Consider the following 69,561-nt stretch of genomic DNA (forward strand, 5'->3'; position numbering starts at 1 on the left):
AGTGCCATTGAAAGCCATGCATGCCCATGCCATCACGTTGCCTCCACCATGTTTTACAGAGGATGTGGTGTGCCTTGGATCATGTGCCGTTCCCTTTCTTCTCCAAACGTTTTTCTTCCCATCATTCTGGTACAGGTTGATCTTTGTCTCATCTGTCCATAGAATACTTTTCCAGAACTGAGCTGGCTTCATGAGGTGTTTTTCAGCAAATGTAACTCTGGCCTGTCTATTTTTTGAATTGATGAATGGTTTGCATCTAGATGTGAACCCTTTGTATTTACTTTCATGGAGTCTTCTCTTTACTGTTGACTTAGAGACAGATACACCTACTTCACTGAGAGTGTTCTGGACTTCAGTTGATGTTGTGAACGGGTTCTTCTTCACCAAAGAAAGTATGCGGCGATCATCCACCACTGTTGTCATCCGTGGACGCCCAGGCCTTTTTGAGTTCCCAAGCTCACCAGTCAATTCCTTTTTTCTCAGAATGTACCCGACTGTTGATTTTGCTACTCCAAGCATGTCTGCTATCTCTCTGATGGATTTTTTCTTTTTTTTCAGCCTCAGGATGTTCTGCTTCACCTCAATTGAGAGTTCCTTAGACCGCATGTTGTCTGGTCACAGCAACAGCTTCCAAATGCAAAACCACACACCTGTAATCAACCCCAGACCTTTTAACTACTTCATTGATTACAGGTTAACGAGGGAGACGCCTTCAGAGTTAATTGCAGCCCTTAGAGTCCCTTGTCCAATTACTTTTGGTCCCTTGAAAAAGAGGAGGCTATGCATTACAGAGCTATGATTCCTAAACCCTTTCTCCGATTTGGATGTGAAAACTCTCATATTGCAGCTGGGAGTGTGCACTTTCAGCCCATATTATATATTGAATTGTATTTCTGAACATGTTTTTGTAAACAGCTAAAATAACAAAACTTGTGTCACTGTCCAAATATTTCTGGACCTAACTGTATATGTATATATATATATATATATATATATATATATATATGTGTGTGTGTAATATATAATGATGTGTGTGTATTGTCCCATTAAGTATGTCAGGACCCAACTGCCTAGGCAGTTGGGTTAATCTAACAACAAGTATGTCTCTGCAGCGCCTCCACAGGTGAAATGAAGCATTACAATAACATCTTTCAGCTGTCCATATATGTATTGCAAATATAAAAATTGCTATTTTTGTTTATACATTATGTTAAACTATAACATTGTTTAATCAGACAGACAAAGTGTACATGGTTACAAAATCTTGTGTATGCTTTAAGGTACCGTCACACATAACAAGATCGCAGCTGAGTCACGGTTTCCGTGAAGCAGTAGCGATCCCGTTAGCGATCTTGTTGTGTGACATCTACCAGTGATCAGGCCCCTGCTGTGAGATCTCTAGTCGTTGCTGAATGGTCCAGGCCATTTTCTTCAAAGGCGATGTCCTGCTAGGCAGGACACATCGCTATGTTTGACACTAAAGGGTGCTTTACACGCTGCGACATCGCTAGCGATCGCGTTAGCGATGTGAGATTCTAGATTGCAAGTGCGATCTTTTGAGATCGCATATAGAATTTCACATCGCTAACGCGATCGCTAGCGATGTCGCAGCGTGTAAAGCACCCTTAACTCAGTAACTGCTGAGATCGTTATACAGGTCACTACTGCGACCTGTATTGTTCCTGCATCGCTGGTAAGATCTGACTGTGTGACATCTCACCTGCGGCCTCCCAGCGACTTACCTGCGATCCTTATCAGGTCACATCATTTTCGGGGTCGCTGGTAAGGCTGGGTTCACACATAGCGACAACGACGTCGCTGTTACGTCACCATTTTCTGTGACGCAACCGCGACCTTGTATGTCGCGGTTATGATCGCTGCTTAGCTGTCAAACACAGCGACGCAGTAGAGATCATAACATCGCTACATGTACAGAGAGCAGGGAGCCGCGCACACTGCTTAGCGCTGGCTCCTTGCTCTCCTAGCTACAGTACACATCGGGTTAATTACCCGATGTGTACTGCAGCTACATGTGCAGAGAGCAGGGAGCCGGCAGCACAGGCAGCGTGAGAGCTGCGGAGGCTGGTAACTAAGGTAAATATCTCGTAACCACCTTGGTTACCCGATGTTTACCCTGGTTACAGCTTACCGCAGCTGCCAGATGCCGGCTCCTGCTCTCTGCTCGCTTCATTTCGTCGCTCTCTCGCTGTCACACACAGCGATCTGTGGGTTACAGCGGGAAAGCAACAATAAAAAAAAATGAACCAGGGCTGTGTGTAACGAGCAGCGATCTCACAGCAGGGGCCAGATCGCTGCTCAGTGTCACACACAGCGAGATCGCTAATGAGGTCACTGCTGCGTCACAAAAACCGTGAAGTAGCAGCGATTTCGGTAGCGATCTCACTATGTGTGAAGCACCCCTAACCTGCGATCCCTATCAGGTCGCATCGTTTTCGGGATCGCTGGTAAGTCGTTGTGTGTGACTGGGCTTTAAGGATTTCTGTGTGTTTGTTATATATATATAGACAGACAATATATCATTGTAACAGAAACCTTATGATTTACTTTAGTTCAACAATCTGATGTTTTATGGGTTTTCTATATACACAGACAGACAATATATCCATTTACCTAGCTCAATTACCTGATGTGTATTCTTGGGAGATTTGAATGTCTGTGGGTTTATTACCCCATTGTCTGATGTGTGGTGTATCTCTGGTTCATCTATGCCCAAAGATTGGCCATCAAAGGGCATGGATCAATAAGACTACAACACATTAACTCTGGGTTCACACATAGCGACAGCAACAACGACGTCGCTGTTACGTCACCATTTTCTGTGATGCAACAGCGACCTTGTAAGTCGCTGTTATGATCACTGCTTAGCTGTCAAACACAGCAGAAGCAGCAGCGATCATAACGACACGCGTCACTGTGCTACATGTCCAGAGAGCAGGGAGCCGCGCACACTGCTTAGCGCTGGCTCCCTGCTCTCCTAGCTACAGTACACATAGGGTTAATTACCCGATGTGTACTGCAGCTACATGCACAGAGAGCAGGAGCCGGCACTGGCAGCGAGAGCGGCGGACGCTGGTAACGAAGGTAAATATCGGGTAACCAGGGAAAGGTCTTCCCTTGGTTACCCGATGTTTACCCTGGTTACAGCTTACCGCAGCTGCCAGACGCCGGCTCCTGCTCGCTTCATTTCGTCGCTCTCTCGCTGTCACACACTGCGATGTATGCATCACAGCAGGAGAGCGACGACCAAAAAATGAAGCTGGACATTCAGCAACGACCGGCGACCTCACAGCAGGGGCCAGGTCGTTGCTGGATGTCACACACAGCAACCGGACGTCGCTGCAGCGTCACAGAAAATTGTGACGTAGCAGCAACGTCGTCGCTGTGTGTGACATCACCCATAGGTTTGTCATTTTTGTGAAAACCTCTATTTAACATCAGATGAAATATAGCACAGACAGAAGCTCGTGTTTCCTGCTCCGTGAGACGTCCGGGCAGTGATGTCCAGGAGTTCTCTGTCTATGTCATGCTTCTCTGACTGTAGTTCCAGACAGATGATATTGAAAGCTCCTTGGTGATGTAAGTATTTAACTGTACTTAACCTTTGTATGTTGATTATACAAAAGTGTACGCAATATCATACTTTTCCTTTAAGTTTGTATTTCATATTAACCTTTATAATAAAATTACTTAATTGCCTTCTTTAAAGCTGTATCTGAACCTTAGTGTTAAAAATATAGCAAAACAATATACAGTACCACATGCACATACTTGGTCCTCCAGGGAGAGAGTTGCCCTTTAAAGACACTTTTAGCTCCTGAAAAAAGATAGGTAAACTTATACCCTATGAAAGGGGTATTCTCAAAAATGTATTTTTTCCAAAGGCTAGGTGGATATTGGGATCACTGGGGGTCCGGCCAGGGTTGCTATCTGCATCAGTCCCATAGAAGTGAATGGAGCAGAGAGAACAACTTTGGCACCCTTGTTTTGGGATTCGGTGGGGGGCCCAGACCCCCAGCAGTCACACATACAGTACAGACCAAAAGTTTCACACACCTCATTCAAAGCGTTTTCTTTGTTTTCATGACTCTGAAAATCGTAGATGCACATTGAAGGCATCAAAACTGTGAATTAGCACATGTGGAATGAAATACTTAACAAATAAGTGTGAAACAACTGAAAATATGTCTTATATTCGGGGTTCTTCAAAGTAGCCACCTTCTGCTTTGATCACTGCTTTGCACACTCTTGGCATTCTCTTGATGAGCTTCAAGAGGTAGTCACCGGAAATGGTCTTCACTTCACAGGTGTGCCCTGTCAGGTTTAATAAGTGGGATTTCTTGCCTTATAAATGGGGTTGGGACCATCAGTTGTGTTGTGCAGACGTCTGGTGGATACACGGCTGATAGTCCTACTGAATAGACTGTTAGCTGCTTTTTTCTTGCCATAATACAAATTCTAAGTAAAGAAAAACGAGTGGCCATCATTACTTTAAGAAATGAAGGTCAGTCAGTCCGAAAAATTGGGAAAGCTTTGAAAGTGTCCCCAAGTGCAGAGGCAAAAACCATCAAACTCTACAAAGAAACTGGCTCACATGAGGACCGCCCCGGGAAAGGAAGACCAATAGTCACCTCTGCTGCGGAGGATAAGTTTATCCGAGTCACCAGCCTCAGAAATCGCAGGTTAACAGCAGCTCAGATTAGAGACCAGGTCAATGCCACACAGAGCTCTATCAGCAGACACATCTCTAGAACAACTGTTAAGAGGAGACTTTGTGCAGCAGCCTTCATGGTAAAATAGCTGCTAGGAAACCACTGCTAAGGACAGGAACAAGCAGAAGAGACTTGTTTGGGCTAAAGAACACAAGGAATGGACATTAGACCAGTGGAAATCTGTGCTTTGGTCTGATGAGTCCAAATTTGAGATCTTTGGATCCAACCACCGTGTCTTTGTGTGACGCAGAAAAGGTGAACGGATGGACTCAACATGGCTGGTTCCTACCGTGAAGCATGGTGGAGGAGGTGTGATGGTGTGGGGGGGCTTTGCTGGAGACACTGTTGGGGATTTATTCAAAATTGAAGGCATACTGAACCAGCATGGCTACCACAGCATCTTGCAGCGGCGTGCTATTCCATCCGGTTTGCGTTTAGTTGGACCATCATTAATTTTTCAACAGGACAATGACCCCAAACACACCTCCAGGCTGTATAAGGGCTATTTGACTAAGAAGGCGAGTGATGGGGTGCTACACCAGATGACCTGGCCTCCACAGTCACCAGACCTGAACCCAATCGAGATGGTTTGGGGTGAGCTGGACCGCAGAGTGAAGGCAAAAGGACCAACAAGTGCTAAGCATCTCTGGGAACTCCTTCACGACTGTTGGAAAACCATTTCCGGTGACGACCTCTTGAAGCTCATCAAGAGAATGCCAAGAGTGTGCAAAGCAGTAATCAAAGCAAAAGGTGGCTACTGTGAAGAACCCAGAATATAAGACATATTTTCAGTTGTTTCACACTTTTTTGTTAAGTATTTCATTCCACATGTGATAATTCATAGTTTTGATGCCCTCAATGTGAATCTACAATTTTCAGAGTCATGAAAATAAAGAAAACTGAATGAGGTGTGTCCAAACGTTTGGTCTGTACTGTATATGTATATATCTACATAATGTGTGTGTATTGTCGCAATAAGTGTGTCAGAACCCAACTGCCTAGGCAGTTGGGTTAATCTAACAGCAAGTGTTTCTCTGCAGCGCCCCCGCACGTGAAATGAAGCATTACAATAACATCATTGAGCCATCCATATGCCACATGCACATACTTGATCCTTCAGGGAGAGAGTTGCCCTTTAAAGCCACTTTGAGCTCCTGGATAAAGATACGTAAATTTCTATCCTATTAAAGGGGTTTTCTTACAAAATGTATTTTTCTACAGGATAGGTGATAAAAGTGGGGTCACTGGGGGTCCGGCCAGGGCCGCTATCTGTATCAGTCCCATGGAAGTGAATGGAGTGGTGGTAACACACAAACTACGGGATTATTTGATAAGTTTGGCACCCCTTTTTTGGGGTTCGGTAGGGGGCCCAGACCCCCAGCAATCATACATATGTGGATCCATGGGGAAACCTCTTTAACATCTATTTTAGTCCATGTACCCAAGGGGTCTGCTGAGTTTTTCGAGATTTGGAGAGTTTCCGCTCAGTTTGTGCTCCAAAACTGTATACGTATCCTTGTACAGGTGTGACATCCCGGCTCTGGGGAGAATGGAGATAGTGATCTATGGACACAAAGCCGTCCTTTCAGGTAAACAGGGCCGTCCTGATTTCTTCACAGTGATGCAAGGCTGGAGTTTCATAGACGGCCCTGTCATTACAGAGGGAGGGACAGGAGCAGCCGCACTTCCTGATACACCTGCATCTACCTGAGCCGGGCTCCATTCCTCTCCATTACCCTGGTGGTGCTGCCCTAGAAGACGATGCCCTACAAGGATCTGATTAAGTGCTGGCACCAAGGCGTCCTGGCCATGGAGAAGAAGGACTGGGACTCGGCTCTGAAGAGCTTCACCAGCATCGAGGATCCTCCTTCCAAGATCTGGTTCAATGTTGGATACATTCACATCCTGAGAGAAGACTTCCCGAGCGCCCTGCAGGTGCGGCCCCAAAAATCTGACCTCAGGAGGGGATCAGTGCGGGAAACATTGGCCCCAATTTATCATTGTTTCTTTAGTTTTTTTGTACTTTAGTCTTTATTATTTTTAAGTTTTTAATTTCTTTAAGTCTTTTTTTTAAGTCTTTTTAGATTTCCTAGACAAATGTTCTTATTCAGATTCTTAGACAGATTAATCGAATAAGACATTTCTATTTTTTTTTATTTTTTTAAAGGAATTGCAATTTTTGTACTAAAAAGGGTTAAACACAAAAAATAGACAACATATTTAGTATCTTTTGTGTTACGTTCTATAATGGCGTGGTTACGAGTAAATCGCATCCGCAGTTAACATCGTCTGTTTTTTTGTTTTGATACTGAAAGGGTTAAGGACGCTTTTCTTTCTGGCTTTATCACAGCTGCAGAACCTTGCCATCACGCCTTTCCGCTATATTTGCCCACTCCTGGCTTTACTCCATGCTGGTGATTAAATCTTCTATGCTGACCATGTTGATGGAGCCAATCTCTGGAATAGCTGTGGTGTTGTTTCAGTTGCAGCTGTGAAGGTTCCTGCTGAAGAAACCTAGCTGTGTTATTTGTTGTGTCTTTCCCAACCTAGTTTGTCTTACTTCCCTTATGTTGTTTTATTGTAGTAGTGGGACTATTATCTCAATGACCTACTCACTAGTCAGGGTAAGTTCAGAGTCAGCTAGGGTGTAGGCATGTGGCAGCGCATGGGGGAAGAACCCATCTAGGGACATTAGGGAGCTCAGGGATCAGTCATAGGTGATAGATCTTCTATTGTGACCACGTTGAAGAAGCCAGTCTCTGGAGTAGCTGAGGAGTCGTTTCAGTTGCAGCTGTGAAGTTTCCTGCTGAAGAAATTAACTGTGTTATTTGTTGTCTCTTTCCCCACCCCATTTGTCTTACTTTCCTTGTGTTGTTTTGTTGTAGTAGTGGGACAAGTATCTCGCTGACTTACTCACTCTTCAGGGTAATTTCAGAGTCACTGAGGGCCTAGGCATGTGATGGCGCATGGGGGAAGGACCTGTCTAGGGACACTAGGGAGCTCAGGGATCAGTCACAGGTGATTTTCTATTCTGACCATGTTGAATGAGCCAGTCTCTGGAGTAGCTGCGGTGTTTGACTTGGAGCTGTGAAGTTGCCTGCTGTGGAAACCTAGCTGTGTTATTTGTTGTATCTTTTCCCACCCCATTTGTTTTATTTTCTTGTGTTGTTTTATTGTAGTAGTGGGACTAGTGTTTCACTGCACTAGTCAGTGTAAGTTCAGGATCAATGATGGCCTAGGCACGTGATGGCGCACGGGCGAAGAACCCGTCTAGGGGCATTAGGGAGCTTAGGGTTCAGTCTTCTACTTTGAGCATATTGAAGGAGCCAGTCTGTGGAGTAGCTGTTGTGTTGTTTCAGTTGCAGCTGTGAAGTTTCTTGCTGAAGAAACCTAGCTGTGTTATTTGTTGTGTCTTTCCCCACCCTGGTTGTCTTACGTTCCTTCTGTTGTTTTATTGTAGTAGTCGGACTAGAATCTTGCTGACCTACTCACTAGCCATGGTAAGTTGAGAGTCAGTGAGGGCCTAGGCACGTGACGGCACATGGGGAAGGAGCCGTCTAGGGGCATTAGGGATCTCAGGGATCAGTCACAGGTGATAGATCTTCTAATCTGACCACGTTAAAGGAGCCAGTCTGTGGAGTAGCTGAGGTGTTGTTTCACTTGCAGCTGTGAAGGTTCCTGCTAGCTATGTTCATCGTTGTCTTTCCCCACCTCATTTGTCTTTCCTTGTGTTGTTTTATTGTAGTAGTGGGACTAGTCTCTCGCTGACCTACTCACTAGCCGGGGTAAGTTCAGTCAGTCAGTACATAGGCATGTGGCGGCGCATGGGGGAAGGACCTGTTTAGGGACAATAGGGAGCTCAGGGATCAGTCACGGGTGAGTGTTAGGTGGTGACTCCTCTCCCTATTGCCAGGTCCTTCCTCTACATGTTCCCTGTTTTTTTTTCCCTTGTGTGTTGCGCCACAGTATATTGTATCATTATATTAAGGCACTATATGGTAGGGTTACGTATACATTGTATCAGTTCATTATATGGGCACCAGATAATGCAGTGATTGAGGTGGAAGCGTTTTCTGACTGTAGGAAGTAATATCATTCTGAGGAGTCATATAGAATGCATTATTAGGAGCAGATGACTGTCTCTCTGGAGCAAGGAAGTCACCAAAAGACAGAAAAGGGGTTTTGCATATTTCTAACCCGTTACGTCATGAGTCAAAGAATGACAAAAATTGACACTGACTATACCGTAGTGTCCAATGAGCTGTACTTTGTGTCGTTCCTCTGTAACTCTTCCTGGAAATGAATAGATTATGTTCCTCTGTAACTCTTCCTGGAAATAAATAGATGATGTTGCTCTGTAATTCTTCCTGGAAATGAATAGATGATGTTCCTCTGTAACTCTTTCTGGAACTTAATAGATGATGTTCCTCTGTAACTCTTTCTGGAACTTAATAGATGTTGTTCCTCTGTAACTCTTCCTGGAAATAAATAGATGATGTTGCTCTGTAACTCTTCCTGGAAATGAATAGATGATGTTCCTCTGTAACTCTTCCTGGAAATGAATAGATGGTGTTCCTCTAACTCTTCTTGGAAATAAATAGATGGTGTTCCTCTGTAACTCTTCCTGGAAATGAATAGATGGTGTTCCTCTGTAACTCTTCCTGGAAATGAATAGATGGTGTTCCTCTGTAACTTTTCCTGGAACTTAATAGATGTTGTTCCTCTGTAACTCTTCCTGGAAATAAATAGATGATGTTGCTCTGTAACTCTTCCTGGAAATGAATAGATGATGTTCCTCTGTAACTCTTCCTGGAAATGAATAGATGGTGTTCCTCTAACTCTTCTTGGAAATAAATAGATGGTGTTCCTCTGTAACTCTTCCTGGAAATGAATAGATGGTGTTCCTCTGTAACTCTTCCTGGAAATGAATAGATGGTGTTCCTCTGTAACCTTTCCTGGAAATGAATAGATGCTGTTCCTCTGTAACTCTTCCTGGAAATGAATAGATGATGTTCCTCTGTAACTTTTCCTGGAAATGAATAGATGATGTTCCTCTGTAACTCTTTCTGGAACTTAATAGATGATGTTCCTCTGTAACTCTTTCTGGAACTTAATAGATGTTGTTCCTCTGTAACTCTTCCTGGAAATAAATAGATGATGTTGCTCTGTAACTCTTCCTGGAAATGAATAGATGATGTTCCTCTGTAACTCTTCCTGGAAATGAATAGATGGTGTTCCTCTGTAACTCTTCTTGAAAATAAATAGATAGTGTTCCTCTGTAACTCTTCCTGGAAATGAATAGCTGGTGTTCCTCTGTAACTCTTCCTGGAAATGAATAGATGGTGTTCCTCTGTAACTTTTCCTGGAAATGAATAGATGGTGTTCATCTGTAACTCTTCCTGGAAATGAATAGATGATGCCGCTCTGTAACTTTTCCTGGAAATTAATAGATGGTGTTCCTCTGTAACTCTTCCTGGAAATGAATAGATGGTGTTCCTCTGTAACCTTTCCTGGAAATGAATAGATGCTGTTCCTCTGTAACTCTTCCTGGAAATGAATAGATGATGTTCCTCTGTAACTTTTCCTGGAAATGAATAGATGGTGTTCCTCTGTAACTCTTCCTGGAAATGAATAGATGATGCCGCTCTGTAACTTTTCCTGGAAATGAATAGATGGTGTTCCTCTGCAACTCTTCCTGGAAATGAATAGACGGTGTTCCTCTGCAACTCTTCCTGGAAATGAATAGATGGTGTTCCTCTGTAACTCTTCCTGGAAATGAATAGATGTTCCTCTGTAACTCTTCCAGGAAATTAATTGATCATGTTCCTCTGTAATTTTTCCTGGAAATGTATAGGTGTGTCACTATGCTGTGACAGCATTCATTGCACGCCATCATGCGCACTGTTGTCAACTGATTTATACATTTCTAGGAGGATCAACAGATGAACAATTCCAATAAAAAATGCTCCAGACTTGTTATATTATGGGGAATACAAGTGTTTATGAAAAAGGACACATCCGGAGAGGGGATTGATCCTCGTAAAGGAAATTTTCCCTATCTGTGGCATTGAAAAAATCACAAAATAACAGCAGTTTTTGGCCAATGCAGGACCAATTTGCATAATAGAGCATAAATAACCGTTAATATATTAATGAGCGCAGGAATATTTAACCCCTCTCTCCCCGCAGGCTTACAGTCAGTGCGTAATTAAGGACCCCTGCCTGGCGGTCGGTTTCTTCCAGAGAAGCTACGTGCACTTTAAGCTGAAGTGGTAAGTCCAATGTACCCTCCATATAATAATAAGGAATTGCACTATTAGTAATTGTCTAGTTTCTTTATTATAGGCTGGTAGTAAGGTGATTGGCAGCCCGGGGTGTGATTACTTATGCACATGTTGGTCAGGGACGTGATATCTTGGTTTGATACCTTTCTGATGTGATCAGTACTTGGTCCCTGCTTGGATCACGTTGTGATCTCTTTTTCCCCAGGTATGAGAAGGCTTTGGGTGACTGCCACTTGGCGATTGCCCAGCTCCGAAGCAACAGCGTCATAGATTACAAGCAGCTGGGTCTGCACCACCTGCTGTACACCTGGGAGGTAAGAGCGCGGCGCAGTGCCCAGACTGACCTCTAGGGGGCAGCACCGAGGCCGGTGTAATAGCCCACCTAACGCTTTGTCGTGTTTGCAGGTGCTATACAACTCTGCGGTTATACTCTGCTACCTGGGGAAATGGGAGAGCGCGCAACAGAAGATGAATGAGGCCGGGAGTTGGCTGCCACCGGAAATTAGGAACGCCAAGCTCGAAGCGGCCCAGGCCCAGATTCAGGTAAGTGACGTTTATGATGGATTGAATAAGCATTTTTATGTAAAAGGTTGTTTAAAAGGAGGAATCCTACAAATATTCTGCTTCCCTCCCTGAGTCCTGCATGCTCCGTCCTGTCCTAGAGAGAGCCTGTGAGTCCTGCATGCTCCGTCCTGTCCTAGAGAGAGCCTGTGAGTCCTGCATGCTCCGTCCTGTCCTAGAGAGAGCCTGTGAGTCCTGCATGCTCCGTCCTGTCCTAGAGAGAGCCTGTGAGTCCTGCATGCTCCGTCCTATCCTAGAGAGAGCCTGTGAGTCCTGCATACCCCGTCCTGTCCTAGAGAGAGCCTGTGAGTCCTGCATGCTCCGTCCTGTCCTAGAGAGAGCCTGTGAGTCCTGCATGCTCCGTCCTGTCCTAGAGAGAGCCTGTGAGTCCTGCATGCTCCGTCCTGTCCTAGAGAGAGCCTGTGAGTCCTGCATGCTCCGTCCTATCCTAGAGAGAGCCTGTGAGTCCTGCATGCTCCGTCCTGTCCTAGAGAGAGCCTGTGAGTCCTGCATGCTCCGTCCTGTCCTAGAGAGAGCCTGTGAGTCCTGCATGCTCCGTCCTGTCCTAGAGAGAGCCTGTGAGTCCTGCATGCCCCGTCCTGTCCTAGAGAGAGCCTGTGAGTCCTGCATGCCCCGTCCTGTCCTAGAGAGAGCCTGTGAGTCCTGCATGCCCCGTCCTCTCCTAGAGAGAGCCTGTGAGTCCTGCATGCCCCGTCCTGTCCTAGAGAGAGCCTGTGAGTCCTGCATGCCCCGTCCTGTCCTAGAGAGAGCCTGTGATTCCTGCATGCTCCGTCCTGTCCTAGAGAGAGCCTGTGAGTCTTACATGCCCCATCCTGTCCTAAAGAGAGCCTGTGAGTCCTGCATGCCCCATCCTGTCCTAAAGAGAGCCTGTGAGTCCTGCATGCCCCGTCCTGTCCTAGAGAGAGCCTGCGATTCCTGCATAACCCGTCCTCTCCTAGAGCGAGCCTGTGAGTCTTTCATGCCCCATCCTCTCCTAGAGAGTGCCTGTGAGTCCTGCATGCCCCGTCCTCTCCTAGAGAGTGCCTGTGAGTCCTGCATGCCCCATCCTCTCCTAGAGAGTGCCTGTGAGTCCTGCATGCCCCGTCCTCTCCTAGAGAGTGCCTGTGAGTCCTGCATGCCCCGTCCTCTCCTAGAGAGTGCCTGTGAGTCCTGCATGCCCCGTCCTCTCCTAGAGAGTGCCTGTGAGTCCTGCATGCTCCGTCCTGTCCTAGAGAGAGCCTGTAATTCCTGCATGCCCCGTCCTGTCCTAGAGAGAGCCTGTGAGTCCTGTATGCCCCGTCCTGTGATAGAGAGAGCCTGTGAGTCCTGCATGCCCCGTCCTGTCCTAAAGAGAACCTGTGAGTCCTGCATGCCCCATCCTGTCCTAGAGAGAGCCTTTGAGTCCTGCATGCCCCGTCCTGTCCTAAAGAGAGCCTGTGAGTCCTGCATGCCCCGTCCGGTCCTAAAGAGAGCCTGTGAGTCCTGCATGCCCCGTCCTGTCCTAAAGAGAGCCTGTGAGTCCTGCATGCCCCGTCCTGTCCTAGAGAGAGCCTGTGAGTCCTGCATGCCCCATCCTGTCCTAGAGAGAGCCTTTGAGTCCTGCATGCCCCGTCCTGTCCTAAAGAGAGCCTGTGAGTCCTGCATGCCCCGTCCGGTCCTAAAGAGAGCCTGTGAGTCCTGCATGCCCCGTCCGGTCCTAAAGAGAGCCTGTGAGTCCTGCATGCCCTGTCCTGTGCTAGAGAGAGCCTGCGAGTCCTGCATGCCCTGTCCTGTCCTAAAGAGAGCCTGTGAGTCCTGCATGCCCCATCCTTTGCTAGAGAGAGCCTTTGAGTCCTGCATACCCCGTCCTGTCCTAGAGAGAGCCTGTGAGTCCTGCATGCCCCGTCCAGTCCTAGAGAGAGCCTGTGAGTCCTGCATGCCCCGTCCAGTCCTAGAGAGAGCCTATGAGTCCTGCATGCCCCGTCCTAGAGAGCCTGTGAGTCCTGCATGCCCCGTCTTGTCCTAGAGAGAGCCTGATTCCTGCATGCCCCGTCCTGTCCTAGAGAGAGCCTGTGAGTCCTGCATGCCCTGTCCTGTCCTAGAGAGAGTCTGTGATTCCTGCATGCCCCACCCTGTCCTAAAGAGAGCCTGCGAGTCCTGCATGCCCCGTCCTGTCCTAGAGAGAGCCTGTGATTCCTGCATGCCCCGTCCTGTCCTAGATAGAGCCTGTGATTCCTGCATGCCCCGTCCTGTCCTAAAGAGAGCCTGTGAGTCCTGCATGCCCCGTCCTGTCCTAGAGAGAGCCTGTGAGTCCTGCATGCCCCGTCCTGTCCTAGAGAGAGTCTGTGATTCCTGCATGCCCCGTCCTGTCCTAGAGAGTCTGTGATTCCTGCATGCCCCGTCCTGTCCTAGAGAGAGCCTGTGAGTCCTGCATGCCCCGTCCTGTCCTAGAGAGTCTGTGAGTCCTGCATGCCCCGTCCTCTCCCAGAGAGAGCCTGTGAGTCCTGCATGTCCCGTCCTGTCCTAGAGAGAGCCTGTGAGTCCTGCATGCCCCTCCCTCTCCTAGAGAGAGCCTGTGAGTCCTGCATACCCTGTCCTCTCCTGGAGGAAAACCTGAATTATTTGAGTGTTTGCTGTCAATACATTTTATGAGGGCTGGGCAAACAGGACTCACATGCTCATATACAGATTATGTTTGTAGACGATGCCTATACCTTCTCACACTGTGCAGTTTTCTGTACCTAATTCAGGTCCTTGGATCCTAAGTGTCCGGACCTCCTGCTAATGATGGTATAATGATATTTTATACATACCGGATCCTAGAGACGACCTCACCATAGATTGTGCGTTCTTCCTACAGAGCCGACAACTGCTACAGCCGATCTCCGTACCGGACGGGGAAATTTTCAGGCCTCGAAAGCAGGAAGTGCAGCAGCTGAATTCTATAGATTTCTTGGGTAAACCAAAGGTGAGCAAAGAGCGTTCCACCTAAAATGACTCAACCCCCGGTCTATAAATGTCGGCAGCCAAACCCATCAGCAGGAGTCCGGATAAAGGATTATTTATCATCAGTGCAACCTTGTATCAGAACAGGCAAAATAGAAAGTATCAAATGTAACTTTATATGTAAACGCTGCAGAAGGAAACAGGCAAAATGTCTCAAAATGCACAATATAAGAGCAGATAGTAATTAGATCTTGCTCTCTAAAGACTCCTTTACTAAACGTGGATCCATGTTGCGGGATGACAAAGTGCATCGGACCTCTCCATCCCCTGCCAGGGTGGTGCCAGAGTCAAATGCACCATTGAGGTTGCGGAAACCTATACTATAAGTACCACACTTGGTGCCCAAATGGTTGGTTTACCCTTAGTGCACCACTACGGGGACCTTCAAGGTGCATGTCAGAGTGCAGGTGCCGTTAACACTTAAAAGGACTGTCTCACTAAGGCAACACCCTTCATATGCCTCAGTCCTTGGACTACCTGGTTCGTCTTTGGATGATTTGGACAACCATCTATATAAATGGTTAGTGTACTACAAGGTGCACTTGCTGTTAACACTTAAAAGGACTGTCTCACTAAGACAACACCCTTCATATGCCCCAACCCTTCACAGACATGGTTCATATAAGTGGTCAGTCTACCCTTAGTGCACCACTACGGGGACCTTCAAGGTGCATATCAGTGTGCAGTCATTATTAACACTGAAAAGGGTTGTCTCACTAAGACCACATCCTTCATATTCCTGAGCCTTTGGCAGACCTGGTTCATCCTTGTGTGATAATACAGTCATTTATATAAATGGTCAATCTACCCTTAGTGCACTACTATAGGGACCTTCAAGGGGCATGTCAGGGCGCAGTTGCCGTTAACACTTAAAAGGACTGTTTCACTAAGACAGCACCCTTCATATACCTCAGCCCTGGGCAAACCTGGTCGTCCTTATATGAATCGGACAGCCATTTATATCAGTGGTCAGTTCACCCTTAGTGTACCACTATGGGGATCTTCAAGGTACATGTCAGGGCAGAGTTGCCGTTAACACTTAACAGCACTGTCTCACTAAGACAACACCCTTCATATGCCCCAGCCCTTCGCAGACATGGTTCATCCTTGTATGATTTGGACAACCATTTATATAAATGGTCAGTCTACCCTTAGCGTACCACTACGGGGACCTTCAAGGTGCATGTCAGGGTGCAGTCACCATGAACACTTAAAGGGCTGTTTCACCAAGACAAGACTCTTCTACTGTATCCTCACCTATCCCTTGTAGACTGTGAGCCCTCGTGGGAAGGGACCTCTATCCTCCTGTACCAGTCTGTGCCTTGTATTGTTTATGATTATTGTACTTGTCCCTATTATGTATACCCCTTTCACATGTAAAGCGCCATGGAATTGATGGCGCTATAATAATAAAAAATAATATGCCTCAGACCTGGGAAAATAGGGGTTTCTTTTTGTATAATTCGGACAATTATTTATATAAATGGTCAGTCTACCCTTAGTGCACCACTACAGAGTCCTTCAAGGTGCATGTCACGGCGCAGTTGCTGATAACACTTTAAAAGACTGTCTCACCAAGGCAACACCCTTCATATTCCTCAGCTCTTGGTATACCTGGTTCGTCCTTGGATGATTTGGACAACCATGTATATAAATGGTCCGTCTACTCTTAGTGCACCACTACGGAGACCTTCAAGGTGCATGTCAAGGTGCAGTTGCTGTTAACACTTAAAAGGACTGTCTCACTAAGACAACACCCTTCATATTCCTCAGCCTTTGTCAGACCTGGTTCATCCTAGTATGATTCCGACAACCATTTATATAAATGGTCAGTCTACCCTTAGTGCACCACTACGGGGACCTTCAAGGTGCATATCAGTGTGCAGTCCCCATTAACACTTAAAAGAGTTGTCTCACTAAGACCACATCCTTCATATTCCTCTGCTCCTGGTTCGTCCTTGTGTGATTCAGACAATTATTTATATAAATGGTCAATCTACCCTTAGTGCACTACTACGGGGACCTTCAAGGTGCATGTCAGGGAGCAGTTGCTGTTAACACTTAAAAGGACTGTCTCACTAAGACAACACCCTTCATATGCCCCAACCATTCACAGACATGGTTCATCCTAGTATGATTCAGACAACCATCTATATAAATAGTCAGTCTACCCTTAGTGCACCACTACGGGGACCTTCAAGCTGCATGTCAGTGTGCAGTCACCATTAACACTTAAAAGAGTTGTCTCACTAAGACCACATCCTTCATATTCCTCAGCCTTTGTCAGACCTGGTTCGTCCTTGTGTGATTCAGATAATCATTTATATAAATGGTCAATCTACCCTTAGTGCACTACTACGGGGGCCTTCAAGGTGCATGTCAGGGCGCAGTTGCTGTTATCACTTAAAAGGACTGTCTCACTAAGACCACATCCTTCATATGCCTCTGCCCTTGGCAGACCTGGTTCGTCCTTGGATGATTGGACAACCATCTATATAAATGGTCCGTCTATACCCCTAGCGCACCACTACGGGGACCTTCAGGGTTCATGTCAGGGCACAGTCACCATTAAGACTTAAAAAGGCTGTCTCACTAAGACAACACCCTTCATATACCTGAGCCCTTGGCAGACCTGGTTTGTCCTTGTATGATTCAGACAGCCATTTATATAAATGGTCCGTCTATACCCTTAGCGCACCACTACGGGGACCTTCAGGGTTTATGTCAGGCGCAGTCACCATTAACACTAAAAAAGGCTGTCTCACTAAGACAATACCCTTCATATACCTGAGCCCTTGGCAGCCCTGGTTTGTCCTTGTATGATTCAGACAGCCATTTATATAAATGGTCGCCACGTAACGCTACATCTCTTCTGCACTCAGTGTCCAGGGTTTTCATGACAAATCCTTATTTAATCTCCTACCCAGGTGATCTCGTCTGTGGTTCCCAATGACCAGTACAGCGGCTTTGAGCCTCTGCGCCCCCAGGTAAGTCTTCATTTAAAGACCCATATTCCACAATTAAACTGGTAATTTTGAGGATCTGATTGCTGAATCTCATTACAAAGTAGCTAACTTTTTGGATATGTCTCCTCTGCTGCAGAAGCCGGGATTTTACCAGCCGTGCCAGGAGGCCATGCAGTAAGTTCTTCATCTTCTGCTCCTTAGTGCAAATAGCTAAACTTATCCTAGCACAACTGACCTATGACCTGTGACCTGTGACCCCTACAGAGGCCGGGATGCTGGCTACCACCGTGTTATGGTCCATTATTATCCTGAAAACTCCGGAGAGGTGGCCGTGAAGGCCAATAGCATCGTCTTCATTCTGAACAAACATGGAGATTGGGCAACGGCCATCCACGACGGGCAAGTAAGAGCCTTCTATACCGACTTGCACATTATATCTCCACATTATCGTTTCTCAATATTTGCTTCTGTTTCCTAGAAAATTCTCATTCCAGAGAATATTTTGGAACCTGTGGACGCGCCCAAGGCTGATATGAAGGTAAGTGCAGCACATTGCACCTTCTTTTTTTTAAAGGGGTTTTTTACTAAGGGTTTTATTAAGGATGTATACAGTGCCTTGCAAAAGTATTCAGCCCCCTTGAATTTTTAAACCTTTTCCCACATTTCAGGCTTCAGACATAAAGATAAAAATGTTAATGTTCTGGTGAAGAATCAACAACAAGTGACAATTGTGAAGTTGAACAATATTTATTGCTTATTTTAAATTTTTGTAAAAAATAATAAACTGAAAATTGGGGCGTGCAATATTATTCATCCCCTGTAAGTTAATACTTTGTAGCGCCCCCTTTTGCTGCGATTACAGCTGCAGTCTCTTGGGGTATGTGTCTATTAGATTTGCACATGGAGAGGCTGAAATTCTCGCCCATTCTTTGTAAACAGCTGGAGCTCAGTGAGGTTGGATGGAGACGTTTGTGAACAGCAGTTTTCAGCTCTTTCCACAGATTCTCGATTGGGTTCAGGTCTGGGCTGTGACTTGGCCATTCTAACACCTGGATACGGTTATTTGTGACCATTCCATTGTAGATTTTGCTTTATGTTTGGGATCATTGTCTTGTTGGAAGACAAATCTCCGTCCCAGTCTCAGGTCTTTTGCAGACTCCAACAGGTTTTCTTCAAGAATGGTCTTGTATTTGGCTCCATCCATCTTCCCATCAATTTTTCCCATCTTCCCTGTCTCTGCTGAAGAAAAAGCAGGCCCAAACCATGATGCTGCCTCCACCATGTTTGACAGTGGGGATGGTGTGTTCAGGGTGATGAGTTTGGCATTGTGCCCAAATAGTTAGATTTTGGTTTCCTCTGAGCAGAGCCCCTTCTTCCACATGTTTGGTGTCTCCAGGTGGCTTGTGGCAAACTTTAAACAACACTTTTTATGGCTATCTTTGAGAAATGGCTTTCTTCTTGCCACTCTTCCATAAAGGCCAGATTTGTGCAGTGTACGACTGATTGTTGTGCTATGGACAGACTCTCCCACCTCAGCTGTAGATCTCTGCAGATCATCCAGAGGGATCATGGGCCTCTTGGCTGCATCTCTGATCAGTCTTCTCCTTGTGTGAGATGATAGTTTGGATGGACGGCCGGGTCTTGGTAGATTTGCAGTGGTATGATGCTCCTTACATTTCAATATGATCGCTTGCACAGGGCTTATTGGGATGTTTAAAGTTGTAGAAATCTTTTTGTAACCAAATCCGGCTTTAAACGTCTCCACAACAGTATCCTGGACCTGCCTGTTGTGTTCCTTGGTCTTCATGATGCTCTCTGCGCTTTACACAGAACCCTGAGACTATCACAGAGCAGGGGCATTATACGGAGACTTGATTACACACAGGGGCTTATATTTATCATCATCAGTCATTTAGGACAACATTGGATCATTCAGAGATCCTCAATCAACTTCTGGAGTGAGTTTGCTGCGCTGAAAGTAAAGGGGATGAATAATATTGCACGCCACAATTTTCAGTTTATTCTTTTTTACAAAAGTTTAAAATAAGCAATAAATTTCCTTCATCTTCACAATTGTGTCACTTGTTGATTCTTCACCAGAACATTAACATTTTTATCTTTATGTTTGAAGCCTGAAATGTGGGAAGAGGTTGAAAAATTCAAGGGGGCGAATACTTTTGCAAGGCACTGTATATATAACTTTTTTTTTTTTTACAGAAAATGAACAATGGGATTCCTCTGCCCCCCACCAAGATGCCCCCCACTAGACCCAATGCAAAAACTGCTGGTGAGCAATGTACAGAATTTGAAGGAATGGTTGGGATTTTTTGGGGACGTCCGAAATCTTGGGAGATTTTGATAATTGACTGTGTATTATAGGTAACGCTCCACCATCTGTGTATGCACCACCACAGCCGGGGTCAGAGCCATCGGCACCCAATGAGGTATTATATGTCCGGCGGATTTAACACTCGCACTTTTCAAATGTTTGTTTCGAGTTTTGCTAAAATTCTCCGTCTTATTTTAGGATCCAAAAAGAGAAGATCCTGGGGCCTCCTCTGAAGAAGGACAAGTGAAGGCCACAATGGTCCAAGAAGAAGACCAGGTGAAGGGCGTTCCTCCTCGAGAGAAAGTGGAGATGACTGCACGCACCGTGATCGCGGAGGCCGCCCCTTACAGACCCCTCCAGAGGGTAGAAATGGTCGTCACATTGCAAAGTTGTGCATCGGTCACCAAAGAAGTCACAGAGGTGAAGAATCAAGCAATGGAGGAAGGGATATAATGCTACAAACACATAGGAAAAGTGTCCTTATGTGTTTCTTCTGTTCCTTCAGGAAATTCCATATGATGAAACAGCGCCACCCTTGACTATAGGCTGTGTTTGGTATTGCAGCTTAGTGATTTCACTGTACTGGACATGCAATACCAGTCACAGCTCATGGACAAAAGTGATGCAGTTTAAAAAAAAATAAGAAAAAAAAATTAAAAAAATAAAATAAAAATATATATATATATATATATATATATATATATATATATATATATATTTTTATTTTTTTTTTAATTTTTCTTTTAAACTGCATCACTTTTGTCCATGAGCTGTGACAGGTATTGCATGTCCAGTACAGTGAAATCACTAAGCTGCAATACCAAACACAGCCTATAGTCAAGGGTGGCACTGTTTCATCATATGGAATAATGGATAAAATAAAATAAAACCTTATTAGACAAATTGCATCGTCTTAAAGAAATTCTACATTCTTTTTTTCCTGAGACAGGAAATAAGAGAAAATGATAAAGTAGAGGTAGAGGCGTCTGCACCGATAGAGGACGTGATCACAATACAGGTGCACACGGAGTTCACTGTGGATTTACCAGTGAGTAAGGACATCACCTACCAGGAACTACAGCGCCTCCTCAGGAACAAACTGCAACAGCAAGGGGAGAAGATGAGCATACAGCTCAGGTAAAGAAATAAGACATTCATGTGTCTTATTTATTATACCTCATATACATACATTACATTACTCATCCTGAGTTATCTGATGAATTATACTCCTCCAGAGCTGCACTCATTATTCTGCTGGTGCAGTCACTGTGTACATACATTACTGATCCTGAGTTACCTCCTGTATTATACTCCAGAGCTGCACTCACTATTCTGCTGGTGCAGTCACTGTGTACATACATTACATTACTGATCCTGAGTTACCTCCTGTATTATACTCCAGAGCTGCACTCACTATTCTGCTGGTGCAGTCACTGTGTACATACATTACATTACTGATCCTGAGTTACCTCCTGTATTATACTGCAGAGCTGCACTCACTATTCTGCTGCTGCAGTCACTGTGTACATACATTACATTACTGATCCTGAGTTACCTCCTGTATTATACTCCAGAGCTGCACTCACTATTCTGCTGGTGCAGTCACTGTGTACATACATTACATTACTGATCCTGAGTTACCTCCTTTATTATACTGCAGAGCTGCACTCACTATTCTGCTGGTGCAGTCACTGTGCACATACATTACATTACTGATGCTGAGTTACCTCCTGTATTATACTCCAGAGCTGCACTCACTATTCTGCTGGTGCAGTCACTGTGTACATACATTACATTACTGATCCTGAGTTACCTCCTGTATTATACTCCAGAGCTGCACTCACTATTCTGTTGGTGCAGTCACTGTGTACATACATTACATTACTGATCCTGAGTTACCTCCTGTATTATACTCCAGAGCTGCACTCACTATTCTGTTGGTGCAGTCACTGTGTACATACATTACATTACTGATCCTGAGTTACCTCCTGTATTATACTCCAGAGCTGCACTCACTATTCTGCTGGTGCAATCACTATGTACATACGTTACTTTAGTGATCCTGTGTTAGATGCAGTTACTCTTAGTGGAAACAGTCAACAAGCTGGTTGTCAGACACATCCCTGGCAGTTGAGCTGAGCTTTTATTAATCCATGATGCTCTTGGTGTAAAGACTTCCCAGACTACAAATTACAAGAGCAAGCCCAGTTCAGACCCTGAACAACCAGGTAATACTGGCCTGCAGAATTGTGATTTCAGCTCTGGACATAAATACTTGTCAGTACTTTTAATGATGTAATAAATTTGGGCGACTCATTCCTCCACAGTGTATAAGGCAGGGCTTCATTCACACTGTGTCCATCAGTTACAGGGACAGTGAAAGTAAACGGTTAACATCGGTAAAGGATGACGGAGACCTACCGGGGATGTGGATGCAAGCGGAAAACAAGAGACTGATGCTGTGCTGTAAGGTAGAGACGTATGCAATGATAAAACACAACAGCGCCCCCACGTCTACACAGGTTGTGCCTGGTATTGCAGTCCAACTTATATTTAATAGCTGCAATACCAGACACAACCTGCTGACCGGTGCGGCGCTATTGCTGAAAAAAAAACAAACATAGAAGCTAATCTGTTACAACCTCATTACTCCTGTGCGCAGGACTCCTGCTGTGTGGGGAGACCCATTCTATGTCGCATGAAGGCCATCTACACATACGCAGCAGAGGGACCCGAGGACCTGCCCTTTAAGCAGGGTGACCTGATAGACATCTTCTCTGAAGGTAACACTTTCCTCCCTAGATTTTGCTTTACAGTGTTACTTTGTAAGATCGCAGAAACAGCGCCACTCTGGTCTGCAGGCCGTGTGTGGTACTGCAAGTGAATGGTCATCACTCCCATAAGGCTCCAGGAGGTTGTACACAGTATTGTCAATGGCGCCCCCTGCTGAGAAATGCATTTTTTAGGATGAGAGGAGGGATGATGTACAAGGGGGTGGAGCTTGGCCGCCATTACTGACATGACCCACCCCTGAGTTATAGGATAGGTTGCGGGGGTCCGGAGGGGCTTCTAGCTGCCGTTTCATGGCTCTTATCTATGTTTTTGTCCCCGCAGTAAATGAAGAATGGCTGGAGGGTCACTGTAATGGAAGCATCGGGATATTTCCAAAATGTTTTGCCACCAAAGTCAGTGAAGAGGACACATCGTGAGGTCAGAGGAGGGCGAGACCCCAGTGTGTGTCGGTGGGCACCGGGGTCCCCGTGTATTCACAGGACGGAGCGGGACCATGATCTAACATGGAGGTCACTGGAGGTCACAGTCTTACACGCCTGCGCTTATCGGCATTTTGTATTCTCTTTTTATATATAAAGCGATGATTCCTGATACACTGTACATAGATTGTGTTATTTATATACGTAATGATGAGTGTAGATCAGACAGCTGATCCCTATAGATCCCTATAGATCTGTGCAAGATATCGTCTCTGTATGTATGCTGTATATTATCCAATAAAATCACTATTTCCATTAGTTTTATATAAGTTGTGTGTGATATTATATAACCCGAGCATCTCCTGTATATAATTATATATGTACAGCCGGTATAACCCGGGTATCTCCTGTATATAATTATATATGTACAGCCGGTATAACCTGGACATCTCCTGTATATAATTATATATGTACAGCCGGTATAACCTGGGCATCTCCTGTATATAATTATATAGGTACAGCTGGTATAACCCGGGCATCCCCTGTATATAATTATATATGTACAGCTGGTATAACCCGGGCATCTCCTGTATATAATTATATATGTACAGCCGGTATAACCCGGGCATCTCCTGTATATAATTATATATGTACAGCCGGTATAACCTGGACATCTCCTGTATATAATTATATATGTACAGCCGGTATAACCTGGGCATCTCCTGTATATAATTATATATGTACAGCCGGTATAACCTGGACATCTCCTGTATATAATTATATATGTACAGCCGGTATAACCCGGGCATCTCCTGTATATAATTATATATGTACAGCCGGTATAACCCGGGCATCTCCTGTATATAATTATATATGTACAGCCGGTATAACCCGGGCATCTCCTGTATATAATTATATATGTACAGCCGGTATAACCCGGGCATCTCCTGTATATAATTATATATGTACAGCCGGTATAACCCGGGCATCTCCTGTATATAATTATATATGTACAGCCAGTATAACCCGGGCATCTCCTGTATATAATTATATATGTACAGCCGGTATAACCCAGGCATCTCCTGTATATAATTATATATGTACAGCCGGTATAACCCGGGCATCCCCTGTATATAATTATATATGTACAGCCGGTATAACCTGGGCATCTCCTGTATATAATTATATATGTACAGCCGGTATAACTCGGGTATCTCCTGTATATAATTATATATGTACAGCCGGTATAACCTGGGCATCTCCTGTATATAATTATATATGTACAGCCGGTATAACCCGGGTATCTCCTGTATATAATTATATATGTACAGCCGGTATAACCCGGGCATCTCCTGTATATAATTATATATGTACAGCCGGTATAACCCGGGCATCTCCTGTATATAATTATATATGTACAGCCGGTATAACCTGGGCATCTCCTGTATATAATTATATATGTACAGCCGGTATAACCCGGGCATCTCCTGTATATAATTATATATGTACAGCCGGTATAACCCGGACATCTCCTGTATATAATTATATATGTACAGCTGGTATAACCTGGGCATCTCCTGTATATGATTATATATGTGCAGCCGGTATAACCTGGGCATCTCCTGTATATAATTATATATGTACAGCTGGTATAACCTGGGCATCACCTGTATATAATTATATATGTACAGCCGGTATAACCCGGGCATCTCCTGTATATAATTATATATGTACAGCCGGTATAACCTGGGCATCTCCTGTATATAATTATATATGTACAGCCGGTATAACCTGTGCATCTCCTGTATATAATTATATATGTACAGCCGGTATAACCTGGGCATCTCCTGTATATAATTATATATGTACAGCCGGTATAACCCGGGCATCTCCTGTATATAATTATATATGTACAGCCGGTATAACCCGGGCATCTCCTGTATATAATTATATATGTACAGCCGGTATAACCTGGGCATCCCCTGTATATAATTATATATGTACAGCTGGTATAACCTGGGCATCTCCTGTATATAATTATGTATGTACAGCCGGTATAACCTGGACATCTCCTGTATATAATTATATATGTACAGCCGGTATAACCTGGGCATCTCCTGTATATAATTATATATGTACAGCTGGTATAACCTGGGCATCTCCTGTATATAATTATATATGTACAGCTGGTATAACCTGGGCATCTCCTGTATATAATTATATATGTACAGCCGGTATAACCTGGGCATCTCCTGTATATAATTATATATGTACAGCCGGTATAACCTGGGCATCTCCTGTATATAATTATATATGTACAGCTGGTATAACCTGGGCATCTCCTGTATATAATTATATATGTACAGCCGGTATAACCTGGGTATCTCCTGTATATAATTATATATGTACAGCCGGTATAACCTGGGCATGTCCTGTATATAATTATATATGTACAGCCGGTATAACCTGGGCATCTCCTGTATATAATTATATATGTACAGCCGGTATAACCTGGGTATCTCCTGTATATAATTATATATGTACAGCTGGTATAACCTGGGCATCTCCTGTATATAATTATATATGTACAGCCGGTATAACCTGGGCATCTCCTGTATATAATTATATATGTACAGCTGCTATAACCTGGGTATCTCCTGTATATAATTATATATGTACAGCCGGTATAACCCGGGCATCTCCTGTATATAATTATATATGTACAGCTGGTATAACCTGGGCATCTCCTGTATATAATTATATATGTACAGCCGGTATAACCCAGGCATCCCCTGTCTTTAATTATATATGTACAGCTGGTACAACCTGGACATCTCCTGTATATAATTATATATGTACAGCCGGTATAACATGGGCATCTCCTGTATATAATTATATATGTACAGCCGGTATAACCCGGGCATCTCCTGTATATAATTATATATGTACAGCTGGTATAACCCGGACATCTCCTGTATATAATTATATATGTACAGCCGGTATAACATGGGCATCTCCTGTATATAATTATATATGTACAGCCGATATAACCTGGGCATCTCCTGTATATAATTATATATGTACAGCCGGTATAACCTGGGCATCTCCTGTATATAATTATATACATACAGCCGGTATAACCTGGGCATCTCCTGTATATAATTATATATGTACAGCCGGTATAACCCGGGCATCTCCTGTATATAATTATATATGTACAGCCTGTATAACCTGGGCATCTCCTGTATATAATTATATATGTACAGCCGGTATAACCTGGGCATCTCCTGTATATAAATATATAATTATATATGTACAGCTGGTATAACCCGGGCATCCCCTGTATATAATTATATATGTACTGCCGGTATAACCCGGGCATCTCCTGTATATAATTATATATGTACAGCCGGTATAACCTGGGCATCTCCTGTATATAATTATATATGTACAGCTGGTATAACCTGGGCATCTCCTGTATATAATTATATATGTACAGCTGGTATAACCTGGGCATCTCCTGTATATAATTATATATGTACAGCTGGTATAACCCGGGCATCTCCTGTATATAATTATATATGTACAGCCGGTATAACCCGGGCATCTCCTGTATATAATTATATATGTACAGCTGGTATAACCTGGGCATCTCCTGTATATAATTATATATGTCCAGCTGGTATAACCTGGACATCTCCTGTATATAATTATATATGTACAGCTGGTATAACCTGGGCATCTCCTGTATATAATTATATATACACAGCCTTTATAACCTGGGCATCTCCTGTATATAATTATATATGTACAGCTGGTATAACCTGGGCATCTCCTGTATATAATTATATATGTACAGCCGGTATAACCTGGGCATCTCCTGTATATAATTATATATGTACAGCCGGTATAACCTGGGCATCTCCTGTATATAATTATATATGTACAGCCGGTATAACCCGGGCATCTCCTGTATATAATTATATATGTACAGCCGGTATAACCTGGGCATCTCCTGTATATAATTATATATGTACAGCCGGTATAACCTGTGCATCTCCTGTATATAATTATATATGTACAGCCGGTATAACCTGGGCATCTCCTGTATATAATTATATATGTACAGCCGGTATAACCTGGGCATCTCCTGTATATAATTATATATGTACAGCCGGTATAACCCGGGCATCTCCTGTATATAATTATATATGTACAGCCGGTATAACCCGGGCATCTCCTGTATATAATTATATATGTACAGCCGGTATAACCTGGGCATCCCCTGTCTATAATTATATATGTACAGCTGCTATAACCCGGGCATCCCCTGTCTATAATTATATATGTACAGCTGGTATAACCTGGGTATCTCCTGTATATAATTATATATGTATAGCTGGTATAACCTGGGCATCTCCTGTATATAATTATATATGTACAGCTGGTATAACCTGGGCATCACCTGTATATAATTATATATGTACAGCCGGTATAACCCGGGCATCTCCTGTATATAATTATATATGTACAGCCGGTATAACCCGGGCATCTCCTGTATATAATTATATATGTACAGCCGGTATAACCCGGGCATCTCCTGTATATAATTATATATGTACAGCCGGTATAACCTGGGCATCACCTGTATATAATTATATATGTACAGCCGGTATAACCCGGGCATCTCCTGTATATAATTATATATGTACAGCCGGTATAACCCGGGCATCTCCTGTATATAATTATATATGTACAGCCGGTATAACCTGGGCATCTCCTGTATATAAATATATAATTATATATGTACAGCTGGTATAAGTTATACATCTTCTTGTATAGAGTGATACTGTATGTCGCATGCTGTATTTAGGACCTGTTGCATTCTCTTGATTCGCCACTAGGTGGTGACATTGTTCTTTGTCTCCACACCTTGCCTCTATAGAGCGCAGACATACGGTATTATGGTGGCGCTAAAGCTTTTCTGTGACGCAGTGAATGATGCTCGTGTGTTACTGATATTATGACCACAAGGCGATCACGTCACCGTCCACCAGATAGACGTTTGGAACAAGTGCAAAGTTACTTTTTGATTGACAAGAACATTTTGTATCAAGGTTTACACATTACACAGCAACGTAAGATGGAGATATAAATAATTATTCCCGTTCCATTATATCTGGAGTATAATCCATACATCATATTTAGAGTCCATTTTTATTGCCGAAAATATGTCATCAAATATAAATATATATATATATATATATATATATATATATATATATACCTTCCATATAAGTGGCTGGGGCTTATAGCGCATGCTGAGTTCGTCCGAGCCCCCTAATAACTTTATATACAATGTATTGTACTATCCCTATTGCACCATCTGTACACAGTACGAAGAAGTGGACGCCCTTTTCCCATATAGAGTGAGCCCCTTGTCCATATGAGGCCATATAAATTATATATCGAATGTCTCTGGGGTCAGTAATAGTCCCACCGACCACATCTCACGCCCACCCTGTCTGTTCTGCACACGCGTTCCGGCAGTAGCAATGGAGTGGAGCGGCCACCAGCCCCGCCGCCAGGCTCAGCACGATGAAGAAGATGGCAGCCACCCACATGTTGTATTCATGAGCCCTAAATAGAGATGGTTCCTCCGAGGGGATCATATTGGTCAGGTTCAGCATGTATCCCAAAGTCCAGCCCACGTCAGCATTGCCGGCCTGAATGGAGAAAAGACAAGACAATGTATCAGGCAGTACATTACAGCAAGTCCTGCAGGAGCCCCCCTACACATGCACAGGGGAGTACTGCAGGAGCCCCCCTACACATGCACAGGGGAGTACTGCAGGAGCCCCCCTACACATGCACAGGGGAGTACTGCAGGAGCCCCCATACACATGCACAGGGGAGTACTGCAGGAGCCTCCATACACATGCACAGGGGAGTACTGCAGGAGCCCCCATACACATGCACAGGGGAGTACTGCAGGAGCCTCCATACACATGCACAGGGGAGTACTGCAGGAGCCCCCATACACATGCACAGGGGAGTACTGCAGGAGCCTCCATACACATGCACAGGGGAGTACTGCAGGAGCCCCCATACACATGCACAGGGGAGTACTGCAGGAGCCTCCATACACATGCACAGGGGAGTACTGCAGGAGCCCCCATACACATGCACAGGGGAGTACTGCAGGAGCCCCCATACACATGCACAGGGGAGTACTGCAGGAGCCCCCATACACATGCACAGGGGAGTACTGCAGGAGCCCCCATACACATGCACAGGGGAGGACTGCAGGAGCCCCCATACACGTGCACAGGGGAGTACTGCAGGAGCCTCCATACACATGCACAGGGGAGGACTGCAGGAGCCCCCATACACATGCACTGGAGAGTACTGCAGGAACCCCCATACACATGCACAGGGGAGGACTGCAGGAGCCCCATACACGTGCACAGGGGAGTACTGCAGGAGACCCCATACACGTGCACAGGGGAGTACTGCAGGAGACCCCATACACATGCACAAGGGAGTAATGCAGGAGCCCCCATACACATGCACAAGGGAGTACTGCAGGAGCCCCTATACACATGCACAGGGGAGTACTGCAGGATCCCCCATACACATGCACAAGGGAGTAATGCTGGAGCCCCCATACACATGCACAAGGGAGTACTGCAGGAGCCCCTATACACATGCACAGGGGAGTACTGCAGGAGACCCCATACACATGCACAGGGGAGTACTGCAAGAGACCCCATACACATGCACAGGGGAGTACTGCAGGAGACCCCATACACATGCACAGGGAAGTAATGCAGGAGCCCCCATACACATGTAAAGGGGAGTACTGCAGGAGCCCCCATACACATGCACAGGGGAGTACTGCAGGAGCCTCCATACACATGTAAAGGGGAGTACTGCAGGAGCCCCCATACACATGCACAGGGGAGTACTGCAGGAGCCCCCATACACATGCACAGGGGAGTACTGCAGGAGCCCCCATACACATGCACAGGGGAGGACTGCAGGAGCCCCCATACACGTGCACAGGGGAGGACTGCAGGAGCCTCCATACACGTGCACAGGGGAGTACTGCAGGAGCCCCCATACACATGCACAGGGTAGAACTGCAGGAGCCCCCATACACATGCACAGGGGAGGACTGCAGGAGCCCCCATACACGTGCACAGGGGAGGACTGCAGGGGCCCCCATACACATGCACAGGGGAGGACTGCAGGAGCCCCCATACACGTGCACAGGGGAGTACTGCAGGAGCCCCCATACGCGTGCACAGGGGAGGACTGCAGGAGCCCCCATACACATGCACAGGGGAGGACGGCAGGAGACCCCATACACATGCACAGGGGAGGACGGCAGGAGCCCCCATACACATGCACAGGGGAGGACGGCAGGAGCCTCCATACACATGCACAGGGGAGTACTGGAGGAGCCCCCATACATATGAACAGGGGAGTACTGCAGGAGCCCCCATACACATACACAGTGGAGTACTGCAGGAGCCCCCATACACATGCACAGGGGAGTACTGCAGGAGCCCCCATACACATGCACAGGGGAGTACTGCAGGAGCCCCCATACACATGCACAGGGGAGGACGGCAGGAGACCCCATACACATGCACAGGGGAGGACGGCAGGAGACCCCATACACATGCACAGGGGAGTACTGCAGGAGCCCCCATACACAGGGGAGTACTGCAGGAGCCCCCATACACATGCACAGGGGAGTACTGCAGGAGCCCCCATACACATGCACAGGGGAGTACTGCAGGAGCCCCCATACACATGCAGAGGGGAGTACTGCAGGAGCCCCCATACACATGCAGAGGGGAGTACTGCAGGAGCCCCCATACACATGCACAGGGGAGTACTGCAGGAGCCTCCATACACATGCACAGGGGAGTACTGCAGGAGCCCCCATACACGTGCACAGGGGAGTACTGCAGGAGCCCCCATACACATGCACAGGGGAGTACTGCAGGAGCCCCCATACACATGCACAGGGAGTACTGCAGGAGCCTCCATACACGTGCACAGGGGAGTACTGCAGGAGCCCCCATACACATGCAGAGGGGAGTACTGCAGGAGCCCCCATACACATGCACAGGGGAGTACTGCAGGAGCCTCCATACACATGCACAGGGGGTACTGCAGGAGCCCCCATACACGTGCACAGGGGAGTACTGCAGGAGCCCCCATACACATGCACAGGGGAGTACTGCAGGAGCCTCCATACACATGCACAGGGGGTACTGCAGGAGCCCCCATACACGTGCACAGGGGAGTACTGCAGGAGCCCCCATACACATGCACAGGGGAGTAATGCAGGAGCCCCCATACACATGCACAGGGGAGTACTGCAGGAGCTCAAATTGGGCGTCTGGCCATTGTACTAAACAGAGGGTCCCTACCTCCAGGGCTGCCACTTTGCAGTTACGACTTTTACCATTGTAATATATTTATCTGTGCACTTTATTCCCTGCGGTTTTATATGTGTATGTGTAGTTTATTCACTGCTGGTATATATATATCTATGTATACGGTTTATATACTGCTGGTATATATTGATGTATATGGTTTATTTACAAATGGTATATATGTATATATACAATATTCACTGCTGGTATACATGTATGTATTCAGTTTATATACTGCTGGTATATATCTATCTATGTATACGGTTTATATACTGCTGGTATATATTGATGTATATGGTTTATTCACTGCTGGTATATATGTATATATACAATATTCACTGCTGGTATATATACAATATTCACTGCTGTATACATGTATGTATTCAGTTTATATACTGCTGGTATATATTGATGTATATGGTTTATTCACTGCTGTTGTATATATGTTCATCCTAAAAGTTATGATAGGAGGTGACGGATACTGGGCGACCTCTTACAAGGCAGATATGGCTGCAGATATCATCTCGGTACACACCTGTTTAGCAAAATTAATGTTCTTCCAGGTTTCGCCGGTGAAATTGTACCCGTCCAGGAGCAGCGTCAGGATATACATGGCGGAGCTGCAGTAATTCACCAGACGCCGCGGGCTCTCTGATGGGAAGCTGCTCATGAGCTAAATCCAACAAGAGAGCGATGTTACTATATAGAAAGAGAACACTAGGATACAGCCATGTATCTAAGCCTACCATGTGATACATTGCTGAGCTGTGCATCTAATCTGATGTATGACACAGTCTGTTGTGCGGTATATCTAATCCTACCGTGTGATACAGACTGCTTGGCTGTGTATCTCCATACCTCGGCCCACTCCCGGGTGCAGTATCCCCAGATGGAGCTGTTGGTTTCGCTCAGAGATTGTCCACATGTCAGATTGAGGAAGTTGAATGTGTAGTAGAAGGCAGAGAACGCCTGCGAGGAGAGGAGAGGACATGGCGGTATTATCACCACATTTACTGCCGATCATGTGACCCTTACCGCATATTATATGTGTTATATATACTCACGTAGAACTTGCCATATACCGGAGGCTGGTAGACGCCATTAAAGGAGCAGGAGCTGTTACTGCAGGTGGAAAAGTTGAAGATCTGTGAGACGGCGTTCTGGCACTGGTACGAGTCCCCGGTTCCCTCCACGGTGACATTAACCTCTTCATAGCCTGGGGGCGTGATGACACAGGGACTGTCGTAGACGGAGGACAGGGAGACGCTGGCGTTGTAACCTCGCGGATAACACGGATGACGGACGGTACCGGAGCCGCGTGTCTAATGACAACACAGAGGAATTCGCCACTTATCATCAGCAACAACAACAAGCTTTTATTTTTTCCTTTTCAGTGTTTATTGTAAGGGTTAGATCATTAATTTAAATACATTAGACTGCAAGATGCAAGAGGCAAGAGGCAAGAGGCAAGAGCCAAGAGCCAAGAGCCAAGAGGCAAGAGCCAAGAGCCAAGAGCCAAGAGCCAAGAGCCAAGAGGCAAGAGGCAAGAGCCAAGAGCCAAGAGCCAAGAGCCAAGAGGCAAGAGGCAAGAGCCAAGAGCCAAGAGCCAAGAGGCAAGAGCCAAGAGCCAAGAGCCAAGAGGCAAGAGGCAAGAGGCAAGAGGCAAGAGCCAAGAGCCAAGAGCCAAGAGGCAAGAGGCAAGAGGCAAGAGGCAAGAGCCAAGAGCCAAGAGGCAAGAGGCAAGAGCCAAGAGCCAAGAGCCAAGAGCCAAGAGCCAAGAGCCAAGAGCCAAGAGCCAAGAGCCAAGAGCCAAGAGCCAAGAGGCAAGAGGCAAGAGCCAAGAGCCAAGAGCCAAGAGCCAAGAGCCAAGAGCCAAGAGCCAAGAGCCAAGAGCCAAGAGCCAAGAGGCAAGAGCCAAGAGCCAAGAGCCAAGAGCCAAGAGCCAAGAGCCAAGAGCCAAGAGCCAAGAGCCAAGAGCCAAGAGCCAAGAGGCAAGAGGCAAGAGCCAAGAGCCAAGAGCCAAGAGGCAAGAGGCAAGAGCCAAGAGCCAAGAGCCAAGAGCCAAGAGCCAAGAGCCAAGAGGCAAGAGGCAAGAGGCAAGAGCCAAGAGCCAAGAGCCAAGAGGCAAGAGCCAAGAGCCAAGAGCCAAGAGCCAAGAGCCAAGAGCCAAGAGCCAAGAGCCAGGAGCCAGGAGCCAGGAGCCAGGAGCCAGGAGCCAAGAGCCAAGAGCCAAGAGCCAAGAGCCAAGAGCCAAGAGCCAAGAGCCAAGAGGCAAGAGGCAAGAGCCAAGAGCCAAGAGCCAAGAGCCAAGAGCCAAGAGCCAAGAGCCAAGAGCCAAGAGCCAAGAGCCAGGAGCCAGGAGCCAGGAGCCAAGAGCCAAGAGCCAAGAGCCAAGAGCCAAGAGCCAAGAGCCAAGAGCCAAGAGCCAGGAGCCAGGAGCCAGGAGCCAGGAGCCAGGAGCCAAGAGCCAAGAGCCAAGAGCCAAGAGCCAAGAGCCAAGAGCCAAGAGCCAAGAGGCAAGAGGCAAGAGCCAAGAGCCAAGAGCCAAGAGCCAAGAGCCAAGAGCCAAGAGCCAAGAGCCAAGAGCCAAGAGCCAAGAGCCAGGAGCCAGGAGCCAGGAGCCAAGAGCCAAGAGCCAAGAGCCAAGAGCCAAGAGCCAAACAAGGGATATGTATAAGGCTCTGTATTGTTTAACTGGGTAAAGTAACTCGGGATAGTAAGTAAGTGTCTCTCTCTCTTTGTCTCTCTCTTTCTCAGTTTCTCACCCATTCCCCCTCTCTGACTCTAGCTCTCTTTTTCTGTCTGTCTCTATCCATCTTTCTCTGTCTATTCTCTATCTGTCTCTCTCTGTCTCTCTCTGTCTCTGTTTCTCTCTCTGTTTCTTTCTACCTCTCTATCTTCTCTGCCTGCCTCTGTCTCTCTATCCACCTCTCTCTGTCTTTCTCTGTTCTCTGTCTCTGTGTGTCTCTGTTCTCTGTCTGCCTCTGTCTCTCTATCCGTCTCTCTCTGTCTCTGTTTCTCTCTGTTTCTCTCTCTGTCTCTCTGTTCTCTGTCTGTCTGTTCTCTGTCTCTCTCTAACCGTCTCTCTCTGTCTCTCTCTGCCTGTCTCTGTTTCTCTCTCTCTGCCTCTCTCTGTCTCTCTGTTCTCTGTCTGTCTCTACCAGTCTCTCGCCATCTCTCTCTCTGTCCTTTGTCTGTCTCTCTCTCTCTGTCTCTCTCTGTTCTTTGTCTGTCTCTTTGTCTGTCTCTGTCTCTATGTCTGTCGCTCTCTCTGTCCTTTGTCTCTCTCTCTGTTCTTTGTCTGTCTCTGTCTCTCTCTGTCTCTCTGTCTGTCTGTCTCTTTCTCTGTCCTTTGTCTCTCTGTCTCTCTCTGTTCTTTGTCTGTCTCTGTCTCTCTCTGTCCTTTGTCTGTCTCTTTCTGTCTCTCTCTGTTCTTTGTCTGTCTCTGTCTCTGTCTCTCTGTTCTTTGTCTCTGTCTCTCTGTCTGTCTCTCTCTCTGTTCTTTGTCTCTGTCTCTCTGTCTGTCTCTCTCTCTGTTCTTTGTCTCTGTCTCTCTGTCTGTCTCTCTCTCTGTTCTTTGTCTCTGTCTCTCTGTCTGTCTCTCTCATCTTTGTCTGTCTCTCTGTTCTTTGTCTGTCTCTCTCTCTCTCTGTTCTTTGTCTGTCTCTGTCTCTCTGTTCTTTGTCTGTCTCTGTCTCTGTCTGTCTCTCTGTTCTTTGTCTCTCTTTCTCTGTTCTTTGTTCTCTGCCTCTCTGTCTCACTCTGTTCTTTGTCTGTCTCTGTCTCTCTCTCTCTCTCTCTGTCCTTTGTCTGTCTCTGTCTCTCTCTCCGTCTCTCTCTCTGTTCTCTGCCTGTCTCTGTCTCTCTGTATCCATCTCTCTCTATTAATCTCTATCCTTCTTTCTCTGTTGTCTCTGTGTGTCTGTCTGTCCCTATCTCTGTGTGTCTGTGTGTGTGTGTGTGGGTGTGTGTGTGGGTGTGTGTGTGGGTGTGTGTGTGTCTGTCTCTCTGTAGATATCATATTACCTCACATATAAGCTTCTTATACTAAGACTGTGCTTTGTTCCTATAGCAACCACTCACAGCTCCTATTAATAACCTAATAGCTCCCAGCTCCATTGACATTAATGTTAGCAGGCTTTTTGGCGAATAATTGTAAAGCACGGGGTTAAATTTCCCCCTAAAAACATAGTCTGTGACGTTCCCTGAGTCAAATGAGGCGTCTGTGCAAAATTTTATGATTGTAAATGTGACGATGCGGATTCCTGTAGCAGAGACACACACACACACACACACACACACACACTCAGCTTTATATATTAGATTTTTTATTAACTTTTTTTTTTTAGTCTGTGGCATTGAACTTCGATTGATTGTTGTTTTTTGTATTATATACTGCAGTATAATTACTGACAGGCTGAGCTTCATAAAAGCACCAAGATGGCGGTGATGGGTGGGGGGGGGGGCTTCATTTTTTCGCTGTACCATATAATTTAGTGATTGGCAGCGGCTTTTAGTTGGCTAAATAGAAGCAACTGGCGCCAGCTCTGGTTGATGCTATTAGTGGCTGCTGCTGGCTGTATTACACTGCTGTCACCTGCGCCTGCTCCTGATAAGGCACGGTCCGAGTCCGTCTTATTTTGGGAAGGGGTTTAGCTGCATATTTGGCACAGTTTGATTGTTTTTTTTTTAGGCATGGCCAGATTGGAGAATCATTAGGAGCCATTTCTTTCTATCTAACCACCTAGATGCCTGGGCAACTATCGAATGCAGCATCTAGGGGTTTTAATGACCAGGATCGGCGTTACTGTCACCATCTTTGATTGTTTTTTTAGGCGTGGCCAGGTTGGAGAATCTTCAGGAGCCATCTCTTGCTATTTAACCACATAGATGCCTGTACCACTATCGAATGCAGCATCTAAGTGGTTTAGCGGCCAGGATCAGAGTTAGGTGTCACCGTTTTTTTAGGCTAGGCATGACCAGGTTGGAGAATCATCAGGAGCCATCTCTTGCTATCTAACCACCTAGATGCTAGAGTCACAATCAACCACAGCATCTAGGGGGTTTAATGGCCAGGATCTGCGTCATTGTCACTGTTTTTGATTGTTTTTTTTTAGGCATGGCCAGGTTGGAGAATCATCTGGAGCCATACCTTGCTATCTAACCACCTAGATGCCTGGGCAACTATTGAATGCAGCATCTAGGGGGTTTAGCGGCCTGAATCAGAGTTATTGTTACGGTTTTTTATTGATTTTTAGGCATGGCCATTAGGAGCCATTTCTTTCTATCTAACCACCTAGATGCCTGGGCCACTATTGACCGCAGCATCTAGGGGTTTTAATGACCAGGATCGGCGTTACTGTCACCGTCTTTGATTGTTTTTTTTAGGCGTGGCCAGGTTGGAAAATCATCAGGAGCCATCTCTTGCTATCTAACCACCTAGATGCTAGAGTCACAATCGACCACAGCATCTAGGGGGTTTAATGGCATGGATCAGAGTTATTGTTACGGTTTTTTATTGATTTTTAGGCATGGTCATTAGGAGCCGTTTCTTTCTTTCTAACCACCTAGATGCCTGGGTCACTATTGACCGCAGCATCTAAGGGGTTTAACGTCCAGGATCGAAGTTAGGTGTCACTGTTGTTTTAGGCTAGGCATGACCAGGTTGGAGAATCATCAGGAGACATATCTTGCTATCTAACCACCTAGATGTCTGTTCCACTATCCAATGTATCATCTAAGGGGTTTAGCGACCAGGATTGGAGTTACCGTCGCCATATTTCACACTTAAATTGTATCACTTGTTTGATAGGCACACCTTATATTTTAGTCGTTTTTGGGGGCAGGATTGTATGCCCGAAATGAATGGCGAGACACTTTAGAAAAACTCCTCATCTCCATGAACTTTGGGAACCTTACCTCTATAAGATGGGCCAGGAGCTTCTTCAGCGCCTGGTCCTGGCCGTAGCAGAGGTAGCTATGAGTGTAGATGGTGTAGTCGTAGCCGTACAGCCTGAAAATCATCTCCGTGCTTTTGTCTTCGATAGGCCCCGAAGGTTGGAAAGTCATTTGGGTGGAGGCACCTCCTAGATCCATGGCACCGAACATCTGCCCCTCTTTGGGATGGATCCAGCTCTGTATATAGGAATACTGCTCCAAGGAGCGGGGGGGAGGGGGGGGGAAGCAGCCAATCAGGAAACATCTGCAGGAACAGTTTGTTGGGATGGGGGGGAATATATTTCCTTACTGACCTGTATGAAGGTGCCCAGAAGGTAGTTGACGGTGACCCACCCGAGCGAGCCTTCCTCCTTACCGTCTAATATCCGAGCTCCTTGGAAGTTCACCGGATATTCACCGAGAGTTTTGGAAACTTCATGAAAGATTTGCCGAGTTTTGGTCTCGTTCTGCAACCTATGAACATAATAGATTATCGGAATTAATTGTATGAAAGAGAATTTTCACTTTTCTATAATAAATATTTAACCCTCGATATACTACCTCTTAAAGGGACAATACCTAATCAATAATTTATCAGCTGTTCAGAGGTTTCTATTCATGATGAGTTGGTCGCAGACTCGCAGTGATTTGACCTCTGATTTGCTATAATGAAACACTTTAAAAATTGATTTCTGACTTGTCTTTCAGTACAAGATAATCTATTTTCTGCTTACAAAGCATGAAAAAAAAAAATCAACTAACCGGGGACAAGTGTAGTCACTGTAATAATACCAAGGTCAATATCCTACCAAGGCCATCGCTTGATGGAAAACTACGGTATGGAGTGTAGGGATCAAATGTGACACATTGATTATCCCATTAGTGAAATCATCAAGCTATGGAAATATTCAGCAGCCGCAATGTCATTGTTTTATGTTTCTAAATATATTTTTATGGCAGACTGTCTGCAGCCACCACTAGGGGGAGCTCCCTGTATACAGAGATACACGATAAGATCTTGTCTGCAGCCACCACTAGGGGGAGCTCCCTGTATACAGAGATACATGATAAGATCCTGTCTGCAGCCACCACTAGGGGGAGCTCCCTGTATACAGAGATACATGATAAGATCCTGTCTGCAGCCACCACTAGGGGGAGCTCCCTGTATACAGAGATAAATGATAAGATCCTGTCTGCAGCCACCACTAGGGGGAGCTCCCTGTATACAGAGATACATGATAAGATCCTGTCTGCAGCCACCACTAGGGGGAGCTCCCTGTATACAGAGATACATGATAAGATCCTGTCTGCAGCCACCACTAGGGGGAGCTCCCTGTATACAGAGATACATGATACGATCCTGTCTGCAGCCATCACTAGGGGGAGCTCTCTGTATACAGAGATACATGATAAGATCCTGTCTGCGGCCACCACTAGGGGGATCTCCCTGTATACAGAGATACATGATAAGATTCTATCTGCAGCCACCACTAGGGGGAGCTCTCTGTATACAGAGATACATGATAAGATCCTGTCTGCGGCCACCACTAGGGGGATCTCCCTGTATACAGAGATACATGATAAGATCCTGTCTGCGGCCACCACTAGGGGGAGCTCCCTGTATACAGAGATACATGATAAGATCCTGTCTGCAGCCACCACTAGGGGGAGCTCCCTGTATACAGAGACACATGATAAGATCCTGTCTGCGGCCACCACTAGGGGAAGCTCCCTGTATACAGAGATACATGATAAGATCCTGTCTGCGGCCACCACTAGTGGGAGCTCCCTGTATACAGAGATACATGATAAGATCCTGTCTGCAGCCACCACTAGGGGAAGCTCCCTGTATACAGAGATACATGATAAGATCCTGTCTGCGGCCACCACTAGTGGGAGTGGCACTGCCATGCCAAGGTGCTGTTCACAATCAGATCTGCTACATCGAGGTAACTGTTCTGTTTCAAGGGTCCAACTATGCATTTGGTTCAGTATTAAGTTGTTTGTCTGTTGACTCAGCTCTGCTATTCCAAGGTGCTGTGCTGCATCATGGTATTAGCCTATCTACATCTATATATCTGCTACTATCGTCTCTGGACTGTTCTAGGTGCTGTCTGCAAGCTCGGCTCTGCTATTCCAAGGTGCCTGTCCGTATTTCTTGCTCTCTTGCTCCACGTGCCGTCCTGCATATCCATGTATCGTCTCGTCTATCCAACTCCACTGCTTCATTGCCTCCAGTCCGTGCTGCTCCCCTTGACCTACCTCTTAGGGAATCCCCCCTCACCAGGGATTTTATTAGTCACTTTCATGTCTTACAGGGGTTGTCTAGTGAAGATAATTTATCATTTACTGATAATGTGATAATATATAGACTTGCGGGGACCTCTACCCAGTGGCGCAACTAGAGTTGAATAGGCCCTGGTGCAAAATTTGGACCTGGGACCTCCCCCTTATGTTAGTCAGATGTATGTATACATTTAGCATTCTAAATCCTATAAAGACATATGGATTCCCCTCCCCATTATGTAGTAATGTCCCCCATATGCCCACCATCCTGATAAGTATGTCCCCCATCCTGGTATATATGTCCACCAATCCTAATATATATGTTCCCCAATCCTGATATATACAGTATGTACCCCGTCCTGGTATATATGTCCCCATCCTAGTATATATGTCCTCATCCTGGTAAGTATGTCCCCCATCCTGGTATATATGTCCCCCAATCCTGATATATATGTACCCTAATCCTGATATATATGTCCCCCAATCCTGGTATATATGTCCCCCATCCTAGTATATATGTCCCCCCATCCTGGTATATATGTCCCCCCATCCTGGTATATATGTCCCCCCATCCTGGTATATATGTCCCCCCATCCTGGTATATATGTCCCCATCCTGGCATATATGTCCCCCCATCCTGGTATATATGTCCCCCATCCTAGTATATATGTCCCCCCATCCTGGTATATATGCCCCCCCATCCTGGTATATATGTCCCCATCCTGGTATATATGTCCCCATCCTGGCTTATATGTCCCCCCATCCTGGTATATATGTCCCCCATCCTAGTATATATGTCCCCCCATCCTGGTATATATGTCCCCCATCCTAGTATATATGTACCCCCATCCTGATGTATATGTCCCCATCCTGGTATATATGTCCCCCATCCTAGTATATATGTCCCCCATCCTAGTATATATGTCCCCCATCCTGGTATATATGTCCCCATCCTGGTATATATGTCCCCCCATCCTGGCATATATGTCCCCCCATCCTGGTATATATGTCCCCCATCCTAGTATATATGTACCCCCATCCTGGTATATATGTCCCCATCCTGGTATATATGTCCCCATCCTGGCATATATGTCCCCCCATCCTGGTATATATGTGCCCCATCCTAGTATATATGTCCCCCCATCCTGGTATATATGTCCCCATCCTGGTATATATGTCCCCATCTTGATATATATATCTCCATTCTGTCTAATTAAGAAAACAACAACATTGTACTCACTGTCCCTGGCTCCCACGTCACGCAGTACCCTCCTGTGTAGCCAGTGCACAATGACCGGCAATTTTCATCGGTGTCGGTGCTATTGCAATTCATGATGTTATTGCCATCAGTCAATGGGACACAGAAGAAAGCTGCCGGATTCTGTTTGGCCGGCAGCATATTTTGCAGTACAGGGACCAGACGGTTCTCTGCACCGCGATGCATTTCAGCTGGATGTGCAGCCTCAGATGCACAGCTGAAGCAGGGGCTGGAGCCGGCGGGCCCCCTGCACCCCCCGGGCCCGATCGCGATCCCTGCAACCGTGATCGTTCCACCCCTGCCTGCACCAACTGGTAGAACGGGGAACTTTTTTAAAGCAATAATGTACAATTTGCAATCAGAGAACCAAGAGACCAAAGCGAGGCCTGTGACCCTCATCTAGGGGTCCAGGAAGTGTGCACCCGTAAATGCTGCAGTACCCGGGTTATAGATCGGGCAATCCTGGATGTAAATGACCGGTGGCGCCCATTGTTGACTGTGATAAGGACGGCTCTCACCGCTGTTTGCACAATTACTCACAGTTCATGAACTATTTGATTAGGATGTTTGGTAAATGGTGATGTCAGGGGTTAATGGCGATAACGATATAATCCGTTTATTATAACAATTCATGTTTATTAGCGCATTTAAAGCGACGATCCGCTGTAATATAACATTGCTATTGATCTAGATCATATTTTCCGGAAACTTCACCTGAGAAGTCTCATTCCGGCTGTCGCTCCCAGTAATGTTCTGGTCTCTCGGTGCTGTTTGGAGGGGATGATTTTCAGAGCCTCATCCATGCAGGGTCTCAGGACCTCCCCGGCCTGGGCTGGATTATCAGCGTAAGAAGAAAGTCCTGACCCTACGGATGGAATAATACAGCATATATGTAACACACAGACTGTCTGCAGTGGTATGATGCCTAAATCGCTCATTGATGGACACTCCCTTTAAATCACTGGTCTGCAAAATTCCACCGATAGAGGGGATTTCATGCCGCTGGTCCCAGAATCAAGAGTGCATTGGAAAAGCGGAAAACTGTGAGGCCCAGGAAAGGTTCAACAAGATGAGACAACCCCTTTAAGGAGCCTACAAACAGGTGACGGTTAGCCAAACACCAATTGTAACATGTTTGGCCCACCAAGGGGTATCCTAACCGTGCTCTGCAGGCAGATGTCAAGGAAAAGAAGGATTGGGCATATTGAATTCAACATGCCCGATCCTTTATTCTTACAGGAGTGCAGCCTGCCCATATCAGACACCTTATGTACCCTGAAAGCGCATATCCAATATATCTGATCCTATCTCTTCCCGGGGGAGTAAGAAGGAGCCCATATAAAAGTCCGGCGTTCCTAATGTAATGTGTACGGCCACCATTAGACTCCTATAGACAGAGGAGCTGAGCTGGAGTCACTCACTGGAATAAATATGTACCGGACTGTACAGGAGGTCTAATTCAATCATGTAACGTCCCTTTAAGAGTCCTCCATGATGTAGAGGAATTCCCTGGACGGCACAGTAGTGAATGTCAGACGTAGATTGCGCTGTCAATATTTGACTTCTCAAGACCTTTACACGTTATTGATTAACGACCTGAACTTGGCTCCATCTCCAGAGGAGCACAATGGACGCCAGACGCTGCTGTACCACAGGGAAGTCCTGTCCAACCGTCCCCCACTAGGACGAGGGCATGTCGTAGCCCCCCCACACCTGCGTCACGTTATCTACTACATGGCAATAATGGCGCATTGGGTGTAGTCATACGTGGGATGACGGCGGGTGCTTCCTGGTGTTACACTAGGTCAGTGATGGCGAACCTATGGCACGCGTGACAGACTGGGCACGCAGAGCCCTTTTTGCTGGCAAGCGCGCTGTCCCCACATTCAGCCACTTTGAACTGTCGGTGTGATCGCGCCAGCAGTTCAAAGTGGTGTTTAGCAGAGAAGACATTTCTCCTCCCTCTGACACGCCTCCTCTCCTGAGCCGCAGGCCTGTTGCCTAGGAGACGGAGGAGCGTCAGTAGACGGCGCCGGCGTCTTGTGACCACGCGGGAACTGAATTGACTGAGGACCCAGCGGCGCGCAGCGGTGGAGCGGTGCTGGAAGGTGAGGTTTTTTTATTTTTATTTTTAAACTGTGTGTGGCTGTGCCAAGGTGTGGGGGACAGTGCCAGCACGGGGCAAACATGGGAGCATGGGGCAAACAGAGCACGGGGTAAACAAACAGAGTACGGGGCAAACAGAGCACGGGGCAAACAAACAGAGCATGGGGCAAACAGAGCACGGGGCATACAAACAGAGTACAGGGCATACAGAGCATGGGGCAAACAAACAGAGTACAGGGCATACAGAGCATGGGGCAAACAAACAGAGCACGGGGCAAACAAACAGCACGGGGCAAACAAACAGCACGGGGCAAGCAAACAGCACGGGGCAAACAAACAGAGCACGGGGCAAACAAACAGAGCACGGGGCAAACAAACAGAGCACGGGGCAAACAAACAGAGCACGGGGCAAACTGAGCACGGGGCAAACAAACAGAGCACAGAGCGCACGGGGCATACAGAGCACGGGGCAAACATGGCTGCAAGGATGGGGGGAATATGCAAAGATGGAGAGAAACGTGCAAAGATGGGGGAAACGTGCAAAGATGGAGAGAAACATGCAAAGATGGGGGAAACATGGCTGCAAAGATGGGGAAACATGGCTGCAAAGATGGGGAAACATGGCTGCAAAGATGGGGAAACATGGCTGCAAGGATGGGGGTAAAAATGATTGCAAGGATGGGGGTAAACATGACTGCAAGGATGGGGTTAAAAATGACTGCAAGGATGGGGTTAAAAATGACTGCAAGGATGGGGGTAAACATGACTGCAAGGATGGGGGTAAACATGGCTGCAAGGATGGGGGTAAACATGGCTGCAAGGATGGGGGGAAACCTACCAGGATGGGGTACATTTAGCAGGAAGGGGAACATGCCAGGAAGGGGTACATTTACCAGGATGGGGGGAAACATGAAAGGATGGGGGGAAACATGCCAGGATGGGGGTACATGAACATGCCAGGATGGGGAACATTTACCAGGATGGGGTACATTTACCAGGATGGGGTACATTTACCAGAGTGGAGGACATTTACCAGGAATGGGGTACATTTACCAGAGTGGAGGACATTTACCAGGAATGGGGTACATTTACCAGGATGGGCAATATGCTGGGATGGGGTACATTTACCAGGATGGGGCCATGATGGGGACAAATATACCAGAATGTAGGAAATATATATCAGGATGGGGGACATGTTTACCAGGAAGTGGCCTACACAATGAAAGGGGAGGGGAGCAACTCGTACGTCTTTATGGGATTTCAAGATGTTCAGACTTTGAAATGTAGATGTGGGTTACAGGGTGACATCTGATTGTGTTCCAGGCTAAAATCTCTGTCTAATCTGCTGCAATTTTTTTCCAGAAAGATCAATCCAACTGCTGTGTCTGGAAAGGGCAGGGGCTCCGCTTCAATGTGTGGTAAGCAGCATGAGCATGATGCCCCCTGCTGGAGAGAAGACGGCAAAGGTAAGGTTAAAATCAATTATTTATATAATGGGATTGGTTGGCACTTCGGAAAAAAAATGGGTTTAGGACTACAGTTTGGGCACTCGGCCTGTGAAAGGTTCGCCATGACTGACCTATGTCATGGCGGCTGCTAGCGCTGCCCCCATAGACTTCAGTACGAGTCACAAGCAGCGGCCGAGCCACAGGTATCTACAGACAAATCACACAAATGTCTACTATCAACAACCGCGTGCCGCCATGTCATCACCAAATAACCCAAGCCTAACTCACATGTGTCACAAGTAGTCCGAGCACCAGTCATTACTGTGTATCTAATCCTCTCCTGTGTGATACTGTCTGCTGAGCCGTGTATCTAATCCTCTCCTGTGTGATACTGTCTAGTGAGCTGTGTATCTAATCCTCTCATGTGTGATACTGTCTGCTGAGCTGTGTATCTAATCCTATCCTGTGTGATTCTGTCTGCTGAGCTGTGTATCTAATCCTATCCTGTGTGATACGGTCTGCTGAGCTGTGTATCTAATCCTATCCTGTGTGATTCTGTCTGCTGAGATGTGTATCTAATCCTATCCTGTGTGATACTGTCTGCTGAGCTGTGTATCTAATCCTATCCTGTGTGATTCTGTCTGCTGAGCTGTGTATCTAATCCTATCCTGTGTGATACGGTCTGCTGAGCTGTGTATCTAATCCTCTCCGTGTGATACTGTCTGCTGAGCTGTGTATCTAATCCTATCCTGTGTGATACTGTCTGCTGAGCTGTGTATCTAATCCTCTCATGTGTGATACTGTCTGCTGAGCTGTGTATCTAATCCTATCCTGTGTGATACTGTCTGCTGAGCCGTGTATCTAATCCTGTCCTGTGTGATACTGTCTGCTGAGCCGTGTATCTAATCCTATCCTGTGTGATACGGTCTGCTGAGCTGTGTATCTAATCCTCTCATGTGTGATACTGTCTGCTGAGTCGTGTATCTAATCCTATCCTGTGTGGTACGGTCTGCTGAGCTGTGTATCTAATCCTATCCTGTGTGATACTGTCTGCTGAGCTGTGTATCTAATCCTATCCTGTGTGATACTGTCTGCTAAGCTGTGTATCTAATCCTATCCTGTGTGATACTGTCTGCTGAGCCGTGTATCTAATCCCATCCTGTGTGATACTGTCTGCTGAGCCGTGTGTCTAATCCTATCCTGTGTGATACTGTCTGCTGAGCCGTGTATCTAATCCCATCTTGTGTGATACTGTCTGCTGAGCCGTGTGTCTAATCCTATCCTGTGTGATACTGTCTGCTGAGCCGTGAATCTAATCCTATCCTGTGTGATACTGTCTGCTGAGCTGTGTGTGTAACCTACTATGCATGGTACTATCTGCTGAGTTGTGTATCTAATTCCACCATGTGTGATACTGTCTGCTGAGGTGTGTATCTAATCTTAGCACGTGTGATACTGATGTGCCGCCCCCGTGTCAGCAGCCGCCGCTGCTCGGGTCCGGACCCACTGTGTGTGTCTGTGCCTCAAGGGATCCTCCGGACCCGGGGGTCTCGCGGAGACGCCGAATAAAAAGGAGGGGGGGACGTTTATGTACGGGCTAGGCCGTATTAAGTTTGTGACGCCACTCACGATGTGTGGTGAGGTGGGACACTACTGTTGCTGTTGTGGGGCACCCGGGGGAGATGTAGTGGCAGCTGGATGTTAACCCCTCCGTGGGTAGGGATGGTTGCCCCGGGGCCCAATGTCCTTGTGCAGGGTGTAGCGACGGTAAGGGCTGGCGCGCCCGAGCAAGCAGGGGGATGTTTGGTTACTCACAGTAAATGAATCACATGAGTCTTTTGGTAAACCAAGGTGCTGGTGGCCGGCCGCCGCGGCCGGTTGCATTCAGGTCCCCCACCCGGGCTGGTGGTCACTGTCCTTTTCCTCTGCACTTGTTTTGTGGATGGTGGACTGCCTGGTCTGGAACTCAGGAGTCCGCTCCCGGCTGGTTGTGGCCTAGGGAGCTGTGCCCGCAGACGCTGGCCCGTGGGATCTATGGGCCCTGGCGGTGGCCTCATCCCTATCGGTGGGCTGTTGTCTTTTTTTAAGGGACTTTGGGTGGGACAGGACCTATAATCCTGCCCTCAATCGGTTAATTAGCTAGGCCGCTGGTTTCGGTCCTGGCTTCAGGGTCCGAGTACCCCCTCTGTGCTGCGGTTTCCGGGTCAGTTCTCCATGTCGGTACTGGCGGGCTACAACCCTGTCCCGGTCCACCTCGGATCTGTCGAGCCGTCTACCCGTCTCCTGCTAACGGAGACCACCGTCTGCCACCTAGCCAAGGTACCAGGGCTCTGACACTGGCACCGTTCAACTTGAACTTCCTCTGCTGGAGCTACACCTAGCTCCAGCCCACACTCCTCTCAACTCGAACTACAAACTTAATCTGCTTGTTTTCCCGCCCCGGGATGTCTAGACCCCTGGGTGGGCGTGTCCAACCGCCTGGTCCCACCCACTGGTGTGCCTATGTTTCCCTAAGGTGGGGTAACTAGGGTTTCAGGTCGGCTGTGTCTGTGTCACCTAGGTGAGGGAAGGGTGTTGTGTGTTGTGCGAGGGCCTATCTGTGACTACCTGGTTTTGCCAGGGCGTCACACTGACACCTGAGCCATCCTATCCTATGTGATACTGCCTGCTGAGCTATGTATCTAATCCAACCATGCATGACACTATCTGCTGAGCTGTGTATCTAATCCTAGCATGTGTGACACTGTCTAGTGAGCTGTTTATCTAATCCTATCCTGTGTGATACTGTCTGCTGAGCTGTGTATCTAATCCTCTCCTGTGTAATATTATCTGCTGAGCTGTGTATCTAATCCTCTACTGTATGATACTGTCTGCTGAGCCGTGTATCTAATCCTCTTCTGTGTGATACTGTCTGCTGAGCTGTGTATCTAATCCTTTCCTGTGTAGTACAGTCTGCTGAGCCGTGTATCTAATCAAATCCTGTGTGATAATGTCTGCTGAGCCGTGTATCTAATCCTACCATGTGTAATACTGTCTGCTGAGCTGTGTATCTAATCCAATCCTGTGTGATACTGTCTGCTGAGCTGTGTATCTAATCTTAGCATGTGTGATACTGACTCCTGAGCTGTGTATCCAATCCTATCCTGTGTGATACCGACTCCTGAGCCGTGTATCTAATCTTATTCCGTGTGATACAGTCAGGGAACCTCTTTATTCTCCATAGTTGAACATCCTTACTACAGATAATACCGGAGGTATCCCTTCTCCCTCTCACAGACATTGCATTTCTACACGATGCAGATGCTGCTGCAACTTTATACAACACTACAATCTCTGCAGCTCTCGAATCAGCTGCCCCCCTCACACACACCAAAACCCACACAATCAACAGGCAACCCTGGCACACGAGTCAGACTAAAAAACTGAGACAGGCTTCCAGAATTGCTGAGCGCAGATGGAAGAAGTCTCATTCCACTGAGCACTTCATTATAAAGAGTCCCTCACCACTTTCAAGTCCACACTCACTGCTGCAAAACAAACCTACTTCTCATCCCTCATATCCTCTCTCTCTCACAACCCTAAACAGCTATTCAACACTTTCAATTCTCTCCTCCGTTCCCTAGCACCACCTCCCTCTCCTCTCCTCCGTCCCCCGGCACCACCTCTCTCTCCTCTCCTCTCCTCCGTCCCCCGGCACCACCTCTCTCTCCTCTCCTCTCCTCCGTTCCCTAGCACCACCTCTCTCTCCTCTCCTCTCCTCCGTTCCCTAGCACCACCTCTTTCTCCTCTCATCTCAGCTGAAGAATTTGCCTCTTTCTTCAAGCAAAAGATTGACAACATCAGAGCAAGCTTTGGCCCACAATCACCACAGCCTCTCCTCACAACTACTCAGTCCTCTTCCTCCAAATCCAGCTTCTCCACCATGACAGAAAACAATCTTTCCACTCTACTCTCAAGATCACATCTAACCACCTGTGCACTGGACCCGCTCCCATCGCATCTCATCCCCAACATCACCGCAGTCCTCATCCCAGCCCTAACCCATCTCTTCAACCTATCACTAACAAGTGGTGTATTCCCCTCATGCTTTAAACATCCCTCCATTACACCCATCCTCAAAAAGCCCTCCCTTGACCCATCCTCTGTGTCAAACTATCGCCCCATATCGCTTCTCCCCTATGCCTCAAAACTACTGGAACAGCATGTCCATCTTGAATTGTCCTCACACCTCTCCTCCTGCTCCCTCTTTGACCGGCTACAATCTGGCTTCCGACCACATCACTCTACTGACACTGCCCTAACTAAAGTCACCAATGATCTACTAACCGCCAAAGCCAAGCGACACAACTCTATCCTCCTCCTCCTGGACCTGCCTTCGACACAGTAGACCATTCCCTCCTACTACAGATTCTCTCATCTCTGGGTATCACAGACTTGGCCCTATCTTGGATATCCTCATACCTAACCGACCGAACTTTCAGCGTCTCCCATTCTCACACCACTTCCTCATCTCGCCCCCTATCTGTTGGTGTCCCCCAAGGTTCAGTTCTTGGACCCCTGCTGTTCTCCATCTACACCTTCGGCCTGGGACAGCTCATAGAGTCCCACGGCTTTCAGTATCATCTCTATGCCAATGACACACAGATCTACCTCTCTGGACCTGACATTACCTCTCTACTAACTAAAATTCCACAATGTTTGTCTGCTATTTCATCGTTCTTCTCTGCGCGATTCCTAAAGCTTAACATGGACAAAACAGAGTTCATTGTCTTTCCTCCTCCTCCTCCTCACTCATCTCCTCCAACAAGCCTTTCCATCAAACTTGATGGTTGCTCACTCTCCCCAGTCTCACAAGCTCGTTGCCTTGGAGTAACCCTCGACTCTGCTCTCTCTATCCTTCAAGCCACACATCCAAGCCCTCTTCACCTCATGCAGACTACAACTCAAAAATATCTCCCGGATCCGTGCTTTCCTTAACCAAGAATCAGCAAAAACATTAGTGCATGCTCTCATCATCTCCCGCGTCGACTACTGCAACCTCCTGCTCTCTGGCCTCCCTTCCAACACTCTTGCACCCCTCCAATCTATCCTAAACTCTTCGGCCCGCTTAATCCACCTCTCCCCCCGCTATTCCCCAGCCTCACCACTCTGCCAATCCCTTCACTGGCTTCCCATCGCCCAACGACTCCAGTTCAAAACATTAACCATGACATACAAAGCCATCCACAACCTGTCTCCTCCTTACATCTGTGACCTAGTCTCCCGAAACCTACCTGCACGCAACCTCAGATCCTCACAAGATCTCCTTCTCTACTCCTCTCTTATCTCTTCTTCCCACAATCGCGTACAAGATTTCTCCCGTGCCTCCCCCATACTCTGGAACGCTTTACCTCAGCATATCAGACTCTCCCCTACCATGGAAAGCTTCAAGAGGATCTTCAAGACCCACCTCTTCCAACAAGCCTACAACCTACAATAACCCTCAGTCCAGTAGACCACTGCGCAACCAGCTCTGTCCTCACCTATTATACCATCACCCATTCCCTGTAGACTGTGAGCCCTCGCGGGCAGGGTCCTCTCTCCTCCTGTAGACTGTGAGCCCTCGCGGGCAGGGTCCTCTCTCCTCCTGAACCAGTCTGTTTTGTACTCTTAATGATTGTTGTACGTATACCCTCTTTCACTTGTAAAGCGCCATGGAATAAATGGCGCTATAATAATAAATAATAATAATAAAAAAGGTGTCTTAGGCATAGAAACCAATGAAGACAGAACATGGAGGTGTTTGTCCATAGCAACCAATCAGATTCCAGCTATCATTTCTTCACAGCAGCTTACAAAATAAAACAAGTGATGTGATTGGCTGTCGCATGTAGTGGCCACCATTTTGTGCACTTTTTCTTTATACGAGTCTCTCAGACATAACCTGAGGTAAAATATCCGGACAAGATGTAAAACCGGCCATGAAACATGGAACAAGGTAACATAGGCAACCACTGCTGCCATTAATCCTTGAAATACAGCGGATACATCGTACTGAGGAGAATCGTACCTTAGATACATAAAACTGAGGTGAGTCGGTGGCCATTTTGGAGAGGTAAAATGTTGAAATGTGAAGTATAATGATGACGATGTTAAATATGATCGATACTGAACAACATAAAAAGTGCGGCAAAGAGCATTCGTCAATTAATGTATTTTATATGTTTTTTTACTTCATAGTTTCCATAAGTTTCCATTTTGGCTTAAAAATGGCAAAAGGGCAACAGCCGGGATTCAGAAGAACATTGCCATTTACACCAGGTACAAAAAAAATGAAATATTGATGGCAAGTGACCCCAAGGCTTGGACTACATGGTTTCTTTGGCCACGAAACCAAAGTTTTCCAGGTGTCGCTGCCATATTGGAGCACAATATGAGCCAATAGGGTGACCTAAGGATACTGCGAACACGAAAATTTGACCCCATTCACTTGTGTTGCGCTTCTATGAAGCAACAGCACCTAGACAACTTTTCCGTCACAGCCAATGTCGCCATGTAGCCCTTGTTACGACTCTGTTTTGTACGGTCCTTACATACACCCCCAAGGCTTACTTCATGTAAAAGCCGCTATTCTTCTGAATCCGGCGATATATTTCTTTTGTTCCTACTCATCTCCTTTCTTGAGCTATGGCCCTTTCTTCCCTGTAGTCTTGTTGTACAAGTGGGTGTGATCCTGTGGACACACCCACATAGAAGTGGTGAACATCACGCCCCTTTGACTAATAAGACTCGAATTATATACAAGGCTGTATCTCAGGAACGGAGAGGCGCAGGAAGAAAAGAAAAATATTGCTGCATTCAGGAGAACAACGGCGTATACACCATGTACAAAAAAAATTACATATTAATGACAAGTGACCCCAAGGCTGGGGCTACACGGTTTCTTTGGCCACAAAACCAAAGTTTTCCAGGTGTCGCTGCTGCATTGCTGCACAATACAAGTGAATGGAGTAGCAAAACGCAAGTTGCAAGAAGTCCAACCGCGTGGGATTCCTTACGACTTGCAATATGACCCCATTCACTTGTAGTGCGTTCGTATGTAGCAGCAACACCTAGACAAAGTCGCCGCATAGCCTCAGTGACAACTCTGTTTTGTATGGCCCTTACATACACCGCCAAGGCTTACTTTATGTAAAAGCCGCTATTCTTCTGAATCTGGCGATATCTTTCTTTTGTTCCTGCTCCTCTCCGTTCTTGAGATATAGACCTTTCTTCTCTGTTGCCTTGTTAGGCAAGTGGGCGTGATCCTTGTGAACATCACGCCCATTTGACCAATAAGACTAAAATTATATACAAGGCCGTATCTCGCTAACGGAGAGGCGCAGAAAGAAAAGAAAAACATCGCCGGATTCAGGAGAACGGCGGCATTTACACCAATAATAAAGAAAATTATATTTATGGCCCCTTGGTGTTATATAACAGAAAAACTGTACCGTGAATCTCGCACATGTGGATTTGAGAAACAATCCCGGTGTCGTTCTCCTTGTGCGCAGGCCATTGGTATACATAGAGCGAAGTGTGAGACGATCCGGCATCAAACACCAAGCCGTACTGCAAGACAGAATATATGGCCATATAGTAACACAAGGCAATAATAATATACCGGTATATAGTGACACCGAGTAATAAAAGATCACAGCGGAGAAGACGCCGCGTCACGACAATATAATGATGTAATACTGTCACACGATATAATGCCGCACACTGTGCATGCCGAATACTGTAAAGTCACCATGAATAGCGATGGATGACGGTGTGGCGCATGTAGCAATCTCTCTCCACTTCCTCCATTTAGCCTTCATGTGTTTTCTTGTAAATCATACACGAGAAGTGATAACTCGGAGGAGCTACTTTTACGACGACTTTATGTGCTTTATGTATTTGTTTATACCCTGACAGCGCTGGGCGTGTGACGCCCCGGAGCGGCGTATATCCTGTTCTAAGTAATATGTGCAAATAACCAGCAAGGGTGTGTGCCCGATATCCAAAAATGAGGCATTAATTAAGATCAGATCTAATTAAGGCTCCATACACAGCAGCACAGAGGATTTAAGACTCACCTGCCATATGCAAAAAGAAGTGGAATAATGAAGGTCCAGTTCACCCGACCAATGAACACCTTGCAAGTTTGATAATCCGGAACGAGGTTTTTTTATGGACCGGATTATCAAACCCTCACCTTTGTCTGGTCCCTTGGGGTCAATATGAAGCCATGCAGATTGGTACAAGACAAGGGCAAAAGACACTCGCCTCTAAAAGATCTAGGTGCTATGAGCAAGGGCAAAGTTGCACCAAAATTTGCACCATTTTCTGCCTTGAAGAGGGGTTTTCTGGGACTGAGATATTGATGACTTTTCCTTACTATTGATGGGAGGCCAACAATCGACAGGTGAAGCTAAGAGCCAAGGTCTATTATGTGGTCCTGATGAGGCTAATAACTCACACATCGTTTGCCGAGTCCCCCACCCCCCATCTTGGAGCAAGGGCAGAGTTGCACCAAAATTTGCACCATTTTCTGCCTTGAAGAGGGGTTCTCTGGGCCTGATATATCGATGACTTTTCCTTAGGATTGATGGGAGATCAACACTCGACAGGTTAAGCTAAGAGCCACGGTTTAGTTGTTGGTCCTGATGAGGCTAATAACTCACACATCGTTTGCCGAGTCCCCCACCCCCCATCTTGGTGCAAGGGCAGAATTGCACCAAAATTTGCACCATTTTCTGCCTTGAAGAGGGGTTTTCTAGGCCTGACATATCGATGACTTTTCCTTAGGATTGATGGGAGGCCAACACTCGGCAGGTGGAGCTAAGAGCCAAGGTCTAGTTTGTGGTCCTGATGAGGCTAAGAACTCGTACATCGTTTGCCGAGTCCCCCACCCCTCATCTTGATGCAAGGGTAGAGTTGCACCAAAATTTGCACCATTTTCTGGCTTGAAGGGGTTTTCCGGGCCTGAGATATCAATGATTTTTTCCTTAGGATTGACGGGAGGCCAACACTCGGCAGGTGGAGCTAAGAGCCAAGGTCTAGTTTGTGGTCCTGATGAGGCTAAGAACTCGTACATCGTTTGCCGAGTCCCCCACCCCCCATCTTTGTGCAAGGGCAGAGTTGCACCAAAATGTGCACCATTTTCTGGCTTGAAGGGGTTTTCCAGCCTGAGATATCAATGATTTTTCCTTAGGATTAATGGGAGGCCAACACTCGGAAGGTGGCGCTAAGAGCCAAGGTCTAGTTTGTGGTGCTGATGAGGCTAATAACTCATAGATCGTTTGCCGAGTCCCCCACCCCCCATCCTGGTGCAAGGGCAGTGTTGCACCAAAATTTGCACCATTTTCTGCCTTGAAGAGGGGTTTTCTGGGACTGAGATATTGATGAATTTTCCTTAGGATTGACGGGAGACCAACACTCAGCAGGTGAAGCTAAGAGCCAAGGTCTAGTTTGTGGTCCTGATGAGGCTAATAACTCACATCATTTGCTGAGTCCTCCATCTTACCCGACACACAAAGCCTAGAGCAATACTGGATGGGTAGGGGGTCCAACACTTCAGAAACCCAACCAATATGATGTGTAGCTGAGCTGCAGTACCCAAGAGCAGCCACTACAGTATGGGGCGCTGTTCTGCATCGGGTTTTCTTAGTCTTCCCATTGACTTCTACGGTAAATGGTAAAGTACAGGGCGGCCCCATAGCCTGAAAAATGGTCTGATCTCTTCTTTTTTTTTTAACCTGCCCAAAAGACTAAACATTGAGTCGTCTATACATAAAAATGAATAGCAAGGGTCTTCCAAATGTTCTTCCAAAGCAAACCTGCAAAAAAAAAAAAGCCTAAAAAGAAATGTAATGTGAACAGACCCTTAGGAAACCTAAAATTACTAAAAAAAAAAAAAACAAAAAAAAAAAAACCCCAACCGCTTCATAAAAGTGAAAGGCGCTTTCTTTATTTCTGACCAAAATCTGAACCTAAAAAAAAAATATGTTTTCATAATTTAATGGTTAATTTTTAACCTGATAACAGACAGGACTGGAGTCAGACGGCTGCAGGAAAGTCTCATAGAAAAGGAGGAAGTTTCTATCAGTCCCACGAGGTTATAAACGGAGCGGTCATGTTTGTGGCGTAGATAGAAATAGGTAGAAAGTCAATGTGTCAAAAAGCCGGAAATCCAAGAAAGTGATCACAAGTAGATCCACTGAAATGGATTTTTTGAGATATTTTGGGACAATTTCTCTGCCCCGTTCACATTTATACTGTGCTCTACACTGAGCGCTTGTATTGGGGTTTCCAATCAAAATCCCCAAATGGCAGAATAAAATGTTCACCTAAAAATACAGACACTGTGAGAATGAAGGCCAAAGTGACTCTGCCTGAGCCTGGCCCCATCTGAACCCTATTTTTCGCAAGTTTTAGATTGATACCCTCATGATAGTGGTCAGCGTGGAGAACAGGATAAATGTGAACCCAGCCTTATGGCATCAGGATGGTTGACCCAGCCCAGTTCTATCATATGGTGATGGATATGGTCTTGTTTAAAGGGATTGGTCACAAAAATTATATTAAAATGTCCTCCAAGTGTAATTGTATATTTAGTGACCACCCGTCTCTTCCGTCCTCAGTATTCAGTGACCGCCCGTCGCCTCCGTCCTCAGTAACCAGTGACCACCTGTTACCTCTGTCCTCCGTATTGTGTGAACGCCATCACCTCCATCCTCACTATTCACTGACTACCCGTCACCTCCATCTTCAATATTCGGTGACCGCCCATCGCCTCCATCCTCAGTATTCAGTGGCATCCCGTCTCTTCCATCCGCAGTATTTGGTGACCACCAGTCGCCTATGTCCTCAGTATTCGGTGACCACCTGTCACCTCCATCCTGTGTATTCGGTAACCGCCTGTTGCCTCCATCCTTAGTATTTGGTGATCCCCCATCACCTCCATCCTCAGTACTCGGTAACCGCATGTCGCCTCCATCCTCAGTATTTGGTGATCCCCCATCACCTCCATCCTCAGTATTCGGTAACCACCCGTCACCTCCATTCTCAGTATTCGGTAACCACCCGTCACCTCCATTCTCAGTATTCGGTAACCACCCGTCACCTCCATTCTCAGTATTCGGTAACCACCCGTCACCTCCATTCTCAGTATTCGGTAACCACCCGTCACCTCCATCCTCAGTATTCGGTAACCACCCGTCACCTCCATTCTCAGTATTCGGTGATTGCCTGTCACCTCCCTACTCAGTATTTGGTGACCACCAATCGCCTCCATCCTCAGTATTCGGTGGCTGCCCGTCTCCTCCATCCTCAGTATTTGGTGACCACCCGTCTCCTCCATCCTCAGTATTCATTGGCCAACTGTCTTCTCCATCCTCCGAATCCAGTGACTGTCTCCGCCATCCTCAATATTTGGTGACCGACTGTCTCCTCCATCCTCAGTATTCGGTGATCACCCGTCTCCTCCATCCTCAGTATTCGGTAACTGCTCGTCTCCTCCATCCCCAGTATCCAGTGACTGTCTCCTTCGTCCTCAGTATTTGGTGACCACCCGTCACCTATGTCCTCAGTATTTGGTGACTGCCCATCACCCACGTCCTCAGTATTCGGTGATACCCCATCACCTCCATTCCCAGTATCCAGTGACTGCCTGTCTCCTCCATCCTCAGTATTCAGTGAGCACCTGTCTCCTCCATCCTCAGTATTCGATAAATGCCTGTCTCCTCCATCGTCAGTATTTGGTGACCACCCGTCTCCTCCATCCTCAGTATTCGGTAACTGCCTGTCGCCTCCATCCTCAGTATTCGGTGTCCACCCATCACCTTTTCTCGTCACTTGTACACAGGTTATGAAGGAGCTGCTCTCTTAATCCGATGGACTTGCCTGGCAGAAACCTTCCTCATTCTGCCTTTATCTGCACGAACACGTATGTGCTCAGAATCAGCCACAAATCTTCACAGTACGATGATCACGCTTACGTTTTCTTAAAATATCTAATGTTTTCATCCCTTGTCCAAGGCGTTGTACTATTTGATGCTTTTCGGCAGCAGAAAGATCCTTTTTCTTTCCCTTGTTACTTGAAAACCGTGGCCTGCTTAATATTGTGGAACATCCAGTTTTCCTGTTATTGGGCCTCATCTGGCAAACTAAGTATCACAGGTACCTGAGATTGATGTCAGTGACCAAAGAACCCCGAGACACAAAACCATCAATGACCTTCATTATTAATCGCTAGGACACTGACATCCAATTTGCATAATAATTTGGAACATGGTGTATATTAGTTGATAAACAATTAACTATTAACCCTTCTATTGCTGAAAACATTCTTACTTTGTAGCATTTTTTTCACACTTGCCTTAAACTTTCACCATATGTTATCTAATATAGAAAGCTGAATGTGTGTATGTGTGTGTGTGTATGTCCGGGATTGGCATCTGCAACGTCGCAGCTACAACCACAAAATTTTGCACACTCACACTTCTGGACCCCGAGAGCGTCATAAGGTATGTTTTGAGGGGAAATTTTAACCCCGCGCTTTACAGTTATTCGCCAAAAAACCTGCCTCCATTCAAGCGAATGGAGCTGGGAGCCACAGTGCAGCCAGAACTTCAGAAGAATGCGCAGCCACGCCCTTATATGGAATGTTGGCATGTCACAATGCAGCCAGGGAAAGAGACAGACACAGACAGGGAAAGAGGCAGACACAGACCGGGTAAGAAACAGACACATACAGGGTAAGAGACAGACACAGACAGGGTAAGAGACAGACACAGACAGGGAAAGAGGCAGACACAGACAGGGTAAGAAACAGACACAAAGAGACAGACACAGACAAAGAGACAAACTGACAGGGAAAGAGACAGACTGACAGGGAAAGAGACAGAGACAGACGCAGGGAAAAAGACAGACAGGGAAAGAAAGGGAAAGAGACAGACAGGGTAAGAGACAGACAAAGACAGATAAAGAGACAGACAAAGAGACAGACACAGGGATAGAGACAGAGGGAAAGAGGGAAAGACAGACAGGGAAAGAGGAAAAGAGACAGACAGGGAAAGAGAGGGAAAGAGACAGGGAAAGAGACAGAGAGGGAAAGTGACAGAGATAGACAGACAGACATGGAAAGAGATTGAGACAGACGGAGAAAGAGACAGAGACAGTCAGAGACAGACAGGGAAAGAGACAAAGAGATAGAGAGACAGAGAGATATATATAGAGGGGGAGACAGACAGAGAATGGGAGAGAAACAGAGAGACAGTTACTATCCCGGGCGTTAATATATTCTATTTATACATTCTTTCCCGGGAATGTTAATACATTCTATTTTGTTAACAGCAGTTATTAACACTGTCAGTGTCAGGAGCCTGGCTGCCATGATCTTACCTTGTTAGGTGACGGCAGGTATAAATTTCTGGTACCCACTACACTGAGTATAAGAGCAATGATCCCAGACACGGCGGAGATGCAGATCAGACATCCTACCGCCAGACCCTTGCGGTTTCTGCACATGGCGGCATCGACCTGCAAAACAGCAGACGTGGGGGTCAGGGTATGGAGTATTTAGGGCAATGCGCTACTTTGTGTGTAAGAAAAGCAGAAAATATGAAACAATGTGACAAAGAAACATACAGAAGAGAGAACATGGATAGGCTGTCACTGCCATCTGGAGCACTCGATCTGCGACGTGGGATCGGCCAGTGCCAATAACTAGGCAGGAGGTGGTTCCCTTATTACGAAACATGTCCAAAGAGGGCACGTGACAAAAAGCGCAATATCAGGAGCACAGGTGACAGAGACGAGCACAACTGTTCTGGGGACAGAGAAGTTTTGGGTTGGGGAAGCCTCGGTGTAATGGCAAGGGGGGTGAGCGGGAGGGGAACGTACCTGTCCTTGTTAGTGCCAGCGACAGTCCGGAGAGATCTCCCGTCCTCTCCTCTCCTCTTGGGTCAAGGTGCAATGTTTGTAGTGTCACTGTGTGTTTGATGCCGCAGGTTCATAACCCCGCCCCCTCCGAGCAGGCAGCCAATCACCTGTGCAGGACGGGTGCCAACGTCTTCTACCCTGGCACAGGGCTTCAAAACACTGCTCTGCCAAGAGAAGCTGTTACACACAATTATAGCCTCGTTATACATTCTCCATGTGCTACAAATGTGGCCCTCCGCACAAAAGGAACAGACGGTATCACACAGGTGATAGGATTAGATACACAGCTCAGCAGACAGTATCACACAGGATAGGATTAGATACACCGCTCAGCAGACAGTATCACACAGGACAGGATTAGATACACAGCACAGCAGACAGTATCACACAGGAGAGGATTAGATACACAGCTCAGCAGACAGTATCACACAGGACAGGATTAGATACACAGCTCAGCAGACAGTATCACACAGGATAGGATTAGATACACCGCTCAGCAGACAGTATCACACAGGACAGGATTAGATACACAGCACAGCAGACAGTATCACACAGGAGAGGATTAGATACACAGCTCAGCAGACAGTATCACACAGGACAGGATTAGATACACAGCTCAGCAGACAGTATCACACAGGATAGGATTAGATACACAGCTCAGCAGACAGCATCACACAGGACAGGATTAGATACACAGCTCAGCAGACAGTATCACACAGGAGAGGATTAGATACACAGCTCAGCAGACAGCATCACACAGGACAGGATTAGATACACAGCTCAGCAGACAGTATCACACAGGAGAGGATTAGATACACAGCTCAGCAGACAGTATCGCACAGGATAGGATTAGATACACAGCTCAGCAGACAGTATCACACAGGATAGGATTAGATACACAGCTCAGCAGACGGTATCACACAGGAGAGGATTAGATACACAGCTCAGCAGACAGTATCGCACAGGATAGGATTAGATACACAGCTCAGCAGACAGTATCACACAGGAGAGGATTAGATACACAGCTCAGCAACAGTATCACACAGGACAGGATTAGATACACAGCTCAGCAGACAGTATCACACAGGAGAGGATTAGATACACAGCTCAGCAACAGTATCACACAGGACAGGATTAGATACACAGCTCAGCAGACAGTATCACACAGGAGAGGATTAGATACACAGCTCAGCAAACAGTATCACACAGGATAGGATTAGTTACACAGCTCAGCAGACAGTATCACACAGGAGAGGATTAGATACACAGCTCAGCAGACAGTATGACACAGGATAGGATTAGATACACAGCTCAGCAGACAGTATCACACAGGATAGGATTAGATACACAGCTCAGCAGACAGTATCGCACAGGATAGGATTAGATACACAGCTCAGCAGACAGTATCACACAGGACAGGATTAGATACACAGCTCAGCAGACAGTATCACACAGGACAGGATTAGATACACAGCTCAACAGACAGTATCACACAGGATAGGATTAGATACACAGCTCAGCAGACAGTATCACACAGGATAGGATTAGATACACGACTCAGCAGACAGTATCACACAGGATAGGATTAGATACACAGCTCAGCAGACAGTACCACACAGGATAGGATTAGATACACAGCTCAGCAGACAGTATCACACAGGAGAGGATTAGATACACAGCTCAGCAGACAGTATCACACAGGATAGGATTAGATGTACAGCTCAGCAGACAGTATCACACAGGAGAGGATTAGATACACAGCTCAGCAGACAGTATCACACAGGATAGATTAGATACACAGCTCAGCAGACAGTATCACAAAGGATAGATTAGATACACAGCTGAGCAGACGGTATCACACAGGAGAGGATTAGATACACAAAATGAGGTAAGCAACATAGCTAATCAGAAGAACTAAACTACATTTTTAATTGTAGGTATTTGCTAATAGAATTATTATTACACCTACTACATATTGGGATAGGATCTTTGACATGACAATAACCCTTGTAGCCCCTCCATCCATCAGAAGAGGGGAGAAACACTGAGGGTTGCCTCCTCCTCAGCATTGCCTCCCCAGCACTGACAGCAGTCACAGCAGTAAGCCCCGCCCACCAACATCAAGTCCCACCCAACATAAGTAAACCACGCCCCGCCAGCAGTAAGTCCCGCCCACCGGCACAAATCTGCTGTCCAGTCTCAGGCCTGTGCCCAGCACGATGGAGAAGAGGAAACATGGCCACGCCCACCATCCAAACTGGAAGGAGGCATACATTCTAGGCTCAACCATGCCGTGAGTGCTACAGAAATATGAGAACTGTCTAAGGAGAGTGTCCCCCTCCCTCCTGCACCTCCCGCCATAGCTCTGTAGTCGGCACTATCAGGCGGAGGAGGCTCCAGAGGACACAGTGCGACCTGACGTGGTGCTTCAGCTCCCTGAATGATGTCTCTCGCCTCACTACCCTCCTCTATCCTCCTATTAACCCCTCATAGGTGCACTGTCCTGCCCCCCTACCCCACTGTCCTGCCCCCCTCCCCCACTGTCCTGCCCCCCTCCCCCACTGTCCTGCCCCCCTACCCCACTGTCCTGCCCCCCTCCCCCACTGTCCTGCCCCCCTCCCCCACTGTCCTGCCCCCCTCCCCCACTGTCCTGCCCCCCTACCCCACTGTCCTGCCCCCCTCCCCCACTGTCCTGTACCTGATGATGCCTCACTGCTGACTACGGTGACAGACTGTTATCTATAGCACAAATATATAAGATACAGCCAAAAAAAAATAGGGCCATTTACAGGGATGGGTCCATATATATATATATATACAAGGATGGGGGGACAAGGATATAAGAATGGGAGATGTTCTTACTAACAACTAGTTGCTTTATTTAATCCATAGAATTATTTAAAAGTAGATACGGGCCGGTCTACGTGTTTCGAGAGGACCCCTCCCTGCCATGACACGCAACTAGTTTTTATTAAGAAGATCTGCAGGTGCTGTTTTTTTCTCTTTTTGGATTGCCATTTCACAGGAGCCAGCTTGTCTCTCTATGCACCTCACTCCCCAAGGACTTTCTAATATATTTATGTTGAGCTTATGTTTTTTCTTTTTCTAATGAGAAGGCTGAGTGCTGAGGGAAAGATGCTCTTTCCCTCAGCACCTAGCTTTCCCATGCTCTGCTGTATATCTTTCCCTCAGCACCCAGCTTTCCCATGCTCTGCTGTATATCTTTCCCTCAGCACCTAGGTTTCCCATGCTCTGCTGTATATCTTTCCCTCAGCACCTAGCTTTCCCATGCTCTGCTGTATATCTTTCCCTCAGCACCTAGCTTTCCCATGCTCTGCTGTATATCTTTCCCTCAGCACTCAACTTTCCCATGCTCTGCTATACATCTTTCCCTCAGCACTCAACTTTCCCATGCTCTGCTATACATATTTCCCTCAACATCCAACTTTCCCATGCTCTGATATCCCTCTTTCCCTCAGCATCCAACTTTCCCATGCTCTGATATCCCTCTTTTCCTCAGCATCCAACTTTCCCATACTCTGATAGCCCTCTTTTCCTCAGCATCCAACTTTCCCATACTCTGATATCCCTCTTTTCCTCAGCACCCAGCTTTCCCATGCTCTGACATCTAGGGCAAGCTGGGTACTGAGGGAAATATGAATATCATAGAATGGGAAAGCTGAGTGCTGATGGAAAGAGCAGCATGTCAGCGTAATTATCCTGTACCCCAAAAGGTACAGGTCCAAATTTTTGCATCAGGGCCCATCAAACGCTAGGTGCGCCACTGATCACCGACCATGTCATCACTGGCTCTAAGTCCAAATATAGATCCACAGTCTTGGAGAGGACCCCTTCCTGATATGTCACCACTGCCCCTCAGCCCACATATAGATCCACAGTCTGGGAGAGGACCCCTTCCTGATATGTCACCACTGCCCCTCAGCCCAGATATAGATCCACAATCTGGGAGAAGACCCCTTCCTGCCATGTCACCACTGCCCCTCAGCTCAGATGCAGATCAACAATCTGGGAGAAGACCCCTTCCTGCCATGTCACTACTGCCCCTCAGCCCAGATATAGATCCACAATCTGGGAGAAGACTCCTTCCTGCCATGTCACCACTGCCCCTCAGCTCAGATGCGATCCACAATCTGGGAGAGGACCCCTTCCTGCCATGTCACCACTGCCCTTCAGCGCACACATAGATCCACAATCTGGGAGAGGACCCCTTCCTGCCATGTCACCACTGCCCCTCAGCCCAGATGCGATCCACAATCTGGGAGAAGACCCCTTCCTGCCATGTCACTACTGCCCCTCAGCCCAGATATAGATCCACAGTCTGGGAGAAGACCCCTTCCTGCCATGTCACCACTGCCCCTCAGCCCACACATAGATCCACAGTCTGGGAGAAGACCCCTTCCTGATATGTTACTACTTCCCCTCAGGCCAAATATAGATCCACAATCTGGGAGAGGACCCCTTCCTGCCATGTCACCACTGTCCCTCAGCCCACACATAGATCCACAGTCTGGGAGAGGACCCCTTACTGATATGTCACCACTGCCCCTCAGCCCAGATATAGATCCACAATCTGGGAGAGGACCCCTCCCTGATATGTCACCACTGCCCCTCAGCCCACCATTGGCCACTTGGGACCCTATCATCAGTCATCCATAGGACGTATATAGATGATTGCCCATCCACAATCTGGGAGAGGACCCCTTCCTGCCATATCACCACTGCCCCTCAGCCCAGATATAGATCCACAATCTGGGAGAGGACCCCTTCCTGCCATATCACCACTGCCCCTCAGCCCAGATATAGATCCACAGTCTTGGAGAGGACCCCTTCCTGCCATATCACCACTGCCCCTCAGCCCAGATATAGATCCACAATCTGGGAGAGGACCCCTTCCTGCCATGTCACCACTGCCCCTCAGCCCACACATAGATCCACAGTCTGGGAGAGGACCCCTTCCTGCCATGTCTCCACTGCCCCTCAGCCCAGATATAGATCCACAATCTGGGAGAGGACCCCTTCCTGCCATGTCACCACTGCCCCTCAGCCCACATATAGATCCACAATCTGGGAGAGGACCCCTTCCTGCCATGTCACCACTGCCCCTCAGCCCACATATAGATCCACAATCTGGGAGAGGACCCCTCCCTGCCATGTCACCACTGCCCCTCAGGCCAGGTATAGATCCACAGTCTGGGAGAGGACCCCTTCCTGCCATGTCACCACTGCCCCTCAGCCCACACATAGATCCACAGTCTGGGAGAGGACCCCTCCCTGATATGTCACCACTGCCCCTCCGCCCACACATAGATCCACAATCTGGGAGAGGACCCCTTCCTGCCATGTCACCACTGCCCCTCAGGCCAGGTATAGATCCACAGTCTGGGAGAGGACCCCTTCCTGCCATGTCACCACTGCCCCTCAGCCCACACATAGATCCACAGTCTGGGAGAGGACCCCTTCCTGCCATGTCACCACTGCCCCTCAGCGCACCATTGGCCACTTGGGACCCTATCATCAGTCAACCATAGGACGTATATAGATGATTGCCCATCCACAATCTGGGAGAAGACCCCTTCCTGCCATGTCACCACTGCCCCTCAGCCCACACATAGATCCACAGTCTGGGAGAGGACCCCTCCCTGATATGTCACCACTGCCCCTCAGCCCACATATAGATCCACAGTCTGGGAGAGGACCCCTCCCTGATATGTCACCACTGCCCCTCTGCCCACATATAGATCCACAGTCTGGGAGAGGACCCCTTCCTGCCATGTCACCACTGCCCCTCCGGCCACACATAGATCCACAATCTGGGAGAGGACCCCTCCCTGATATGTCACCACTGCCCTTCAGCCCACATATAGATCCACAATCTGGGAGAGGACCCCTGCCATGTCACCACTGCCCCTCCGGCCACACATAGATCCACAATCTGGGAGAGGACCCCTCCCTGATATGTCACCACTGCCCCTCTGCCCACATATAGATCCACAGTCTGGGAGAGGACCCCTCCCTGATATGTCACCACTGCCCCTCTGCCCACATATAGATCCACAGTCTGGGAGAGGACCCCTTCCTGCCATGTCACCACTGCCCCTCCGGCCACACATAGATCCACAATCTGGGAGAGGACCCCTCCCTGATATGTCACCACTGCCCCTCAGCCCACACATAGATCCACAGTCTGGGAGAGGACCCCTGCCATGTCACCACTGCCCCTCCGGCCACACATAGATCCACAATCTGGGAGAGGACCCCTCCCTGATATGTCACCACTGCCCCTCAGCCCACACATAGATCCACAGTCTGGGAGAGGACCCCTCCCTGATATGTCACCACTGCCCCTCAGCCCACATATAGATCCACAGTCTGGGAGAGGACCCCTTCCTGATATGTCACCACTGCCCCTCAGCCCAGATATAGATCCACAGTCTGGGAGAGGACCCCTGCCATGTCACCACTGCCCCTCCGGCCACACATAGATCCACAGTCTGGGAGAGGACCCCTCCCTGATATGTCACCACTGCCCCTCCGGCCACATATAGATCCACAGTCTGTGAGAGGACCCCTCCCTGATATGTCACCACTGCCCCTCCGGCCACACATAGATCCACAATCTGGGAGAGGACCCCTTCCTGATATGTCACCACTGCCCCTCAGCCCAGATATAGATCCACAGTCTGGGAGAAGACCCCTTCCTGATATGTCACCACTTCCCCTCAGCCCAGATATAGATCCACAGTCTGGGAGAAGACCCCTTCCTGATATGTCACCACTTCCCCTCAGCCCAGATATAGATCCACAGTCTGGGAGAAGACCCCTTCCTGATATGTCACCACTGCCCCTCAGCCCACATATAGATCCACAGTCTGGGAGAGGACCCCTGCCATGTCACCACTGCCCCTCCGCCCACACATAGATCCACAGTCTGGGAGAGGACCCCTTCCTGATATGTCACCACTGCCCCTCCGCCCACACATAGATCCACAGTCTGGGAGAGGACCCCTTCCTGATATGTCACCACTGCCCCTCCGCCCACACATAGATCCACAGTCTGGGAGAGGACCCCTTCCTGCCATGTCACCACTGCCCCTCAGCCCAGATATAGATCCACAGTCTGGGAGAAGACCCCTTCCTGATATGTCACCACTGCCCCTCAGCCCAGATATAGATCCACAGTCTGGGAGAGGACCCCTTCCTGATATGTCACCACTTCCCCTCAGCCCAGATATAGATCCACAGTCTGGGAGAGGACCCCTCCCTGATATGTCACCACTGCCCCTCAGCCCAGATATAGATCCACAGTCTGGGAGAGGACCCCTTCCTGATATGTCACCACTGCCCCTCAGCCCAGATATAGATCCACAGTCTGGGAGAGGACCCCTCCCTGATATGTCACCACTGCCCCTCAGCCCAGATATAGATCCACAGTCTGGGAGAGGACCCCTTCCTGATATGTCACCACTGCCCCTCAGCCCAGATATAGATCCACAGTCTGGGAGAGGACCCCTTCCTGATATGTCACCACTGCCCCTCCGCCCACACATAGATCCACAGTCTGGGAGAGGACCCCTCCCTGATATGTCACCACTGCCCCTCCGGCCACACATAGATCCACAATCTGGGAGAGGACCCCTCCCTGATATGTCACCACTGCCCTTCAGCCCACATATAGATCCACAATCTGGGAGAGGACCCCTGCCATGTCACCACTGCCCCTCCGGCCACACATAGATCCACAATCTGGGAGAGGACCCCTCCCTGATATGTCACCACTGCCCCTCTGCCCACATATAGATCCACAGTCTGGGAGAGGACCCCTCCCTGATATGTCACCACTGCCCCTCTGCCCACATATAGATCCACAGTCTGGGAGAGGACCCCTTCCTGCCATGTCACCACTGCCCCTCCGGCCACACATAGATCCACAATCTGGGAGAGGACCCCTCCCTGATATGTCACCACTGCCCCTCAGCCCACACATAGATCCACAGTCTGGGAGAGGACCCCTGCCATGTCACCACTGCCCCTCCGGCCACACATAGATCCACAATCTGGGAGAGGACCCCTCCCTGATATGTCACCACTGCCCCTCAGCCCACACATAGATCCACAGTCTGGGAGAGGACCCCTCCCTGATATGTCACCACTGCCCCTCAGCCCACATATAGATCCACAGTCTGGGAGAGGACCCCTTCCTGATATGTCACCACTGCCCCTCAGCCCAGATATAGATCCACAGTCTGGGAGAGGACCCCTGCCATGTCACCACTGCCCCTCCGGCCACACATAGATCCACAGTCTGGGAGAGGACCCCTCCCTGATATGTCACCACTGCCCCTCCGGCCACATATAGATCCACAGTCTGTGAGAGGACCCCTCCCTGATATGTCACCACTGCCCCTCCGGCCACACATAGATCCACAATCTGGGAGAGGACCCCTTCCTGATATGTCACCACTGCCCCTCAGCCCAGATATAGATCCACAGTCTGGGAGAAGACCCCTTCCTGATATGTCACCACTTCCCCTCAGCCCAGATATAGATCCACAGTCTGGGAGAAGACCCCTTCCTGATATGTCACCACTTCCCCTCAGCCCAGATATAGATCCACAGTCTGGGAGAAGACCCCTTCCTGATATGTCACCACTGCCCCTCAGCCCACATATAGATCCACAGTCTGGGAGAGGACCCCTGCCATGTCACCACTGCCCCTCCGCCCACACATAGATCCACAGTCTGGGAGAGGACCCCTTCCTGATATGTCACCACTGCCCCTCCGCCCACACATAGATCCACAGTCTGGGAGAGGACCCCTTCCTGATATGTCACCACTGCCCCTCCGCCCACACATAGATCCACAGTCTGGGAGAGGACCCCTTCCTGATATGTCACCACTGCCCCTCCGCCCACACATAGATCCACAGTCTGGGAGAGGACCCCTGCCATGTCACCACTGCCCCTCCGGCCACACATAGATCCACAGTCTGGGAGAGGACCCCTCCCTGATATGTGACCACTGCCCCTCAGCCCACACATAGATCCACAGTCTGGGAGAGGACCCCTTCCTGATATGTCACCACTCCCCCTCCGCCCACACATAGATCCACAGTCTGGGAGAGGACCCCTTCCTGATATGTCACCACTGCCCCTCCGCCCACACATAGATCCACAGTCTGGGAGAGGACCCCTTCCTGCCATGTCACCACTGCCCCTCAGCCCAGATATAGATCCACAGTCTGGGAGAAGACCCCTTCCTGATATGTCACCACTGCCCCTCAGCCCAGATATAGATCCACAGTCTGGGAGAGGACCCCTTCCTGATATGTCACCACTTCCCCTCAGCCCAGATATAGATCCACAGTCTGGGAGAGGACCCCTCCCTGATATGTCACCACTGCCCCTCAGCCCAGATATAGATCCACAGTCTGGGAGAGGACCCCTTCCTGATATGTCACCACTGCCCCTCAGCCCAGATATAGATCCACAGTCTGGGAGAGGACCCCTCCCTGATATGTCACCACTGCCCCTCCGCCCACACATAGATCCACAGTCTGGGAGAGGACCCCTTCCTGCCAGGTGACATTTATAGCACTAGCTTTTTTCTATGTGGCAGAGAGCCCCTCTTAGGTACCAGGTCTGAAGTGTGATTGCCCCTTCTGCACCTCTATAGGGTCACCCCTCACAGTAAGTCTGTTGTCCCAATAGTGGGGTATTTGGAAGGAGTGGAGCTACTCATAGGACAATATATATTTAGCCTGGCAAGGTTGGCATCACAATGGTCATGCGTTGTCTGGTAATGGGTTAAGTGTCTTCATTTCTTCCTCTCCCGCTGTACACACAGCACAGACAATGGCAGAATTGTCACAATCTTATTATGGTGCAAACAATATGACTGCGTCTCCTATTACCTGCACCCACCTCGTCTCCAGAAACTTTAATGTTCTTCTCAGCCCTGACTCATTTGAGGAAGTCGTCCTGCTCCAATGTTGATTTTGTGGCACGAGCAGGTTGTTATTAAAGGGACCGAGATCACATTTGCATTTTTTATTTTTGTGCTTTGTTTTTAATCACCCCCTCTCCCAAGAGCCAAAAGACCTTTTTTTTTTTGGAAGGGGGGGGGGGGGGGAGGGGTTGTAGTTTTGAATGACACCATTCACTTTTGGGGTGTATATGACTACAGATGGCAAATTTCTGGAAGGTGCAAGGAGCCAAAAAATGGCGATTCTGTCTTTTTGATACTTTTTAGCTTTACCTTGTGGGATAAATATGGACTTTTCCTGGCGATACCAAATACATTTATCTCTTTTATTTTTGAATTGGGAAAAAGTGATGATTTAAACATTTATTATTTCGAAAAACTTTTTTTTTTTTTTTTTTTTTTTTTTATTATTCATTTAATTTTATGTCTTAGTCCCCATAGTAGACTTGAACCTGTGAATTTGTGAATATTACACTTTTTATTTCTTCATTGTTGCATGCCATTCATAAGCAGTGCTGGCTCCATTCCTTTTTCGTAGACTTGAACCTGTGTATTTGAATATTGCAGTATATAGGGAGATTACTGGCCCCTTGTGAAGCCCAATTGGATTCGCAAAGGGGTTAAATATAAGCAATATAATAGATTCTGGCAGCCACTAATCCTCCAGCACCGCCATGGATCTGGCAGCCACTAATCGTCCTGCACCGCCATGGATCTGGCAGTCACTAATCCTCCTGCACCGCCATGGATCTGGCAGCCACTAATCGTCCTGCACCGCCGTGGATCTGACAGCCACTATTCCTCCTGCACCGCCATGGATCTGGCAGCCACTAATCCTCCTGCACCGCCATGGATCTGGCAGCCACTAATCGTCCTGCACCGCCGTGGATCTGACAGCCACTATTCCTCCTGCACCGCCATGGATCTGGCAGCCACTAATCCTCCTGCACCGCCATGGATCTGGCAGACACTATTCCTCCTGCACCGCCATGGATCTGGCAGCCACTAATCCTCCTGCACCGCCATGGATCTAGCTGTCACTAATCCTCCTGCACC

General features: G+C 47.4%; 2 protein-coding genes across 2 annotated transcripts; one reads left to right on the forward strand and one right to left on the reverse strand.

The window, feature by feature from the left end:
- Positions 1-6,419: 6,419 nt before the first annotated feature.
- On the forward strand, positions 6,420-23,385 carry NOXA1 (NADPH oxidase activator 1). The gene is made up of 16 exons (XM_075322946.1): positions 6,420-6,665; positions 10,920-11,002; positions 11,220-11,328; positions 11,420-11,557; positions 14,415-14,522; positions 17,488-17,547; positions 17,663-17,700; positions 17,791-17,929; positions 18,005-18,064; positions 19,744-19,813; positions 19,906-19,970; positions 20,054-20,275; positions 20,805-20,992; positions 22,221-22,326; positions 22,518-22,638; positions 22,970-23,385. Exons 1-16 carry the CDS (start codon positions 6,492-6,494, stop codon positions 23,062-23,064), a joined length of 1,776 nt encoding a protein of 591 aa, XP_075179061.1. The 5' UTR covers positions 6,420-6,491; the 3' UTR covers positions 23,065-23,385.
- Positions 23,386-28,203: 4,818 nt separating this feature from the next.
- LOC142250737 (ectonucleoside triphosphate diphosphohydrolase 8-like) lies at positions 28,204-58,551 on the reverse strand. The gene is made up of 10 exons (XM_075322947.1): positions 58,464-58,551; positions 57,963-58,100; positions 52,028-52,145; positions 41,716-41,866; positions 37,772-37,931; positions 37,440-37,670; positions 32,585-32,842; positions 32,379-32,489; positions 32,056-32,193; positions 28,204-28,793 (listed from the first exon to the last, which is right to left on the reverse strand). The coding sequence occupies exons 2-10, from the start codon at positions 58,086-58,088 to the stop codon at positions 28,578-28,580; spliced, it is 1,509 nt and encodes a 502-aa protein (XP_075179062.1). The 5' UTR covers positions 58,089-58,100; positions 58,464-58,551; the 3' UTR covers positions 28,204-28,577.
- Positions 58,552-69,561: the final 11,010 nt, after the last annotated feature.

This window comes from Anomaloglossus baeobatrachus, chromosome 9 (assembly GCF_048569485.1).
Source record: "Anomaloglossus baeobatrachus isolate aAnoBae1 chromosome 9, aAnoBae1.hap1, whole genome shotgun sequence".
NCBI lineage: Eukaryota > Metazoa > Chordata > Amphibia > Anura > Aromobatidae > Anomaloglossus > Anomaloglossus baeobatrachus.

Coding starts and splice junctions, on each gene's coding strand:
- NOXA1 (XM_075322946.1), top strand. CDS start 6,492: ATGCCCTACAAGGATCTGATTAAGTGCTGGCACCAAGGCGTCCTGGCC. Junction 11,003..11,219: donor GTGCACTTTAAGCTGAAGTG/GTAAGTCCAATG, acceptor CTTTTTCCCCAG/GTATGAGAAGGCTTTGGGTG. Junction 22,327..22,517: donor GACTGATGCTGTGCTGTAAG/GTAGAGACGTAT, acceptor TCCTGTGCGCAG/GACTCCTGCTGTGTGGGGAG.
- LOC142250737 (XM_075322947.1), bottom strand. CDS start 58,088: ATGTGCAGAAACCGCAAGGGTCTGGCGGTAGGATGTCTGATCTGCATC. Junction 37,932..41,715: donor GCCGGAATGAGACTTCTCAG/GTGAAGTTTCCG, acceptor TTATGTTCATAG/GTTGCAGAACGAGACCAAAA. Junction 32,843..37,439: donor TCCTGGCCCATCTTATAGAG/GTAAGGTTCCCA, acceptor TGTTGTCATTAG/ACACGCGGCTCCGGTACCGT.